The following is a 72,089-nucleotide window of genomic DNA, read 5'->3' as shown; positions in this document are numbered from 1 at the left end:
CGATTATCATGAACAAGGAAATATAATAATAACTAATTTATTATTGCCTCTAGGGCATATTTCCAACAGTCTCCCACTTGCACTAGAGACAATAATCCAGTTCACATCGATATGTGATTAACTCTCAAGGTCACATCCCCATGTGACTAACACCCAAAGAGTTTACTAGAGTCAATAATCTAGTTCACACAACCATGTGATTAACACTCGATGAGTTCTGGGTTTGATCATGTTATGCTTGTGAGAGATGTTATAGTCAACGGGTCTGAATCTTTCAGATCCGTATGTACTTCGCAAATCTCTATGTCATCTTGCAGATGCAGCTACTACGCTATATTTGGAGCTATTCCAAATAACTGTTCTACTATACGAATCCAGTTTACTACTCAGAATAATCTGGATTAGTGTCAAAGTTTGCATCGGCGTAACCCTTTATGACGAACTCTTTTACCACCTCCATAATCGAGAAAATTCCTTAGTCCACTAGTTACTAAGGATAACTTTGACCGTTGTCCTGTGATCCATTCTTGGATCACTCTTGTACCCCTTGACTGACTCATGGCAAGGCACACTTCAGGTGCGGTACACAGCATAGCATACTGTAGAGAGCCTATGATAAAAGCATAGGGGACGACATTCGTCCTTTCTCTTTCTTCTGCCGTGGTCGAGCTTTAAGTCTTAACTTCATACCTTACAACTCAGGCAAGTACTCCTTCTTTGACTGATCCATCTTGAACCCCTTCAAGATCATGTCAAGGTATATGCTCATTTGAAAGTACCATTAAGCGTTTTGATCTATCCTTATAGATCTTGATGCTCAATGTTCAAGTAGCTTAATCCAGGCTTTCCATTGAAAAACACTTTCCAAATAACCCTATATGCTTTCCAGAAATTCTACATCATTTCTGATCCATAATATGTCAACAACATATACTCATCAGGAATTCTATAGTGCTCCCACTCACTTCTTTGGAAATACAAGTTTCTCATAAACTTTGTATAAACCCAAAATCTTTGATCATCTCATCAAAGCATACATTCCAACTCCGAGATGCTTACTCTAGTCCTTAGAAGGACTGCTGGAGCTTTGCATACTTATTAGCATCTTTCAGGATTGACAAAACCTTCCGGTTGTATCACATACAACCTTTCCTCAAGAAAATCGTCGAGGAAACAATGTTTTGACATCCTATCTGCAAGATTTCATAAATAATGCAGTAATCGCTAATATAATTCCAACAGACTCTTAGCATCGCTGCGAGTGAGAAAGTCTCACCGTAGTCAACTCCTTGAACTTGTCGGAAAACATCTTAACGACAAGTCGAGCTTTCTTAATGGTGATACTTACCATCATTGTCCGTCTTCCTTTTAAAATCCATATGTACCTAACAGCCTTACGACCATCAAGTAGTTCTTCCAAAGTCTACACTTTGTTTTTCATATATGGATCCTCTCTCGGATTATATGGCCTCGAGCCATTTTGGAATCCAGGCCCACCATCGCTTCTCCATAGCTCGTAGGTTCATTGTTGTCTAGCAACATGACTTCCAAGACAGGATTACGTACCACTCTGAAGTAGTACGCATCCTTGTCATCCCACGAGGTTTGGTAGTGACTTGATGTGAAGTTTCATGATCACTATCATAAGCTTCCACTTCAATTGGTGTAGGTGTCACAGGAACAACTTCCTGTGCCCTGCCACACACTAGTTGAAGAGACAGTTCAATAACCTCATCAAGTCTCCACCATCCTCCCACTCAATTCTTTCGAGAGAAACTTTTCCTCGAGAAAGGACCCGATTCTAGAAACAATCCCTTATTGCTTTCGGATCTGAGACAGGAGGTATACCCAACTGTTTTGGGTGTCCTATGAAGATGCATTTATCCGCTTTGGGTTCGAGCTTATCAACCTGAAACTTTTTTCACATAAGCGTCGCAGCCCCAAACTTTTAAGAAATGACAGCTTAGGTTTCTCTAAACCATAGTTCATACGGTGTCATCTCATCGGAATTACGTGGTGCCTTTATTTAAAGTGAATGTGGTTGTCTCTAATGCCTAACCCATAAACTATCGTGGTAATTTGATAAGAGACATCATGGTATGCATCATATCCAATAGGGTGCAGTTATGATGTTCAGACACACCATCACACTATGGTGTTCCAGGCTGTATTAGTTGTGAAACAATTTCCACAATGTCTTAATTCTATGCCAAACTCGTAATTCAGATATTCATCTCTATGATCATATCATAGATATCTTATCCTCTTGTCACGATGATCTTTCAACTTCACCCTGAAATTACTTGAACCTTTCAATAATTCAGACTCGTGATTCATCAAGTAAATATACTCAACATCTACTCAAATCATTTGTGAAGTAAGAACATAACGATATCCACTACATGCCTCAGCACTCATTGGACTGCACACATCAAAATGTATTACTTCCAACAAGTTGCTTTAGTTCCATTTTACTGAAACGAGGCTTTCAGTCATCTTGCCCATGTGGTATGATTTGCATGGAGTTTCTTCATGCATATACACCAATAGACATGGTTCGCATGTCTCAAACTTTTCAAAATCAAGTGAGTCCAAACGGTCCATTAGCATGGAGTTTCTTCATGCATATACACCAATAGACATGGTTCGCATGTCTCAAACTTTTCAAAAATGAGTGAGCCCAAAGATCCATCAACATGGAGCTTCTTCATGCGTTTTATACCGATATGATTTACGTGGCAGTGCCACAAGTAGGTGGTACTATCATTACTACCTTATATCTTTTGGCATGAACATGTGTATCACTATGATCGAGATTCAATGAACCATTCATTTTAGGTGCAAGACCATTGAAGGTATTATTCAAATAAACAGAGTAACCATTATTCTCCTTAAATGAATAACCGTATTGCGATAGACATAATCCAATCATGTCTATGCTCAACGCAAACACCAATCTCGATGGTAGAGGGAGCGTGCGATGCTTGATCAACATTGGAAACACTTCCAACACATATCGTCATCTCACCTTTAGCTAGTCTCCGTTTATTCCATAGCTTTTATTTCGAGTTACTAACACTTAGCAACCGAACCGGTATCTAATACCCTGGTGCTACTAGGAGTACTAGTAAAGTACACATCAACACAATGTATATCCAATATACTTCTATCGACCTTGCCAGCCTTCTCATCTACCAAGTATCTAGGGTAATTCTGCTCTAGTGGCTGTTCCCCTTATTACAGAAGCACTTAGTCTCGGGTTTGGGTTCAACCTTGGGTTTCTTCACTAGATCAGCAGCTGAATTGCCGTTTCATGAAGTATCCCTTCTTGCCCTTGCCCTTCTTGAAACTAGTGGTTTCACCAACCATCAACAATTGATGCTCCTTCTTGATTTCTACTTTTGTGGTGTCAAACATCGCGAATATCTCAAGGATCATCATATATGTCCCTGATATATCATAGTTCATCACGAAGCTCTAGCAGCTTGGTGGTAATGACTTCGGAGAAACATCACTTATCTCATTTGGAAGATCAACTCCCACTTGATTCAAATGATTGTTGTACTCAGACAATCTGAGCACAAGCTCAACAATTGAGCTTTTCTCCTTAGTTTGCAGGCTAAGAAAATCGTCGGAGGTCTCATACCTCTTGACGTGGGCACGAGCCTGAAATCCCAATTTCAGCCCTCGAAACATCTCATATGTTTCGCGATGTTTTAAAACGTCTTTGGTGCCTCAACTCTAAACCGTTTAACTGAACTATCACGTAGTTATCAAAATGTGTATGTCAGATGTTCGCAACATCCACAGACAATGTTCGAGGTTCAGCACACTGAGCGGTGCATTAAGGACATAAGCCTTCTATGAAGCAATGAGGACAATCCTCAGTTTACGGACCTAGTCCGCATAATTTCTACTATCAACTTTCAACTAAAATTTCTCTAGGAACATATCTAAATAGTAGAACTAAAGCGCGAGCTACGACATAATTTGCGAAGACCTTTTGACTATGCTCAGGATAATTAAGTTCATCTTATGAACTCCCACTCAGATAGACATCCCTCTAGTCATCTAAGTGATTACATGATTCGAGTCAACTAGGCCGTGTCCGATCATCATGTGAGACGGACTAGTCAACATCGGTGAACATCTTCATGTTGATCGTATCTTCTATACGACTCATGCTCGACCTTTCGGTCTCTTGTGTTCCGAGGCCATGTCTGTACATGCTAGGCTCGTCAAGTTAACCTAAGTGTTTTGCATGTGTTCTGAGGCCATGTCTGTACATGCTAGGCTCGTCAACACCCGTTGAATTCGAACGTAAGAATCTATCACACCCGATCATCACGTGGTGCTTCGAAACAACGAACTGTCACAACGGTGCATAGTTAGGGGGAACACTTTCTTGAAATTATTATGAGGGATCATCTTATTTACTACCGTCGTTCTAAGCAAATAAGATGTATAAACATGATAAACATCACATGCAATCAAATAGTGACATGATATGGCCAATATCATATTGCTCCTTTTGATCTCCATCTTCGGGGCTCCATGATCATCATCGTCACCGGCATGACACCATGATCTCCATCATCATGATCTCCATCATCGTGTCTTCATGAAGTTGTCTCGCCAACTATTACTTCTACTTCTACAGCTAACAGTTAGCAATAAAGTAAAGTAATTACATGACGTTTATGTTGACACGCAGGTCATACAATAAAGACAACTCCTATGGCTCCTGTCGGTTGTCATACTCATCGACATGCAAGTCGTGATTCCTATTACAAGAACATGATCAATCTCATACATCACATATATCATTCATCACATCCTTTTGGCCATATAACATCACATAGCATACCCTGCAAAAACAAGTTAGACGTCCTCTAATTGTTGTTTGCATGTTTTACGTGGCTGCTATGGGTTTCTAGCAAGAACGTTTCTTACCTACGCAAAAACCACAACGTGATATGACAATTGCTATTTAACCTTCATAAGGACCCTTTTCATCGAATCCGATCCGACTAAAGTGGGAGAGACAGACACCCGCTAGCCACCTTATGCAACTAGTGCATGTTAGTCGGTGGAACCAGTCTCACGTAAGAGTACGTGTAAGGTCGGTCCGGGCCGCTTCATCCCACAATGCCGCCGAATCAAGATTGGACTAGTAACGGTAAGCATATTGAACAAAATCAACGCCCACAACTACTTTGTGTTCTACTCGTGCATAGAAACTACGCATAGACCTAGCTCATGATGCCACTGTTGGGGAACGTAGCAGAAATTTAAAATTTTCCTACGTGTCACCAAGATCAATCTATGGAGTCATCTAGCAACGAGGGAGGAGTGGATCTACATACCCTTGTAGATCGCGCGCGGAAGCGTTCAAGAGAACGGGGTTGATGGAGTTGTACTCGTCGTGATCCAAATCACCGATGATCCTAGCGCCGAACGGACGGCACCTCCGTGTTCAACACACGTACGGAGCAGCGACGTCTCCTCCTTCTTGATCCAGCAAGGGGGAAGGAGAGGTTGATGGAGATCCAACAGCACGACGGCGTGGTGGTGGAAGTAGCGGGATTCCAACAGGACTTCGCCAAGTGCTGCGAGAGGAGGGAGATGTGTCATGGGAGGGAGAGGGAGGCGCCAGGGCTTAGGTATTGCTACCCTCCCTTCCCCCCACTATATATAGGGCCAAGGGAGAGGGGGGGCGCAGCCTTGGCCCTTCCTCCAAGGAAGGGTGCGGCCAGGGAGGAGTCCATCCTCCCCAAGGCACCTCGGAGGTGCCTTCCCCCTTTAGGACTCTTTCTTTCCCTTATCTCTTGGCGCATGGGCCTCTTGGGGCTGGTGCCCTTGGCCCATACAGGCCAAGGCGCACCCCCTACAGCCCATGTGGCCCCCCGGGGCAGGTGGCCCCACCCGGTGGACCCCCGGGACCCTTCCGGTGGTCCCGGTACAATACCGGTGACCCCGAAACTTGTCCCGATAGCCGAAATAGCACTTCCTATATATAATTCTTTACCTCCGGACCATTCCAGAACTCCTCGTGACGTCCGGGATCTCATCCAGGACTCCGAACAACTTTCGGGTTACCGCATACTTATATCTCTATAACCCTAGCGTCACCGAACCTTAAGTGTGTAGACCCTACGGGTTCGGGAGACATGCAGACATGACCGAGATGACTCTCCGATCAATAACCAACAGCGGGATCTGGATACCCATGTTGGCTCCCACATGTTCCACGATGATCTCATCGGATGAACCACGATGTCAAGGACTTAATCAATCCCGTATACAATTCCCTTTGTCTAGCGGTACGATACTTGCCCGAGATTCGATCGTCGGTATCCCGATACCTTGTTCAATCTCGTTACCGGCAAGTCTCTTTACTCGTTTCGTAACACATCATCCCATGATCAACTCCTTGATCACATTGTGCACATTATGATGATGTCCTACCGAGTGGGCCCAGAGATACCTCTCCGTTTACACGGAGTGACAAATCCCAGTCTCGATTCGTGCCAACCCAACAGACACTTTCGGAGATACCTGTAATGTACCTTTATAGCCACCCAGTTACGTTGTGACGTTTGGCACACCCAAAGCACTCCTACGGTATCCGGGAGTTGCACAATCTCATGGTCTAAGGAAATGATACTTGACATTAGAAAAGCTTTAGCATACGAACTACATGATCTTTGTGCTAGGCTTAGGATTGGGTCTTGTCCATCACATCATTCTCCTAATGATGTGATCCCGTTATCAACGACATCCAATGTCCATGGTCAGGAAACCGTGACCATCTATTGATCAACGAGCTAGTCAACTAGAGGCTTACTAGGGACATGGTGTTGTCTATGTATCCACACATGTATCTGAGTTTCCTATCAATACAATTCTAGCATGGATAATAAACGATTATCATGAACAAGGAAATATAATAATAACTAATTTATTATTGCCTCTAGGGCATATTTCCAACACCCTCGAGCCATAAGACATTGGGCATCTTGCCCACCATGGCGCCTCCGCACTCTCCCTGGTTGCCGCTCACCACCTTCGGCTTGACATTGAAAGTCTTGAGCCATAGGCCGAAATGGGGGCGGATGCAGAGGAAAGCCTCGCACACGACGATAAACGCCGAGATGTTGAGGATGAAGTTCGGGGCCAGATCATGGAAATCCAGGCCGTAGTAGAACATGAGTCCCCGGACGAATGGGTGGATAGGAAAGCCCAGTCCGCGGAGGAAGTGGGGAAGGAACACTACCCTCTCATGGGGCCTTGGGGTGGGGAGGAGCTGCCCCTCTTCGGGAAGCCGGTACGCGATGTCGTTAGACAAGTATCCGGCCTTCCTCAGTTTTTTGATGTGTCCCTCCGTGGCGGAGGAGACCATCCACTTGCCTCCCGCTCCGGACATGGCTGGAGAAGGTTGAGGTGGGGAGTGCGGACTTGGGCGCTGGAGCTTGAGTGCGCGAAAATGGACAGGCAAAGGAGGAAGAAGGCATAGGTGAAAAGGTGGATCCTTATCCCCTTATATGGGTGGACGCAACTACGTGTCTCCACCAGCTTGGTAAAACTCGCTTATCTCCAAGCGCCGTAATCAATGGCGTAGTTGGGTTACCCACGCCCGTATTGATGAGAATCCCGAAATAAGGGGACACGATCTCTGCTTCGACGAGACGTGCCAAGGAAACCGCCTCGCATGACACGCTGAGGTGGGACAATAAAACGATTCGAATAAAGGCTTGGCCGTGGTGCGATGTCACACTATGGAATACGTCAGCAGATTAGATTTGTGTAAATATTATTCTCTCTATGGCAATATGTGGAAACTTATTTTGCAGAGCCGGACACTATCTTTGTGTTCAAAATCTTCTATGAAGTACTTGGAGGAGGAACCCGCCTTGCAATGCAAAAGACAATCTGCACGCCGGACTCGTCGTCATTGAAGCCTGGTTCAGGGGCTACTGAGGGAGTCCTGGATTAGGGGGTGTCCGGATGGCCGGACTATACCTTCAGCTGGACTCCTGGACTATGAAGATACAAGATTGAAGACTTCGTCCCGTGTCCGGGAGGGACTTTCCTTGGCGTGGAAGGCAAGCTTGGCGATACGGATATGTGGATCTCCTACCATTGTAACCGACTTTGTGTAACCCTAACCCTCTCCGGTGTCTATATAAACCGGAGGGTTTTAGTCCGTAGGACAACATACAGAACAACAATCATACCATAGGCTAGCTTCTAGGGTTTAGCCTCTCCGATCTCGTGGTAGATCTACTCTTGTACTACCCATATCATCAATATTAATCAAGCAGGACGTAGGGTTTTACCTCCATCAAGAGGGCCCGAACCTGGGTAAAACTTCGTGTCCCTTGCCTCCTATTACCATCCGGCCTAGACGCACAGTTCGGGACCCCCTACCCGAGATCCGCCGGTTTTGACACCGACACCGACCGTCACCGAATGTTAAGCGTGCGGACCCTACGGGTTCGAGAACTATGTAGACATGACCGAGACTCATCTCCTGTCAATAACCAATAGCAGAACCTGGATGCTCATATTGGTTCCTACATATTCTACGAAGATCTTCTTCGGTCAAACCACACAACAACATACGTTGTTCCCTTTGTCATCGGTATGTTACTTGCCCGAGATTCGATTATCGGTATCTCAATACCTAGTTCAATCTCGTTACCGGCAAGTCTCTTTACTCGTTCCGTAATGCATCATCCCGCAACTAACTCCTTAGTCACATTGCTTGCAAGGCTTATAGTGATGTGCATTACCGAGAGGGCCCAGAGATACCTCTCTGATACATGGAGTGACAAATCCTACTCTCGATCTATGTCAACTCAACAAACACCATCGGAGACACCTGTAGAGCATCTTTATAGTCACCCAGTTACGTTATGAAGTTTGATAGCACACTAAGTGTTCCTCCGGTATTTGGGAGTTGCATGATCTCATAGTCATAGGAACATGTATAAGTCATGAAGAAAGCAATAGCAATAAACTAAACGATCATAGTGCTAAGCTAACGGATGGGTCTTGTCCATCACATCATTCTATGATGATGTGATCCCGTTCATCAAATGACAACACATGTCTATGGCTAGGAAACTTAACCATCTTTGATTAACAAGCTAGTCAAGTAGAGGCATACTAGTGACACTCTGTTTGTCTATGTATTCACACATGTACTAAGTTTCCGGTTAATACAATTCTAGCATGAATAATAAACATTTATCATGATATAAGGAAATATAAATAACAACTTTATTATTGCCTCTAGGGCATATTTCCTTCATATACAGCTAGGGATCCATAAAAAATATTGTGAGAAACAAGTAGGTCCCCAATTTGTGACCTACCATGGGATTTGTATGTAAAAAGGTATGAGTTCGATGGATCCCCCGAGCATCTACAAATCACACTCCAAACATATTTGACAACATAACATTGAAGGAAAAGGTCATAGATGTTCTCAGTTTCTGGGCAAAAGCGACACAAAGGGTCCCCCGCCCAATTATTCTTCAGCATACTATCTCTTATTGCAATAACATTGTGCCAATTTAACCAGAGCCAAATTTTAATTTTGGAAGGTAGTTTAGCCTTCCATAAGTGCCTGAATTATCTATCACTGCTAACATCAGAGAGATGGTTGTATACATATTTCACAATAAACGCGCCACTTTTGCTTCCAGACCATTTTGGGATATCTTCACCCTCTTGGGTCAGAGTGTTATTCATCAAAATTATCCTCGACCTATTTAAGAGGAACATTTGATCGGAATTAAGCCATATCCTAAGGGATAGATTCCGTCCATTACCAACATCCGCTTCACAATTTGTTGTCTCTTCATTATGAACAAATCAACAAATTGCATTTTAAGAGTACTTTTACTAATCCAGGTACCATTCCAAAAGTCAATATGCTTGTGACTATTCACCACCATACTTCCGTGGTTTGTATGGTACTTCTTAATCTTTAGCAAGTCGGACCAAGATGGGGAATCCCTAGCAGTATGTTTAATTTGATGTACACCATTAGTAACCTTGTATTTCTTCTTGAGTATTTCCTACCATAGCCCTTCTTTATTTTCCATATTTTGCCACCATTTACATAGTAAGCTCAAATTAATCTTTCCAGGTGTTTGATACCCAACCCTTCATTCTTTTAGGTCTACATATCAAAGGCCATCTGGCCATTTGATATTTTTTTCTTCGCACCACTTCCCTGCCAAAAGAATTTCCTGGTGGCCTTTTCCAATCTCACCAAAACAAAAATTAGGGAACATGTACATGGAGAAGCAGTAAACCGGCATGCTGGTTAAACATGTGCATCGATCCTTGTTACCCTACCACCCAGGGATAGGGTCCTAACTTTCCAACAACCCAGAGGTCTATACATGCATTCTTCAGTTGGCACCCAGTCCTCCGCATGCAATCTACTCCCACTGACTGGGATTCCTGGATATTTGATAGGCCATGCTCTAATTTAATAATTCAGCATCTCAACATATCTTTGAATTTTCTTATCACCATCCATTACCATAATTACCACACTTTCAAACAATTAATCTTCAGAACAAACATTTGTGCAAACAGATATAGCAGTAGTTTCATGTTCCTAACCATTTCAATGTCATGTTGCATAAATAAGATGGTATCATCAGCATAATGTAAATAGCTACCCATTTATCATATGATGGGGTATCAGGCCCACAATCTGGTTAGTTTCATGAGGAAGTTGGATTTCAGAGCCATCATAGTCGAGTCTTCATAATTTCTTACATACTTATTCTGCAGTTAACCAACAACAATGGACCAAAGTTCACACGCATCCGAGTACGTCCGCGACGACAAGGTCAAGGCTATCGAGCGTGAACTCGATGAGGGCGAGGAAGACCACGAGCACAAGAGCAAGGACGACCATGAGCACGCCGGTGAGGACGATGACAATTAAGGCATAGGGATACCAGCGAACTTATACTAATAATTAAGCCAGACATACACTGAAAATGCATAGTATAATTTGGAGCAATGTCGACGATCACACTCCTCTTGGGCAATGAAGGTGGCCACCTCTCCTTCTAGAGCGGCGGGGAAAAGTGGTGGTTGTGGGAGACGAGGAGGGGAGTTGAGGTTATGGGTGGCGGAGAGAAAGGTGGAGGTTGTGGGCGGTGTGAATACGAGTTAGGCAGAATACGGCGACCATTTTATAGCCACGAGAGGTAGGCAGCGAAAAAATGATGCGGGTGGCAAGAATGGCCATGGGCGGTTGGCACACAAGGAAAACCATTAATTGACACGCTTCTCGGTGTCATGGGTGTCTAGTCATTTGTGTCATTTTAGGGAGAGGAAATGAGCCACATGAGAGGACGCTAAGGCTGGTCACAATGGGGAGGAACTTAGGAGTAACATCACACATTCCAATACAATTTTGCTTATGTGGCACATATTTAATGAAGAGAGAGGTGCTTGTGGTAACTAGCTAAGTTACCGGAACATCACACACTCCAAGAAACAATGAGTCTATAACCTAATAAATACATTGTTGCATGACACTACATATATGTTCCTACCCACTATGGAGGTAGTAATATAGTCTAGGAAAGTGTGTAAGTTACTAGCTTATGTTTTTGTCCATTGTGACCAGCATAAGGGAGGTGAAACTTCACTCCCTCGTGAGCGATTGATGAATAGAACGCACTCCAAACCAATGCCCCATGACTCGCGGACTTGATTTTGAGCACACTCCATAAATTATGACGACTAGGGCCGGAAAGTGACTTGGCTAGAGCGGTCCTTTCAACCAAAATCATCGATAATCATATCGATGGTTATTACGCCGAATCGGCTCGATATGCCGGCTCTGCTAGAGTTGTTGTTACTATTCTACTAGTTGTACCTGGCAAAATTCGGTTTGGTGAGTGGCATTTGATACACTTGCCTTCATGGCCCTCAGTGACTGTTTCTAATCCATGGCAGTAGTAACCAACAGTGGTGGTGACTGGTGAGAGAAACATCAAGCATCCAAAAATAATGCTGCCATAACCATCGTACTACTACCTCCAATAATTTATTGACGTGAGGCTGAAGATTCATAAATGGGTTGGCCCAAGGTCATCGTCCCATGCATTCAATTCCTTCCATGTGCATGCATGGCCCGGCCGCATGCGGTCCATGGGTTTTGGCCGCGCGGCGGCCGCAGTTTTCACTTTTCACAAGGGAAAAAGCAAATGTGGTCGATCTCCATTAGCAAAACTACTTCCTCCGTCTTATAATATAAGATGTTTTTTGACATTAGTATAAGATAAAGGGAGTAATAGATAAATGGTAACATGTTAACAATCAATCTGTTTGCTCTCCACCTACCCCACTACGACGTGCAGAGTGCTCCAGTCCGTGGCATGCCGATCGTGGTGAAACCAAACACACGGCAATGCGATGAGCTGCTATCTCGGAGCACTGCCATGGTGAACCAAATGCCAGCCACCGGATAATGATGATCAGCGAATCCACCGGTAACGCGTGAAAGAAGCCATCGCACTTGTATGACCCTGACGCTGACACGCGAGCGAGCGAGCAAAAATCAAGACGACGCCACGCCATGCATCAGGAATGGAGCGACGGGTCACAGGCGAGGCGCGCCAAAGGGACGAGGAGGAGGACGAGGCGGCGGTGCCGGTGGCGGGCCACGGGCGCGCGTCGGGTGCGCAAGGCGGCGTCGTCGTCGTCTTCCGGGCTCTGGACGCGGGGGGCGGTCCACGCGGTTCCACTGGCTGGCTTCCCGGGTGGGCGGCGGCACGGCAGGCACGGCGGAATCACCACCGACACCCCTTGCATTTACGTACTCCAACAGTCCAACTGACAGCAGGAGGGGACTAGCTAGTCGGCGCTACCGTGTTTACGACCTGTAGCGGCTTGGCGTTTCTCGTGTGCCGCTCTTGGTATAGCCGTATAGGACCGGCCATCCGTGATTCAGTGCCCGCCGTTCCTGTTACGACATGTGCAGGAGATGTGACCTGCCTGGATGAACTCGTTTGGAGGCTCCTCGCCTCTGTCCCTGTCCTTTGGAAAATGCACCAGAGCTCCTGGGTGCTTCACCCCTCTGTATGAATATCTCAAATTCAAAAAATATTAGAAAAAAACGAATATTGGGATATCTAACCTGGGTGCCTAATCTACTCTTGTGTGAAGTTTCGTGAAAAAATATCAAGCAATGTATCCGTGACGAAGAAAGTACAGTTTGACCTACTGTTCACCCAAACTGTTCTTTTTATACATAGAAACTTTTTGTCCATTTTACTGAGAGTACCACAAATGTTATTTTTTTTTAACGATGCGTCAAAAGAGTGACGCATCAAAAGCATAGATAGAAGGGCCCAAGATGGGCGAAGGGTTTGTTACAAGCCACGGCTTACACAGCCAAGAGTATTCACATGCGGATCACTCGCCACTATCCAACCTATCTGCCAAACAAGGGAGAGAGCCCAGTTCCCGAAGCAAGCCGGCAGCCCTCCAATCCTGACCCTCTAGCTCAATCCTCCTAAGCACGGCGTCCGCCGATGGCGAAGCCCCATTGAACACGATGTCGTTTCTGTGCTTCCACAACATCCAAGCCACAAGGGTCACCACCGTCCATGTCTCCTTCCTAAGTTGTTTCTATGGGCTGAGGGAAGTCCACCATCTCACCAAGGTCGCGTCCACCGCTGGCATCCAGGAAGGCATGCCCCAAGCATTGGTGATGCTGGTCCACACCTGCCGAGCTAGCACACATCCAAACAGTAAGTGGTCGATCGTTTCCTGAGCTTGATCACAGAAGGGGCATGCCGAAGGGTGAGGAAGCTGCCTTCTTTGCAATCTATCCGTCGTCCAACACCTATTCCTTGCCGCCAGCCAGACGAAGAACTTGCAGGAATTCGGAGCTCTTGATTTCCAAATCTGGATGGCACCGTCCGACTCTATCATGCCTGCAAAGGATGCCCTATAGGCCGATCTAACAGTGAACTGGCCTGAGCTCTCCCAAGCCCAGTGGATCCTGTCTTCCGTGCCTTGCGTGAGGACCACGTCCTGCATCCTGTCGACTAGCGCAATGAACTCGAGCAACGCTTGCGCTGACATGTCGGGTGAAATATCGTGCCACCAGCCCTCCGTCATGGCCTGTCGGACTGTTTTCAGCCGGGCAGGTCTTCTCACTAAGGCGTAGAGGTTGGGCATCAAGTCCTCGAGCCTTCCATCCCACAGCCACCAATCCGTCCAGAAGCGTGCAGATTCACCGTCACCAAGAGTGCATCTCGTGGCTGCCTTATATAAGCCCAAGGAGTCATGAGAAACTTGCATGTTGAAATCGGCCCAGGGCCTGAGGGGGCCAGTTCGTTGGAGCCACGGCCATCTGGTGCGTAGGGCCGCGTTCATCAGCCTTAGGTTGGGCACCCCGAGGCCCCCAAGATCCTTAGGCGCGCACACCCGATCCCAGGCCACCAAACAACGCCCACCATGCACATCTCGACGCCCCTTCCACAGGAATCCACAGCAGATCTTGTTGGCCACAGTGATCGTCTTAACCGGTAGGTCAATCACCATCATAGCATGAATCGGCATAGAGGCCAACGTAGTGCGCAAAAGCTCTAATCGTCCCGCGCGGAAGAGGAGCCTAGCCTGCCAGGCAGGCAGCCGATCGGCCATCTTATCGATCAGGTATTGTAACGGGGCCGCCGAAACCTTGCGCAAACCAAGCGGGAGCCCAAGATACTTGCAGGGCCAGCTCAGGACCTGGCACTCCAACTCGGTGGCAATCTGCAGAATTTGCACCTCCGAGCATCTTATGGGGTGAGCGGAACTTTTGATCAGGTTCGTGCGTAGCCCAGACGCCATCCCGAAGTCACGTAGCGGCATGGAACATGCCCTGAGGCTTTGCAGGTCCGACTTGATGAAAGTGACCACATCGTCGGCATAGATGGAGGTGCGTTGCCGGAATCCAGTGGCCGCAAGGGGATGCAGAACACCCCCTGTCGTGACCGAACCCAGCAGGTGGTGAAGCGTCTCCATGACGAGGACGAACAAGAGAGGCGAGGCCGGGTCTCCTTGCCGCGGGCCTTGCCGGTTGAAGATGATATCCCCAGGTACACCGTTCAGCAGAACCCTAGTTGAGGAGGAGGCGAGCAGGCCTGCAATCCACGAAATCCACTTGGCGCCAAAGCCCATATGTCGCAGGACATCCATCAGGAAAGCCCAATCCACTGTGTCGAAGGCTTTAGTAATATCGGGCTTCAGCATCACCGCTTCTTTCTTAGCAGCATGCAGTTTTCTAGCCATTCCTTGCACCATCATAAAGTTATCATGGAGCCATCTTCCACAAATGTTATTTTTTTGTGGAACTTCGCACGGGGGTAGATTGGGCACCCAGGTTTGATATCCCGAAATCCTAGTTTTTTTTTGAATTTAATGTTTATAGGGGGATGTAGCACCTAGGAGCCAAAAATCTGCCGGGGTTTCCATACGTGATGGATGCTCATATATTCGTATAGCATGATGCAACAGGAGCCGGATCCTCTAACTTAGAGAAGGAAAGTCACGGTGCTATAATGCTCATCTAGTGTAAAATGAAGAAGGAATGTTACGGACTATTAGCAGGTTATTTACTTTTGTAATTACTGTATATATAAAAAATCAAAATTTATTTTATCTCACCATCAACTTGTTTGTATGTAATTACTATGAATGTGTATACTAGATCTATAATTTAAAAATTAATGTAAGTTATTTTAGCCTTAATTGTATGGATTAACAAAAGGAAAGTTAGGACAATGTAGCTTCCCTAACATCCCTTGTGTATGTTAGAGGATCCGGTTCCCAACAAGATCTCGAAGGGATTACAGGAATGCGCATGAAACAGCTGATGGCTGAGACGACTAGCTATTCTTTTGTAAGGTGTAACTGGTTGGTCTTACCACCAAAGACATGTTTTAAATTTGTTTCAAGGGTAGCACAATTTGTTTCTTCATGAGCTGAAACTTTTCTTTTACGCAAACTGAAATTGTTGTTTGCCTTTGACATCGCACTTGAGCACACAATATTTATGTAGTAGTAGTACATAATTCTCATGGATATCACACAAGACATGGTTGGATAATTCTCATGGATAGTACATAATTCTCCCAAGACATGGTTGGATAATTCTCATGGATAGTACATAATTCTCATGGATATTTGAATTACGATCATCCAAGAGTGCATTCACCTTTCTTGTTGTATTTGTTTGGCATGCCTCCTTGTCATGGGAGTCGAATAGATCCTTGTAGAAGCTTCATTTCTTAGCTATGATTCATCACAAGGAGGTGATAAACAAGGTGAACCTAGAATCCCCTTAGTGCCCTCCGAGTACGTACATCGTACATGCTTGTTGGGTTTCCACACACTACTACAGCCCTAGTTCATGCCCACTGCCCAGCCTCCTCTGCTCTACCAACATTTTCATATTTAGACAGGATGTTTTTTCACAACAACCAATCAACATCTTGCGTCGGAGCGGCAAGATAACACAGCACGAAAACGGGGCAGTCGGAAAATAGCATCGAGCTTACAACAGCAGATGATAAAAACAGCTTTTAACACAACACGATTGTTCGCGCGACTGACTTACCAGCAATCATCGGTTTCAGACAAATGGTTACAAATGCAAACTACGGCGCTAATTTCCCCTCCCCTGGCAATAGACTGATCTACTTCATCCCAAAAGAGAACGACAGCTTTGGTCGCGACTTGTTCTTGCCCAGCAGCTTAATCTGGTTCTGCTTCTGCTGCTGCTCCTCCATTTGCTTCTGCTTCATGGCTTCCTCCCTCTCCTTCTGAAGCCTCTCCAGCTCCTGGTACCGCTCCAGCTCTTTCTGCTGCTGCTCCATGGCTACCTTCATCTGAGCCTCCTCTGCTTTCTTTCGCTCCTCTCCGAGCTTCTTCTCTAGCTCTTCTCGCTCTTTCTTCTCACGTTCCTGCGGCAATGACAAACATAAGCTTTCATGAGGTTATTCTAAAAATAAGCTCCCATGAGTTATGACAAGCAGTGCTGCAACAAGAACTAAAGAATCATGCAAAGGTGCACAATATGAGCCAGCAGAAAACATGACAGCGGCAAAGAGCTTAGGGCCTCTCCAATGTGAATAAGCCCGGGCATTAGGCCCTTGAGTTCGACCTTAGTAGATTAAGCATTGTGAGAGTAGACCTTAGTCAGAAAATCGCCAGGGTGCCCATAGCGGCCTGACCCACCCACAAGCAATACAAAACCATGTTCTCTCTCACCTCTCTCCGTGATGCATAAAGTAATACAAATGCAAACTACAGTTCTAATTTCCCTTGGCCAATCGACTCTACTTCATCCCAAGAGCACATGCATGAAGGGATTCTTATTTTGCACATGCATGAAGGGATGAGTGGTTGGGTGAAAGAAAAAGGAAACTGGCATGTGGGCCCCAGCCTAAGGCCCAAATAGTCCTTAAACATCGTAAGATTCTTATTTTGCTATAGCATGTCAGATGGGCCCCAGATTATGGCCGGTTTATGATCTAAGGACTGGAGATGCCCTTACCGCTCTCTGTTGGGCTTCAACCAAGGCAGACACCTTCTCTTTCTCAATTTGGGCAACTACCTCCTCATGTATCCTTTTTCGCCCTTCATCAATTCGACGCTGTATTTCATGTTTGATTTCCTCAGAATTCAAACTATCCTCAACTTGTTTCCTAATAGCTTGCTCAACTCTTTTTGTAGTTTCCTCCTCTAATAGCCTTAGTTCAACTTCTTTTTGACGCCTGCAATTGTGAGAAGAAGTTAATGAGGTGTACTTTGCAAAAGAAAATATTGACAGATGCCAACACTCAAATCAAATATCTAAGGGCACAAAAGCAAGGGGCGGATTTAGAATCTTTAACACTATCTATCATCGACTATACCTCTCATCAGCATAGTGTTGAATACAGACTAATGCATTTTAGGCATACCTCTATTATGATTCCAGATCCAAAAAATGAATTAGCAAAACTGGTCAAGAGTAGATAAAGGATCACCAATTGCATCATCAAATATAACAAGTGGAACTATAGCAGTATCTTCCTTCAGAAAAGCCTGTAGAGAAGAATGTCAAGAGTAACTTGTGGCAGATTTAGAACTAATCATGTAAGCATCTCAATATTCCAACTAAATCATATTTCTGCATGCATCTGAGGGAATATCAAACCAATCATGCATTAAACTTTTTTACCAATTCAATTGCTTATTGTGACTCGTTAGTGCAAGGAACAAAAAGACGTTAGCACGCTTTTCAATTGACAGGTGACAGACAAAAAAACTGGAACAACACCATGGTAATGGTGCATATTTAAAATTCTGCTACTTGGGTTTCATTCCCGTCAATAGGTTACATGTCAGTGCAGTGAACAAATTAATCCATATTCAACAGCCAGAACATTAATCTATATTGAGCAACAAGAACAAATCCTGCTACTCTGAATTTTACATGAAGCCAAAAAACACATCAAAACTAAGCTAAAAGAAAGGAACACCACAAAATTGGAACCGAGCAAGTAGCTACGACCACAAATAACACATTTCTCTTCCTAAATTATATCTGGCACTTTCAGTTGAATAAGCATAAGAACATGAGAGCTGCAAGCAAGCCTCAGGTAACCTGACTAAATAAACTATGATCAAGAGCACATACTAATTACCAAGATAAGACAGAAAATGAACGCCTGGTGATAGTAGAATGCTTACAAGTAGGCAACTAATTTCATTTCCCACTAAGTGTTATTAATTCAACATAGTTCAATGCACACTGCAAACATAAACATATTTTACTTTTTCGGAGGTACTAGCTTCCAACTAAAGCGGTTAAGCGGCAGTTTTGATTTTTTGAGACAGCTCGACACTCCCACAGTGTGGTGGTTATGCAATCGTTATATCTACCAGGGGGGGGGGGGGGGGGGGATAAGTGTACTAGCAAAATCGAGTTTTGGATGTGCCTTCATTTCATAAGCAAAGCAACCCAGATAAGAAACAATTATCAAATTAACATTCATATTCGAAAGTATTTGCATTCATTACTGTTCAATAAAAACATGATTGAGTTGCACCATGTATATTCAGAAAAAAAAACTAGAGCAAATTGCAGTGCATGTATTCAGAAGAGCGTATAATTTAGAGCACAGTTAGCCAATAGAACCTGACCTCGTGTCGTGGTGAAAACAGCAGCTAGATGAATACAGTACAATAGCACTATGAAAATGTTCGTTAATGACTAGCTTGTCAACATCGTGAAAGAGGTATGGCAAAGAGAGAGTAAACAATTTGGTTTGTACATGGCATAATCTAGATTCTAAATAGCAAAGCAGATACTCCCCACCTTTTCTTTTCTTCTTCTAGCCTTTGCTTATCAACGACATTCTTATTCTCTGTAGATCCGAGATGGGGACTCGATTTGGCAACTGGAGAACCAGTGACACTCGGACTTCTCTTTCTTTTGTAATGGATTTTCGATGGGGATGGACTCCTGCGCCTCCTGGGAGAGGAAGGTGAAGGGCTCTTCCTTCTGCAATATAAAGGTTGCCATTGTGAGGACAAAATAAGAGCATGATAAGATAACATAAAACAGGTAATCACCGTCAGTTATAGAAGCCCTAAAAAGTAAGCGGAAGCAGTTACCTCAAACATCGTTAGAACTTTGGAGGATTCCACAGCAATACAGCATAGAGTAAAAATCTTTGTAGGTTCCATGCTTTTAACCGAAGGAACTCTTGTCACTTGTCAGTCTATACAGGCAAGCAACGTAGACTCGTAGAGTACCAGTGAGGCGGTAACTATGTTCAAGCATCATCTGCTCATATGTTCCAAGCTGCTTCCATATGTGTTCCTTGTTCAGCATTTTTTCTTGCTTTGGATGTAAATGGATGCAACTGATTTTAGTGGTTCCTATATCATATTAGAAGATCGATAACAGAAGAAACTCCACACTTAACCACCAATTGCCCACATTCCCCCTTTTCGGGCCTCTTTTGGCCTCTGCAGTGTGTTCACCTAAAGATGTCCAAGAAGACAGTGTGCCCTGGTAAGGCATATGGCATTCATCCATTGCCATCTCAATCAGTGGCGAATCTAGGACGTGAATGAAGGGTGGCTAAACTAGACCAATATTGTTAACTGCAGGTGAGGTGGGGGCTTAAAACAAAGTGGACGAGCAGCCATGAAGTCCAAAAAAGTATCTCACTGGTCAGGTTTACCGAAGAGAATCTAGCAGCCTGCATGACTGCTCATCCAAACCAGCATGAGGTATCGTCATTAGCGTTTCTTTTTAGGCTGGACTGCCCACTAAACCAGTACGAGACTTGGTGTTTAGACAAAAGAAAGATCAGCAAATCATTTACTTGATCTCTGTGTTTTCCAGAGTGTCACCAATGGCTGGTGCAAACGGAAGTGTTGTTGGCTTGTTGCACGATCCAAACTAGGAGAAACCCCAGCTAACCATGTAAGAGGGCAAGCGTGCACCAAAGGCATGTAACACTACCTTGCTCTCCCCCCCAGTCTAACCTCATGGTATGGTGAAAAAGGGTTACAAACACTTCTGAATAGATACCAATATTCCGTTCATGGATAAACCTTGTTTCAGATATTTTCTTCTTCCAAACAGGGTCTGAGTAGTACCGTGAACATAACCAAGCAACTTTTATACAAGCCATGTTAAATTTGATGTAAGACAGGAATACCATTATCTAGTAATCTGAATTGCTCCTCACCAACGTGAATGTTACATACATCATAGAACAATCACACATTCACATGAGCTAACTAAGAATCACTTACTGACCAACTTCCACTGGTCCAAACAACCATGAGGAGACCCAAAATAATCATTCATTCCATTTAGCAAGTTTGCATTCAAAATACAGTTAACATAATAACAACAAAATAAAGAGGAAAAATAATCAGAGGATTCGCATCCCCTCGTATCTTCCCTACTCTTTATATACTGCACATATATACATGACACACAGACACGGCGAAGATGCTGAAAAAGTAAAGGCGCGCCAGATCGCGGTCGCGTGTGACAGGGGAGATCACCTATAGGAGGAGCGATAAGGGGACCTGCTGCGGCTGGGCACGCGCTCCCTGTAGCCCGGTCCGCGGCGAAGCGGGGACGGCGACGGCCGGCGCCGGCGCGGCGGCGACCTTGACAGGTCGCGCGGCATCCGGCTGGAAGCTAAAGCCACTGCGGTGGCCGGCACGAGCAGATCTGGCCGGACGCGGGGAGATCGGGGACGGAAGTCTGAACGTTGGGCGCCGATCTATGTGTAGACGGGGGATTTTGGGGGCGGCGCGCGGGCATCAATGGCGACGGCGGCCGGCTGGAAAAAAGTGGGAGGCCGACGAAGAGATGAGGAAAATATAGGGTGGGACCCAGCCACCAGCTGCTGCTGCTTTGGTGGAACGGGCCAAGCTTTCTGGGCTGAAAACAAAACTTCCATTATCCATCCCATGAGACTCCCACGGCGATTAGGGATTCTGGACCGTCCAATCGAAACTCCCATGCGATACTGACCGTCTGATTTCGGGTCGATTTGATGTGAACCGTTTGATCTTCACGGCGATCGACCTCAGCCGTTGGATGAAATTCCAATTGCAACAAAGTTTCAATTCTAATTCCATCTGCGCGAGACAACGAGGAAGACGACCCGATGTGGGCTGCTACGATTCACCGCGCGAGACGCCCAACAACTACCTCCAGGCCAATTCCGGACCCCTTTAGTGCTCCTCGTTTTTGTGCGCAAACACACCTGCGAATCCCCAACTCGCGGGTCATCACGTCGACCGCTCCCGCCCTGACCTAGGGTTCGATGGGCGAGCTCGCTGCCATCCGCCTCAGTGGCCCACCAGTTGTGCACTGATGAGGACATGAATGCACCGAGGAGGAGCTCTCCACTGGGAGGATGCTCCATGCCTAGACGGGAGAAACACATGTCATCGTTGTTTCGTCAGGAGAAGAGCCGCGTCACCATCAGCCAGCCATCCTCCCTTGCTGGTCGTTTTAGGTTTCTCACTTAGATGTCAACTCGATTTCCTCTTATTTTGTAGATTGAAAGTGGCCCCTTTTCACTAGCAAGAAATTGTTACGTTGTTCTACAACGGTCATAGACATTTAGATAACCTTATGGTTGAAGTTCTAAACTTTAACTGTGCCACTAGAAAAATTATTCTTTGCTGATTCTATTGCATACATATTCTGGTTTGGGTGACTAAGAATTGTGCTCGTCTTTATCATTAGTTAGCCGAGGTATATAATGAATACATGATCTATTTTCATATTACACGTTTGTAGAATTGAATACGTGATTTGTTTTAGTTTGCAGATTTGTAAGCACATTCTTTTGTTGGGCTTCTTAGATATATCGTTCAGTCTCATGTAATCAACTTCTAACATTTGTACTATTAACTACACTTTTGTAGGTTCATGGAAGTTTCTTGGAATGTCAAACCGAAGGCCCATATTCATCTTTCTCTCGGCTAGCAGCAACAAACCAACGCTTCAAATGGTTATACTGTTTCTACTACTAAAATCTATAGATTCGCCGCTCCACCTAGTTACGTTGGTTCAACCATCGACATCTTTGCACTACAGGAGCATTTCATTTGGCTACGGAGTTGTGGAGTCTGACTTAGGAGCTGCTCCATTTGATATATGCATGTGGAACAACAAAGACCGTTAAACCCAAACACGGTCTCTTTGAAATCAGTGGAGAGAAACACCGTGCAAGGGAGCATTCAAACAGTGTTGCATTGCAACATGCGGGACCATGGATGATTCTGCTACAAAAATCTTAAAGCCCGATGATCAGGTATGTTTGCACATTATGTTCTGTTTGTTATTTCGGGTTACTTCCATCTGCTTTATCCAACATCAATATTTGTTTTGAAAGTGCCGCAAGTCATTTTCCATGCTTATTTTCTGCTCCCTCATATTAATATTCTGTGGCCACGTTTGATGGTTGCAATAACAATGAAATTCTACAAAAACTTTTGATGGTTGTAATGTCACTTGGGAGTTGAGACAACTTATTTCACAAAATGTATAACTTACTTTTTGTTTCCCCTCTAGATATCGAATACTTGAGGGTGTTATGCTATTCTATTGTATAAATTTGCACATATGTGATGCCAATAAGATTAATTATTTATTTTGTATCTAGTTGTTCAGATGATAGAAGAGTACATGTTATGCCACCAATATTAGGCATTATATAGCGACATAATATACTATTCCTTGATGATAAGTTTTTGTCCAGAACTCTTTGTTGTTTGGAATTGTCTGGACTGTCTCCGAGATTCAGGGAGGGAGAAGAAGTAAAGTTGTGGTTTATAATGGTAAAAAAGTTAGCAAAGCCACGAGGATCCTATTTGATATACGTATGCTCCCATTGCAACACATGGACAATTACCTAGTCATAGACAAAGAATAGAACATGTGATTGTATCTTATCATCACTAACTTACACAATAATAACTTCTCACCTAATCCTCCCCACCTTTGAGTACGCAAGCAACAAAAGTACATCATATGATTCATATAAGATCCATCAAATTTGTCAATGTTCCTTGAAATCCAAGTATAATTTTCAAATTGATCAACATTTTTTTTAAATCTAGCAACACCTTTCAAACCTTGAACATTTTCTAAAATACGGGATCAATTTTATAATTCATGATCGTTTTTAATATCCAGGAACATTTTTCAAATTTGTGCATATTTTTTGCATTTCAGATATTGGAAGTCTGAGATTTGTTCCCAAATTCATGAACATTTTTGTAATCTGAAATATTTTTTGAAACATCCATTTTTTCTCAAATCAGTGAAGTTCTTTGGGAAGTGGGTACATTTTTTCATCAACATTTTTTCAAATCAGAAATTTTTAAAAAAGGAAAACAAAAACAGAATGAATAAAGGAAAAAAAAACAAAGGAGAAAGACGGGGGCGCCTCGCGCGCAATGTGCTATATGCCACCCGCAGCGTCGCCTGCAAGCAGTCGCTGCTTGGCTGGCCCAGTGACCCGGCTGCTGACCTCACACTGATGTTTCCAAAGTTTTCACTTTTTGATTCGTTTTCCATTTATTCTTAACTATTATTTTTATTCAGAAATATTACAAATAACGCTTTAGATAAAATTTATAAAAATGTTGAACATCCATTTGAACATTGATAAACATGTGTAGAAAAATATTAACCATGTTTAAAAATATGTTTGTGAGATTCAAAAAATGTCACATGCTTAAAATATTTTACATGCCTTTTTAAACAATGTTTATACAATATACATAAATGCTTGCGTAATTCAAAGAAAATCTTGCTTAGATTCAAAAAATATATGTTACAATTTAGAAAAATGTTCATGAGTTTCAAAACTGTTTTGGGACATTGTTAAACAATATTGTGTGTAAATGTAAATAAAATGTTTGCATACTGCCAGAATTTTTTTTGCACCATTTAATAACCTGGGAGTGAAATTTTAAAGAAAATTTCGGCGATTAAAAAAATATTCGTGGCATTTTAGAAAATATTTTCCAATTTTGAAATGTTCCCGTAGTTCAAATAAATGTTTACAACCATAGAAAAATGCATAACATGTATTTTACAAAAGTGTTGCCGTGTCTTCAAAAATGTGTTCAGAAAGCATGCATTTCTAAAAATGTACATCATGTGTAACATGTAGGTTAAAGGAATTCTTAGTACCATTAAAAATGTATAACGAGCTTTTTATAATATATTCAAAAAGAATGTACATCATGTATTTAAAAAAAATCCAAAAGTGTATTATAAATGTTTCATGTGCGCTCTAAAATGTTCATTGTGTACTGAGAAAAGAGAAAACATGCGTGAAAAAACCCCGACAAAGAAACATAAAAAAACAAAATCCCAAAGAAAATAAAGCCAAGAAGAATGAAACAAAAGAAAACTACTGTAGGCTATGTTCTATGATCCAGTTCGCACCGGTTTTAGAACCTTTGGTGCTGTGTTTTTTTTCTATTTCATATCTATGTTTAAATATAAACCAAATACATGTCAAATTTTCTCAATGCACGTTGTATATTTTTCATATCACACGTAAAATATCATTTATACATGTTGAATATATTTTTAATACATGATGAACATTTTTTTGAAATTACATGTCTGAATATTGTTTTTGAAAAAAAAGTAAGTTATGTTTAAGATACACGCTAAACTTTTTTCTGGCTGGTAAGAAATATTTTTAAGAAAATTACATGATCCTTTTGTACATTATATTAACATTTTTGAGAGAAATGTCACGAATATATTTTTTGAACGTGTGAACATTTTTCAAAATGTCATGTACATGTGTTAAATGATAAGAAACATTTTTATTAGCTTTCGAAGATATATTTTTATATTATATAAACATTTTAGAAAAATACAGACATTTTCAGAAACACGTGAATACTTTCTAAATGTCACAAACTTTTATATGGAATAGTACAAGCCTTTTTAGAAGTTGCATGAATATTGTTTAGCACAGTATGAAAAAAAATTAGGCTCGTCACGAAGGTTGACGACAGTTTTGTACGAACTGAAACCGGTGAGAGAACGTTTGGTCATAAATCGTGAGGTGTACACCGTTGGCCTACTCCCGGAGTTGCAATTGCCGATAATCATAGACAAAACGATGAAGAAACAGTATCTATCTGATCGCCGCTTGCTTATCACACAACACTAATAACACCCCACCTAATCCTCCCCTCATCCTTTGAGTACGCAAGCAGCAAAAGGACAATCATCCTCGTCGTCACCTCCAAGCTCTCCTCTTCCATTCAGTTGGGCCAACGCATGCATGCATCATCTTCATGTGGTTGCTCCCCAACTCCATTATCACCACCACCAGACGCCGAGCTGGCTGAGTAGCTGACCACACTCTACCTAGCTTGATCGTCACTACCCGCTCGTTCCGAAGCGCGAGGTCACGAATTTTTCTCTTCTTTTACCCAACTTTCTTGCTAAAAGGACGGTTCTGGTGTAAAAGAAGAAGAAAGGAACTGTAATACATTGACTTGAGCAAAAAGTTTCACTTCTATTCTTGCTAGTACATTGGGTTCCACATCAGGCTGATTATTCTAGATCGATTGAGTAAAGGTCAAGCTCAGTTCAGTTGCGGCGCCCACGTTTGAATGCAATCTTCTCACCTTTGCTGTTTGGTCCCACTTAAGTCCAGCACTTTGCTTGTATACTAATGTAAAGAAACACATGTAACACCTCTAGTGATTACAGATTTATTATCATGTATGTGTGCTTGGAACATAACTTTGCAAAAGGAGAATATATGTTTTACCCCAGCCTGAATGCAAAGGAGAAGAATATGTGTCAATCAAAGCGCTCCCAAAGCAAGAACCGGCAGCTAACTGAAACAGTAGGGCATCCGATCCATAGGATCCCTCATGATTTTTTGTTGGCATGTATATGTCATTGACGCGTTATTCTGACTCAGGGTGCATGGAGGACAGCAGCAAGATAGCAGAGAAAGAAGGGAGAAAAGGAAAAGAAAAGATGATGCGTCCATGAGAACCGGGGATCAGATGCGGACATTTGGCGGCGCGATGATCGAGCATCCCAATCGTCTCGCCCGGATGCGTATTCCTGCAACCGAATGCAATCATTCTTCAGGCTTCATCAGTTTGCCGACCTCACTGCATGCCGACGCAGCGAGCTTCCTCCCTGGCTCTCTCCCATTCTGCATGGGATGAAGAAGTAGACCGGCAGACAGAGGCGGTGAGCTCGAGAATTTCTTACCACATAATCCAATTCTAATCCATTATTACATCACGAGCACGTCGCTTGTGCCATTGTGTCTGTTCAATGACACATCTTGAGCGATGTTTTAAATAGCGGACTATGACATTTAGCGGCGACCCTAAAAACAGCTATAGCGTCAAATTATACATGAAATCATTTAGCGGCAACACTCTCAAACAGCTATAACGGAGCTATAGCCGGCTATTTAAAACTATGATCCTGAGATGAATAGTATAAGCAGCCATCTCTGCAACCGTCCAAGGAATTAACACGACGACTAGTCGACGGCTGCTACTACGGGGATGCCGTTCCGCCCGCGGGAGGAGGCTACACCGATATTCCTTCACGAAAGCGGCCAAACATGGCTAGTAGAACCCCATGCACGCACGCGCGCGCGCGCTTTTCTGAAGGCCGGCAATGGCGTCCCGGGCCGGGCGGCCGGCCATGCCGCGCTGCCTGTGCGTGCCCCTCGCTTCCACCTGACCTGACCTGACCTGGCCCGGCCTCTGTGTACGTGACCACACGCAGGCCACACGATCGACGGGACGTCTCGTCCGATAGGAGCTAGTCGAGCGAACAGCGGCGTCGCTTTAGACAAGATAACCCTGGAAAAACCGGGCCATCGGTCGATTTGAACAGCAGCTGGGGGGCATGGTCAAGAGGTAACCTGTCGCCATACCGCGAGTTATTACTAAACCTAGAGCGATATTTTACCGGCACGGCTCTATCGGTTTCTCATATATTGAAGAAGAAGCGACAAAGAAGTCGGATACAACGTCTTTTGAGCATTGCAACGACAAAAGCAAGGATTAGCAACCACATCCACCGAAGAAGATATTTTACCTGCACGGCTCTATCGATTGCTTCATCTCAGTCAATTCAAACGGTGGTAAGTAAGATCTGATCTGATCTGATCTATATACTGATGAAGATTGTCTGCAGGTGAGCTCTGGACATATGGCTCACATCTGTCAGCTGACGAATACAAAAAACGGTGAAGATAGACCGCATTTCCAGATTTTGGTGGAGGTGGAGCCTTCTTTTCTGGAGAGTGACTCAGCGGTGTTAGTATACAGTGATGAAGTAGTAATTTTCTATGATAAATTGTCTGACCCTAATTTTAACCTTATGCAAAACAGCTGAATGGTGGCAGTGCATCGGATCCAGCAGCATATTCGTGGCGTGCACATCAGGCAAGCACGTCGGTCCAGTCAATCACTGCCTAGGTACTGCGTGCGTACGTATACGTAGTAGTGGCGCGCATGTGGAAGACAAGCGGAGAGCATCTATCTATCCCGATCCAAGACTATTAGCAGCACTAGCTACTAGTGTAGACCATACAGCCTAGACCAATAGACCATACGACCGTATCTAACTAGAAAATTCATAGTAGATGCTCCCGTTAACTCGCCATGGATCTTGGGGGAGCTAATCCGCGGTTGATCACCGCAAACAAGCATTTCAGACAGCGCACCGCCATGAGCGCATGAGTTGCAGCCCTAGCCATTGACCAAACATGCGACTACTAGGCGCCGGCGCGCCGGCCCAAATCTGGGCCGGTCACACCGTACGCGTCCGATACGCTGTGTTTTAACCGTCAGATCATGGTCTTCGTCCTCAAAGCACTTTTCTTTCTGGCTTTTGCCCCCAAATCACGCGAGCACGGGGCAGGACGAGAACGAGACAACCGACCTTCGAAGCTAACGGGACCACCGTCGGTCATTGGATCGCTGTCGCTGGCCGGGTCGCTGCTACTCACCAGATCGCCATTACCCGCCTGCTTGCCGCCCTTGCTACCGGGTTGTATCAAACCTCCTCCTCACCGTCACCCCTCCCCCCCCCCACCACCCCCGCGACCGCCGTTCCAGCAGTCCCGGCGACCTTGCAACACGTCTCGCCGCGGTGGCCGTCGCAGCTCGCAGTGCTGACCCGTCACGGCTCTAAAACAACATCGGTTGCCGCAGCTCTGGAATTGCTAGTTCCAGCAAAAATAGATGCCGGTTGAAAGCAAAACTGCTCGCCGGTTGTATCAAAAATGGCTTGCCGATCCCAACAAAGAAAAATGTTTCCGTACTCGCATCCATGAGAAATCGCTGGTTCCAGCAAAAATGTCTGATAGTTCCAGCAAAAACAAATGGCTGGTTGAAGCAAAAAAACAAAGTTGCAGGACTCACAAGAAGATGGATGTAGCAAAAATCCACAGACATTGGGTAGTAACAAAAATCAAAACGGTTGTAGCAAAATGGTTCGCCGGTTCCAGCAAAAATCACCGTGGTAGCAAGTTTGGGATGTCGGGGTGGTAGCAAAAACATCGGCTGGTTCCAGCAAAAACAAAACATGGTTGTAGCAAAAATCCTGCCGCGCCGACCTTGGAGAGCAGCGCACCCAGCTGCGGGTGGCCATGGCGACGAGCGCTGCAGCACTGTCGTGATTGCAGCCCACTCAGCTCCGGCCACCGCTCGCAGCAGCGGGTGGCTCAGTTCCCAGCAGGCAACGACCGCTCCTCACCCCTGTAGTAACTCCGGCCACCACTCGCCGGAGTAGCAGAACCCCTGCAGTAACTCCGGCCACCGCTCGCCGGAGCAGTAGATCACCGGGATCTGAAAAAATGAAGGATGTGGTGCTCAGGGCTTGTTTAGAGAGATGATGGGGAATAGATGAGGATTGCGCCGGGAAGGAAGAAAAGTAGTGGACGGAAAGAGATAAGGCACTAGACGTGGTCCCACCTGGTTACGTGTCGCCTGTATATGAAAATGTAGCGAGCGCGTGGGTGAGGCACCGGCTGAAGCTTCGGCCGGCCTGCCGATTCCAAACGTTTCCCTTTGTCTTTTCGTGTTGTATTCGAAGAGTTCTCCTAGCCAATGTCCAAATCGCCGAAGGTGGGAAGAAGCGTGGATCGATATTTTGTTACTCCCTCCATTTGCTGTTATACGATGTGGTAACTCTTCTCAAAATCAGATGTATTTAGACACGATTTTGTGTGTTTGATAATTTATTTTAGTTTGTATGAAGTCCATGTTAAATCTTTTGAAACATCTTACAATAGTGAATGGAGGGAGCAGATTTTATGAGCCTCGGTCCACTAAATCTTGTATGTCAGCTCAGTTGAAATCGTGAAATCTCGAAACCCATTTGAGTTGCATGGCGAATGTGCAAGTGCAATGTTTTGCCAACTTGCCTCGCAAGAAGCGGGCCCTTCGGCCATTGTGCGATCTTCGTTTCTTACATTTTTCATTTATTGGAACCATGGGGTAATACCGAGTGGTAAAAGACTAAATTTCCTCAAAACAAAAGTGGTAAAAGACTAAAGGTGGAACTTGTAACGACAACATTGGAAAATTCGATTCCTCAAAAGAATCTTTCAAGAAAGAAAATCCAATGTGACTTTAGTTTCCACCACCGGTTTCTACCGTTATCATATACGACAAATTCGAATAATCATATATATGTAACTTTAAATGTTCACACGGACTTTCACTATCAGTATTTTTGTTTCAGTTCATTGCATCTGATAGACTCTACATATTCAAGGCATAAAATGAGATCGCATGCTAAAAGGAGTAGTACACATGAAGAAACTATCTGTCTTTTTAGCACTAGTTGAAGCTGCGGGCCCGTTTAGCACTTTAATTAGCGCCGCTGGGACGGTGGCGGTCTTCATTTCCACGGCAGGCATGGCCGGGCGGGCGGACAGTAACTTGAATGGCGTGGGGCCGCTTAAGTCAGTCGTTGACGGCAACCCGGCGACTTGTTGAAACCAAACCAAAGCAAAGGTGAAAGAGAGAGACGCAAAAGGAACAAGGCGCCTCCTTTCATGGGATCCAACAGCGACCCGGGCCGAAGCTTGAATCCCGGGCAATCGTTGAACAGGACTTGTAAACAGATGGATAGATAGATATATATTCGGACGGGTCACTCACCACCATATATGCTTATCATCATGTGTGATGTGTGCGCGCGGACTGCTCTTTTGGTGCCTAGCTTGGCGAGCACTACGGACACACATGGCCTGAGTTGTCTCGACGCCGACGCGACAAGGGATCTGTCCGTGCATTACTGCCGCCTGATTTTTTGATTGCTTGGGTTATGGTTATGGGCCTGATCGAGCTCAGCTGGGTGGCAAGGCGGTGAGAGGGACGGCTCATCCAATCCACCGCCGGCGCCGGGAGGAAATCTTGGGCTGCTCCCGGCTTTTTATGTACGTCCCCCCTGCCGCCGTCGCCATTGCGTCTGCCATGGCAGCTAGGGACGAAACAAGGCCTCTGGACATGGTCATCTACTAGTATGATACTCCTACACAGTTGCCATCATGGAACAGAAAATTATGTCTGCTTCGGTAGTGGTAGGGATATACGTACCGGCCGGCAGGGCTGAGGTCAGAATAATGCTACTGGCTTAGTGTATGCACTGTATTATACAGGCAAAAGCAAGTGAAAGATATACAGGTCACAGTTGAGTTTGGGTTGCATACTGTTATCCTGCCGAGCAGGGTTGGATCGGCGACGCATGTGCGTGGGTTCACGGAGGGAGGGGTCAACATCTGGACGCTAAAAAAAACTTTGACCCGTCTTCTGTCTCACAATCCAAGCCATATCCTGGCTGGCTCGGGATATGAGAATGAGATTATTCGCACCACTCCTCTGGCTAAGCGCTTGCTTGACCCACCGGGCATGGAGGACCCCATCCAGCTTATCAGCTCCGAGCCATCCATGGACCAGTGAAAAATATACCTTCTTTTCTTTTCTTTTCTTTTCTGGAGACAGCACGAAAAATAAGGTCGTTGTGACACAGTCCATCCCATGTTACAAGGAGCACTATTCAACATCTCTGATCTCTCTCCTCCATTCTTTTATTCCGAGACGGCGACAGCATGTGCTCATTGTACGAGCAAGACGACGCTACATACGTACATGTCGACGATCCAATGCCGCCTCAATAAATAAATAAAGAAACAAAAAACAAAACATAAAACGTACAGTACTACTAGTGCTCGTAGTAGGAATGAGTGCATGGATGGGGCAGGTAGCAGCGACGCAACGCGGTGATGTCGGGAGCGGGTGTGCATGCATGCACGCACGCATCATGGGCATGGGCCGGCTGACTGACGGACGGATGGCGAGCGAGGTCAAACAAAAGCGCACGGAGCGGAGCGGAGTGGATGGGTCAGCCGGACTGTACTACGAGGAGCCGGGCAGGCCACTAGGCACGGGGCGGCATCTCGGCGCAGGGAGGACAGCACCAAGACGAACCCAACAAAACGATCTCCGGGCCGCAGGCGCCGATTGACACTCCACATGCCGCGCACCGACGAGCGTGCGTCCAGGGCGGATCGATGATCGGATTTGCCGCTTGCTGCCGGCGCCGGTGGGGGTGGGGGTGGGATCGCCCCAACTAATCTTCTTTCCCGGCCCGGGTCAAATAATGCGGTGGACGGGCGTGCGAGCGAGACTAGTTTAAATTACGTGTTGTGGTGGCGGCGGCTAGCAGCATGGAGTTGTTGCGTGGAATGAGAGGCTGTCCGAGACCTTGTAGATCGTGGTTCCAGCTACGTACCGGAGAAAATACCAAGACATTCATGGATCTGCTTATAGAGGCGGAAGACTTCGCATGCGGATGTTGAGAGTTGGGACGGGAGAACGAAATGCGTGGGTGATAGCTAAGGCCATGCGGGCATGCAAGGCTCATCACACGGTGCGATACTGGCCGGGCACCTTTGGATCAACACGCTACGTGAGCAGGAGATGTAGGACCACGGCGTCCTACCTTGATCGGACAGGTAAATTCATGCTAGGACCAACAATTGGTTCGATGATTTCATAGTAAAAAGGAAATGATGGATTGTGCTAAATATTAGAGTGAACTCATATTTTAAACCGTTGTTCTGGCATCTTTGATAGAAATTACCCCATTTAAAATATCCACATCCACATTACCCCATTTAGTGAAAGCTACGCCTCATTTTATCCCTTTTACAAGTCAAAACTTACGGAAATCTCTCCCCACTAACCGCCCACTAATCAGTTTTCTGGATTTCGCTGTGGGGCCCTACGCTATCCAACCAAATGATGACATTTAAGTTTGTAATTATCAATCTATAAGGCCAACTCCACCGCGCGACCCCATCCTATCTGGCCCCGTCCGTTTAAGGTAAAACGAACAAACCGGACGGCTCAACGCGCGGGAGCAAACGGACTTTTGTCCGTTTTGTGTCCGCTTTCGACCCATCCGCGGCCCAAGTTTACGCCGCTTTTGGGGTGAAACGGACACCACGCGGACGCGCGGGCCGTCTGTGCGTGTCCTCTCCTGGCCCGCCCGTCAGTGGCACAGGGCGGACTTTTTTCTATCCGCCCCCTCCCTCCCTCCGGCCGCACCCCCCTCCACTCTTCCCCTCGCCGTCGCCGCCGCCGCTGCCATTGCAGCCGTGCAGTTCGGACACACGCTCGCCCAGCCCCTTTCCCTCGGCGCCGCCGGGCTGCCCAACCACGGCCACCTGGTTTGCGCACCCGCCGGCCGGATTTGGAGCGGATCCGGTCGGTCTTGAGCTCGCCCGGCTGTGGGAGGCCGGGCCGCGCCATGGACTGGCCGGGCACCTTGCCGGAAGGCCCTGGCAGGGCCGCAAGGCCACATGCAGGCAGTGGCTCCTCCTCTAGCCGTCCGGATCTGCACCGTCGGTGGTCCGCCGGCAGATACACGAATAGCGGTCGGCCGGGTTCGGTGCTTGTTTTCATGTACCAAAGATAACTTGTTTTCTTTGATCTTGCTTTACTAGTCAAAATGTGATGATGTATTTTTCATGTACCAAAAATGAATGATGAAAAAAAAGTTAAGGACTTGCAAAGAAAAATGTACGCGGACAGGACCGCGCGCTGGACGCACAACCACTGCATGTCAGGACAGGCCCGGACACGATCCCATCGCCCTACCCAAACGGACAGAATCCGGACAAAATGGACGTCCGTTTGGGGTCGCGCGGTGGAGTTGGCCTAATAGCCCAGTCCGTCTTCGTTCGCTTGGTTCTCTCCTTACAGATCCAAGCACGTCGTCGCCAACACCACCGCCAATGTTGGAAACGGACAATCCTACTGAAGCACCAGCCCATCGCCGGCTACTCCAACACCACCGCACACTACTGCAAACAGGACACACCCGATGCCGATGCTACAGGCCGGAGCACAACACTCCCGCCGCTCGCTGCAAGCAGCACCACCCATTTGTTGTAGGCACTGCAAAGGTTTGCCACTGCTCAGCACGACCACCGGTGGTACAAAGGCGACACTCAGGTGTTGCAAGCCCAATCCGTCTTCTACCTCTAGCCTTCTCATCACCACAGTCACCACATGAGAGCCCTTGCGACTGTAGCGTCGGCGGTGTTGTGGTCGTCTGTGTCGCAACGGGGATCATGTTGCAATGAGCAACCGTAGAAGATCACCAAGTTGCAGCCGCCGCGCAACAACACGGGGTGACCGCAACATGGTCGATGTTGGAATGGGGTAACTAAATGGACACATATTTACATCCTCGCGCGAGTTGAAGGTGACCGTAAAATGATCCATGTTGCAATAGGTGACTGCAACATTATCCGTGTTGTGATGGTCTAATGGCTATATGAAACAGATCAAATGGTCGATGTTGGAATGGGGTAACTAAACGGCCGGATAACGCATAGCGTCGTCCTTATATTTCCTGTTCAAAGTTGCCTGATATTTCTCATGTTAAAATCACTTCTGAAAATACAAACCACACTACAAAATAAAAACGCAGGCGACATGGGGCCGGCAGAGCCAATCAGAGTTCCAAACATACGAGCCAGTGTCGAGTCCACTGGTCCATTCGATCGGCTGCGCTTACCGTTGCATCCGGCCGTCGTTGCGCTGATCTGTCCAAACCGGTACGTTGCCCCTTGGCACACGTATCCACTCCGGCCACCACAAGCGGCCTCCTCCAGTCCGCACCACACCGTGCACACGGGTCACCAGAGACCACCACTCCTGCCCGCTCGCCCGCCTCGTCTCGCGGTGAAACCACGCGTTTTCACCTCCCGAAAGGGCATACTACACGATAGACCAGACCACCGACGACTCGTCGTCACGCGACGGCGACGGCCAGTAACGCTACGGCGCACCAGGCCGCCCGTGCGCTTGCGTCGCCGGGGAAGCAAGCTCTGCACCGGCGACACGCAAAGCCACGTGGAACGTACGACGTACTCGCAGGAGGTGGCGTCGTGCCACTGCAGCGTGGTGCCTCCGGCCGGGCGCGTGGGAGGCCACCGGACGTCCGGACCGGAGCATTGCGATTCCTCCGTGCCGGGCTCCGTGAACCGTGCGGACAAGCAGCCGGTCCCGTGCTGCGCCGCGCAGGGAATTGACAACACGGGGAGCATCCCTCGGCTTTGTTTTGACCTCTACCACTTGGAGCCCCTCGATCACCGCCGGGCACGCACTGTCGGCGGCACCACGCCAGCACCACCGCCCTGCCACCGCCACTGCCGCCGTGCATGCATACGCGTGACTGAAACTGAAAGCGAGAGCGAGAGAGCGAGAGGCTGGTCCTGCACTCCTGCTCCCCACTGTAGGCATCATCCAAGCTGCCGCTGCATCCTCCATTGGAGCCTAGCCATAGCCAAGGGCGCCCCTCTGCCCGCACACTACGCTTTCTCCTACTCGAGTAGAGTACGTACGTATGTAAACCCCAACCCGAACCCAGCCCATTTGCGCTGGATTTGAATGATGCACCGAGCCCCGAGCTTTTCGACCACCCTGCCGCCCTCCTGCTCCAGTACGTCCATCTTTTATCAACATCGTCCAGTACGTACGTACCAGTAGAGTAGTGCAAGGACCAGCAAAGCGGCGCCAGTTGACCTCGCCGCTGCTGCTCGGCCCGGTCTCGGTGGATCCGCTGGCAGTGGCCGGCCGGCCGGCCACATACGGGCACTACTCCATGTGTTTCATTGCATTCATTCGTTCCCTACCCTGCTTTATAAAGTCAGGGTCTGCTTTTCTATGACTTCATTTCAGTTTTCTACTGTTTTTTTCATGCCTACTCTCTCCTGTTCATCATCCATCATTGCTTTTTTCTTTCCCTCCCGACTTGGGGGCACGCACTGGCTGGCGCCTGGTTCGGGCCCCTGTTCCATTCTGGGACGTGTTTTAGGTTCAGCGCTGCAAAAGGCGCCACCCTGCTCCCCCCCCCCCCCCCCCCCCCCCCCTACATGAAATACGTGATAGAAAAACTAGAAATCCCACACGCTTTTCTGGTTTGAGATAATGCTTAGCTTAACTAGTTTCGACGAAATTCATGGCTCGTGTAGTACATGAGTAGCACCACTGCTACTAGTGGAGAGAAAATTCCACAGAGGTGTAGTAGTAGCAGCAGCTAGTGGTGGTGGTGGCAGCGGGCACATGAACAGCAACCCGGCATACAATGAGTGTAAATGCGTGTGCCCATCAATGGCGACACGAGAGATACCCGTGACGCAAAAGCACCGGCAAAACCAAGCACCAAACGAGTGAGTGACCCTCCGTAAGAAAAATATAAACGAAACAGTCTTGTTAAACCTCAGTCGGCTTAGGCTTGGTTAGACCTCAGCCGACGCTACGCTACGTTCGTGAGATCTTACACTAGTATTCGTGTATTTTTTTTAGTTTTTCTATTTTCTTTTTTACATGTTACATCATTTGATTGAGACTTCTCGACTGAGACCTGGTCACACTCTAAATGAAAACCGCCCTCCCAATTTCTCATTTCTGTTATCATCATCATCATCAGGGCAATGGAAAAAGAAACAAGGAACAGAACAAAACCTGTGAATGAATGAATGAATAACAATGAATAATATGCGTTGCCTGCCACTGGCAGAGAAAACGGAAACGGGAGGTGGGCCGGCGTTAGCGTACATGTCGTGTCGTGTCGCGTCCAGCAGAAACAGAAAACAGAGGGCGAGGATGATTATATTACATGGGGCGCCCAGCTCGTCGTCTTCCCCCGCCGAGCCGTTGCCCACACATCACTCACTCGCCAGTAGAGTACTCTACTCACGCACCACCATCGACAACTTGACCTGAGCTGAGCTGAGCGCCTCGCAAGCTCGCTCACTCACTCAGTCCTCGCCATCATCTCCTTCTTTCCAGCTTTTCTTCCTCCCCCGCCCTGTGGACTGTGCCCCCCGCTTGCTTTGCTCGCTGCCTTTCCCCCCTCCCTCCCTCTCCTCCCCTCTTTCTTAAAAGGCTGCTCCCTCTCCCCCTCGCACCTCCTCTCTCTCTCTACTTCGTCTTCTCTCTCTCTGCCTTGGCATGGCTGCCTGAGGTCAAATACCCATCCCGCTTTCTCTCTCTTTCTCGCACAATCTTTGTCCCAGATTCCAACCCTCACCTCCCCTCCATCCATTTATTTTAGCGCCTGCCTGCTAGCTGCTCTGCTTCATCTCTACCCCATGGCCATGGCTTCCACGGCGGCGGTCAGCGAGCCCCCGACGGAGCAAAAGCGCCGCCAGCTTGGCTTCTGAGCTCTGACCTCGCCTCTCACCCACCCCGCACCTACCGACCAGTACAGTCACTGAGTAGCAAGCTCAGCTCAGCTCGGCTTGACTTGAAGTGGTGCGTAGCAGTTGGTTGGTTGGTTTGCTGCGCGGAGAGGAGCGGATGGAGAGCAGATGGAGGAAGGCCAAGATGTCGCTGGGGCTCAACCTCTGCGTCTACGTGCCCCGGACGCTGGACGACCTGGACGCCGGCCCGCCCTCCACGGGCTCCTCCACGGCCGCGCTCGTCTCGCCGGCGGCCTCCTCCTCCGCCTCCTCCTACGCCACCAGCGCCAACACCACCCCCACCGCCGACCCGGGCAGCGCCAAGGGCCCCGGCGCGCTCATGCCCACCACCCCGACGCCCACCTCCGCCGGCCTCCGCCTCTCCAAGTCCGGCAGCAAGTCCTTCAAGGTACCACCACCACCACCACCAAACCATGTCTTCTGTAACAAACATCGAAAGAAAAATAAAGAACTTGCTGCAAAGATCTATCCATCTATCTATCCAGTGTGTTGATTTATCTTTGCTTTCTCAGTTAATTAAGCTCTAATCCCTCACAAAAAGGTACTTAAAGCTTGGATTCAGGTTGTACACCTGTGACGTTCTTGTGCTTCCAATGATGCGCGCAAGTAGCTTTCTTCATTCCTTCAACACACACACACACACACACGCACAAAGTGCGGTGAAGAACACAGGGGGTGGAAAAGGAGGAGGAGATGGGGGCAACGCAATGGTGGATGGGGAATATCATCATGGAGTGGGGGAGTTTGTCTTTCTTTACTGCTGGGGTCCTCCTCCTCCTCCTCCTCCATAGATAGAAGGATAGTCCACACATCTTTTTCCTCATCACTCACCTTTTCCTCCTAGTCCTAGTCCTCCTCCTCCTCCTAGATAGCCAGCCATCCTCATTCACTTCACTTCTTTTCGTGGAGGCATAAAGAGGAGGCAGTGACATACATAGCTCCTTTTCACAGCAGCAGCAGCTGCTTGGACACTGTTCTCAGATGCCTTCTTGCATTCTTCCAACACACACAAGGGAAAAAAACGTTTGAGAACAGGAGGGTGGGTGCCCATGGAATGGATGCCTGGGAGCCCACCGGAGCCTCCTTTAGGGCGCCCAGAGGCCAGATTTGGAAAAGGTGATTAGTTTCCGCCAGATGATGCCAATTTGCAAATTGTTAAGCTGCAGTATCCCTAGTTAAGCTGACAGTATCCCTAGTTATGCTATGGGCTATGGAATCAATGACGTGGCGCGGCGCTGAGCGGACACGGGGAGCGGTTTAGGTTTGGGTTTTCAAATGTTTGTGGGGGGGTCAGCTCTTTGATCTTCTTCCTGGTCTTACATGGTGAGGTGGTTTCTTTCGTCAGAAAATTGAATTATTCAAATCAAGGCATCCACATCACTATGATAATTCTAACAAGAATACCACTCCCTTGCATTATTTCAACAAAGATAAATCGGAACAGGAGGGGCTGGATTCCCATCTCTCTTTGGAGTGCCCAGAAGCTCTTTGCTCTTTTGGCCTTACAGGGTGATGAGGTGTACTATTGTTTCGTCAGCGATGAATTATTCAAATTAAGCCACCTACATCACTCGAAAATGCTAGGAGATTACCACTTCCAATTGTAAATTAGCTTGACCATGGATCTTAACCTTGCTAGGTAAATACCAAAACCTTGACCAAGTTTCTTCTTCACAACTGAAAGTCTGAAAGTGCACAGTAGCAAGGTTGTTCCTTTTTTTTTCTGATAGAAGCCTGATACAGTGGGCATTTGACAATGGTTTTCGAGTGTGGTCAACAATACTAATGTATTTGTTTCACGATCAGGCAATACATGACTTGGTCGTCAGAACAAAACTATCTACGAAATGTTAAATGACAATGACGCTTGGAAAATCGAAAGCTCATGGATAACTCCATCTTCATGGACCACCATCCTTTTCAAAACAGCTGCTTGGGCATTGTTCTCAGATCCCTTCTTGAATTCTCTCAGCAAAAAAAAAAAACAGAACAGAAGGGGATTATTAAGTTGCAGTGCCCCTTCTCATGTACTGCATCGGTGACGTGTAAGGGTCCTAAACGGACACGGGGACACGGTTAGCTTTGGGTTTCAAATGCTCGTGAGAGGTCGGCTCTTTGATTTTCTAGTCTTACAGGGTGAGGTGCATTGTTTAGTCAGCAATGAATTTTTCAAATTAAGGCACCTACATCACTTGATAATGTTAGAAATTACCACTTCCAATTGTAAAGTAGCTTGACCATGAGCTTCGCCTTGCTACATGACTACCTAAAACCTTGAGCAAGTCTCTTATCAAATCTAAAGTCTAAAAGTGCGGCTCCTGAGTAAGTTTTTTTTTCTTTTCTGATGGAAGCCTGATACTGTGACATTTGGCAAAGGTTTTTCGAGGGTGGTTGGCAATAGTAACGTATTTTTTAGCATTCAAGCAATCCATGACTTATTCATCACAACATAAATATCTATGAAATGTTAAATGATAACGACGTTTGAAAAATCGAAAACTTATGGATAACTTCATCTTCATGGTCTACCATCCTTTTCAGAACAGCTGTTTTGTTACTGTTCTCAGATCCCACTGCTTGGGCACTATTCTCAGATCCCTTGTTGCATTCTTTCATGTAATTTTCCCTATGACAGGAGAGGGCATATGGATTCCCAAGAGCCCACCACCGTCTCGCTTTAGGGTGCCCAGTGGCCAGAATTGGAAAAGGATTAGTACTCTGGTCATGCCCATCTGCAATTATTAAATTGCATTATCCTTTGTTATTTTATAAAATCAGTGGTGTACGGTGGTGCGACTAAGGCCGAGGACACAATTAGTAGTGTTTTGAAATGTATGTGGAAGGTCAGCCCTTTGATCTTCTGTTCATATAAGGGTGAGGTGTAGTGGCTAGTCATCAATGAATTATTCAAACTAAGGCACCTATATCACTGAGATAATGTTAGATTACTATCCCATTGTAAATTAGCTGGACCATGGGATTCGCCTTGCCACATGACTATACCTTGAGCAAGTTTGTTCTTCTCAACTGAAAGTCTGAAAGTGCGGCCGGTAAGCAAGGTTTTGTTTGTTTATAGAGGAAGCCTGACACTGAAAGTGGAAGCCTGACACTGTCAAACTGCAGCATTTGGCAAAGGTTTATAGAGGAAGGTTTAGCAACCCATGACTTATTCATCACGGCAAAACTATCTATAGAAAATAAATAAATGACGAGGACAACTGAAAAATCAAAAAGTCATGGTTAACTTCATCTTCTTGATCTATGCATTTATTATTGTGACGTTTAGATATTTAATTGGCTGGTCTTCTTTACTTCAGTTTGCACCATCACTTGATAGTTGCTACTACTACTGTATGTACACAGATAAATGCATTCCCAGATTCATTTTCAGCACTGTTTAATGTCTGTATCCTAATCCTTTTTATATCCTTTCTTTTTTTGCAGAAAACATGTGCAATATGCTTGACCATAATGAAACCTGGTCAGGGCCATGCTCTATTCACGGCAGAGTGCTCACATACCTTTCACTTCCATTGCATATCTGCAAATGTTAAGCATGGAAGCAACAATTGCCCAGTTTGTCGCACCGAATGGAAGGAACTTCCATTCCGTGGCCCGCTGGTTGCTGCAATCCCTCAAGGAAGTGCAAGGATTAATCCTGTTAATGGGCAGCAAAATGGCGGCCACATGACACTATTGCGACCACTCCCTCGTGCTCGTTCTTCTGGCCGCCTTCATCATGTAACTTGTTTGTTGCCTGACACTGACCGAAGTGTTTTCAATGATGATGAGCCCTTGGATTTGTGTGAAGCAACCGATGACCATCAGCAAGGATGTTCAAGAACAGTAGAGATAACGACACACCCTGAGTTCACTGAAATACCAGAAAGTACTTCAGAAAGAAGCTTCACTGTTCTAATTCATCTAAAGGCACCCCTTGCTCAGAATTTGCATGTACCTGGAGATGACAGTAGCCCAAACACTGGTCGAGCCCCAGTTGATCTTATCACTGTGCTTGATGTCAGTGGTAGCATGGCTGGTACCAAACTTGCATTGCTGAAGAGGGCCATGGGGTTTGTCATTCAGAACCTTGGCTCCTCAGATCGGCTTTCTGTCATCGCCTTCTCATCATCTGCACGCAGGCTCTTCCCTCTTCGTCGGATGACCGAATCTGGTCGTAAGCAAAGCTTGCTAGCAGTCAATTCTCTGACGTCAAATGGTGGCACCAACATTGCTGAGGGTCTGAGAAAAGGCTCCAAAGTGATTGAAGAACGACAGGCCAAGAATCCAGTCTGCAGCATTATCCTTTTATCAGACGGGCAAGACACATATACAGTCTCACCAAGTACCGGTGCACACAAACCATTTACAGTCTCACCAACTGCCAGTGCACAGAAAGCATCAGCGGAGTATTGTGCGCTCTTGCCATCTACTAATGGTAGTCAGCAGGTACCAGTTCATGTGTTCGGGTTCGGTGCTGACCATGATGCAGTTTCGCTCCATTCGATCTCTCAAACCTCTGGTGGGACCTTTTCATTCATCGAGACAGAGGTTACCATCCAAGATGCATTTGCTCAATGTATTGGTGGACTTTTGAGTGTGGTCGCACAGGATTTACGTGTAAAGGTGGAGAGTGTCCACCCTGATGTGCACTTTGGTTCCATCAGATCAGGCAGCTACTCCAGCAGAATTGCAGATGATAAGAGGAATGGGTCCATTGATGTTGGTGACCTGTATGCTGAAGAGGAAAGGGATTTTCTTATGACTCTGAACGTTCCCCAAGGGTGTGGCGAAGAAACGGCACTTCTCAAAGTTGGCTGTGTCTACAAAGATCCGCTGATGAAGGAGACCATCAACATGGCTGAGGTGCAGGTGAAGATCTCCAGGCCGGCATTCGTGTCGGTGCAAACCGTGTCGATCCAGGTGGACCGGCAGAAGAACCGTCTTCATGCAGCCGAGGTGATGGCCGCAGCAAGGTTCTCCGCGGAGCGTGGCGAGCTGGCACACGCTGTCTCACTGCTCGAGGACTGCCGGAGAATGATCATGGGATCAGCGTCGGGGCAGTCCGGTGACCGGCTGTGCCAGTCGCTGGACGCCGAGCTGAAGGAGATGCAGGAGAGGATGGCGAGCCGGCAGAGGTACGAGGCGTCCGGGCGCGCCTACGTGCTGTCGGGCCTGAGCTCGCACTCGTGGCAGAGGGCGACCGCCCGCGGCGACTCCACGGACAGCGAGAGCCTGATCCAGGCCTACCAGACGACGTCGATGGTGGACATGGTGCTGCGCTCCCAGACGCTTTCCCGCTCGTCGACCCCGAAACAGACCCCGCAGATGAGGCACGCCAAGTCGTTCCCGGCGCGCCCGCAGCCTAGGTAGGTAAAGAAAAAACGTTTCCCGGCGTCGCCGTCGACCGGCGCCAAAATAAGGATCTTTAGCTGAATTTAGATTCTGTGGAAGCAGCAGTAGTGGTGTCAGTTGGATTCTTGGTTTTTGTTGGGGTGTGGGGGTGATGGGATTGGGTTGGGGGTGGTACAAATGGTGTGGTATAAGGAGATGTAAATTTGTTTTGGGGGCTGGTGGTGGTGGTGGTGGTGGGGGTGGGGGTATATGGAGGGAGTTAAGGTGAGGTAATTCTGTACTGTAGTTCGTTAGAGGGGGCAGGGGCTGGTATAAGTGTGCTGGGGGAAAATGGGTAAGGTAGGGGGGAGAGGGTGTTGTGTTGTGCTGTGTTGGTTACTTGGTGTTAGGGGGGTATACTCCAGTATTGTTGTATGTACTGCTAGCTCTCCTTTGTGTGGTGGTTGGTGATGTACATAAAGAGATGGGTATACATTTGTGAACCGAACCGAACCGAATCCAACTCTTTGGTGAACGCATGGATGCATACCTGATCTTTGTTGCAAGGCTAGTCTGATCTTGCCTATTGTCTGAACATGGTGAATTTGCAGGCTCTGAATCCTAGTGTCAGTGTTGTTATTTTTTCTTCAGAAGTTTGTCAGTTTGTTTCTCATGTGCTGATGGATGTTGGAGGCGTTGGTGGGTAGGTGGATGCTACTGATTTCGCATGCATGTCGCGTATGGAGATGAGCTGATAGAAGTACATCACATGTTTTCACATACCTCGGTGAATCTGTTGGTGGTGGCGATTGCTCGTCGTGTCTCGGTATCTGCAACGACGGCCCCCACGCGTGGCGGCGCTGGTGGATAGGCACGCCGCGGCGTCAGGTGTGGGGCGGGGCGGCGCGATTTCTCCGGCGGGTTTTGGCGACGGCGGGGAGGAGGCTGCGGTCGCCGGTGGCCGCCACCGCAACCCCGATCTGAGCTGAGGATGGACGATACTGATTTAGAACGGGCCGTGGGCCGGAGCCGTTGCAGTAGCAGGGAAGTGGGCCTGGGCTTTCTCCAGGCCACTATGGCTGGTGTACGGTGTGGATGGGGGCCCTCAGGAGGGTCACGGTCGGGCTCGGTTGGCGCGCTGACGTGAATGCCTCAACCGCAACGGTCTTCTTCTAGAGTCGCAGACTGACCGACCGTGACAGCGATGTACATACTTTGCGGCCTCAGATTCGAAACAAATTGCTAATGGCACAGGAGGCACGTATGGCTTAATCATTAGGAAAATCATTAGTAGGAAATCTGAGTTTCGCAGTGGTAATTTTTGTTTCATAGGTCGTGTCTCAAGTGCAGAGGCTCATAGCCTTGCCAAGTTTCGCCATTCTATCGGGTAGAGACATCTGGCTTGGCTAGGCCAACCCATGCTCCTATTTCTATTCCTCTATCTTTTTTAACCTTGATCAGTAAAGTTTAGCAGAATATTAAAAATAAATACCGATAAAAATATAATTCTAAAAAGAAGACAAAAATACAACAGTGCATATGGTTCCATTGTGCCCACTATAAATAGAAAAAAACTAAAAATAGTAAAAAAAACATATAGCTTCTATATTTTAGGCTAACCTAGTCGATTTGTTGTACTCATATATGATGCTAAAAGTTGACATTTGTGCCATTTTTAGTGAAAAACAGAAATCATATATCAAAATTACTTTAACATGGTCTTTTTTTATAGCACCGATTTTTTTTGCCTAGAATATCACCGATATTATTTCTTCACAAAATTTCACACATGAGTAAAACACTCAGTCATACCCTTCGCCTCCTCTCGCGTCTGCATATGCAATTGGGGTTTCTCTGCCTTCTGTCGGCGCCCCGGTCCGCCACGCCTCTGGTGGTCTTAGGGCCATGGAGGCACGATGGATCCCGACCCATACCAGCGGAAGGGTTCATGCTATTTTTTAGGTTGATTGGGTTTGTGCTCTACTCGGGAAGGCGAGGCGATTGAGGGAGTCCTGGATTAGGGGTGTCCGGATGGCCGGACTATACCTTCGGCCGGACTCCTGGACTATGAAGATACAAAATTGAAGACTTCGTCCCGTGTCCGGAAGGGACTTTCCTTGGCGTGGAAGGCAAGCTTGGCGATACGGATATGTAGATCTCCTACCATTGTAACCGACTCTATGTAACCCTAGCCCTCTCCGGTGTCTATATAAACCGGAGGGTTTTAGTCCGTAGGACGAACAACAATCATACCATAGGCTAGCTTATAGGGTTTAGCCTCTCTGATCTCATGGTAGATCTACTCTTGTACTACCCATATCATCAATATCAATCAAGCAGGACGTAGGGTTTTACCTCCATCAAGAGGGCCCGAACATGGGTAAAACATCGTGTCCCCTGCCTCCTGTTACCATCCGGCCTAGACGCACAGTTCGGAACCCCCTACCCGAGATCCGCCGGTTTTGACACCGACATTGGTGCTTTCATTGAGAGTTCCTTTGTGTCGTCACTTTTAGGCCCGATGGCTTCTCCGATCATCAACAGCGATGCGATCCAGGGTGAGACTTTTCTCCCCGGACAGATCTTCGTATCCGGCGGCTTTGCACTGCGGGCCAATTCGCTTGGTCATCTGGAGTAGATCGAAAGCTACGCCCCTGGCCATCAGGTCAGATTGGGAAGTTTGAACTACACGGCTGACATCCGCGGAGACTTGATCTTCGACGGATTCGAGCCACAGCCGAGCGCGCCGCATTGTCACGATGGGCATGATCTAGCTCTGCCGCCGAACAGTGCCCTGGAGGCCGCATCTGTGTCCGCTCCGACCCCTAGCTCGGAGCCAATCACACCAATCGGGGATGGGTGGTTAGACACCGCCTCGGGGGCTGCAATCTCTACGGCGATCAAGCCGAACACCAGCCTTGTCCTCTGCGAAGCCCGTGACTCCAAGGTGCCGGACTCCTTTCCGGACCCCGAGCCCGCCGCGCCCCAACGATCGAATCCGATTGGGCGTCGATCATGGAGTTCACCGCCGCAGACATCTTTCAACAATCGCCCTTCGGCGACATTCTGAATTCACTCAGGTCTCTCTCTTTGTCAGGAGAACCCTGGCCGGACTATGACCGGCAGGATTGGGATGTGGACGACGAAGAAATTCGATGCCCACCCACCACCCACTTCGTAGCCACTGTCGATAATTTAAATGACGTGCTCGACTTCGACTCCGAAGACATCGACGATATGGACGACGATGTAGGAGATGAACATGAACCAACGCCTATAGGGAACTGGACAGCCACCTCATCTCATGATGTATACATGGTGGACACACCCAAAGGAAGCGACAACGAGGAACACAGGGATGCAACGAGGGATCGTTCACTCGAAAAGCAATCAAAGCGGCGACGGAAGAGCCACTACAAGCCCCGCCTCGATAGAGACAGCAGCCATACAGACCCAGCCATAGAGCAGGATGAGCCGGCGGACGACGAACATGCTTTCGAGCAAGCGTCTGAACAGGGCAACTTGGATAAACAAACCGAACACCCTGTCCCCGGCGAAAACAACAGTCCGGACGACCTTACACCGGATAAACTCATGGAGCAGAAGAACCTCCACAAAAGGCTCGTCGCCACTGCGCATAGCCTGAAAAAGCAGAAGCGGAAGCTCAAAACTGCGGAAGATGCACTCAGAATCAAATGGAGCAAAGTACGTAACACCGCAGACAAATATGGCGGTAGTCGCCGCACAAAAAGCTATCCGAAGCGAAAGCTACTACCTGAATTTGACGAGGAGGCCTTAGAGCCCCCGCAGTCAAAAAATAGGAAAGCCATCCGGTCGGATGGACGACCGCATGGCCAGCATGGAGCGGCAAGCGGCGCCGCACACAAGCCGGCACGTGATCCACCAAAGGATCCGCATCAAAAAGACGGCACAGCCAGATCTATATACGGGCCAAGAAAGCAAGCTCTAGTAAGCAATGTAACACAACAAATATCCGAACATCACGACACACCCAAATACAGGGGTGCCGCACACCCCCTATGTTTCACCGATGAGGTGCTGGACCATGAATTTCCAGCGGGATTCAAGCCCATAAACATAGAGGCGTACGACGGAACAACAGACCCTAGGGTCTGGATCAAGGATTATATCCTCCACATACACATGGCCAGAGGAGATGACCTCCACACCATAAAATACTTACCCCTCAAGCTTAAAGGGCCAGCCTGGCATTGGCTCAAAAGCCTTCCCGAAGACACCATTGGAAGTTGGGAAGAGCTTGAGGATGCTTTCCAGGCAAATTTTCAAGGGACCTATGTCCGCCCTTCAGATGCAGACGATCTCAGTCACATAATTCAACAGCCCAGAGAGTCAGCCCAGAAATTCTGGAACAGATTTCTTACTAAAAAGAATCAGATAGTCGACTGTCCGGACGCCGAAGCCCTAGCAGCTTTTAAGCATAACGTTCGAGACGAATGGCTCGCCAGACACCTCTGCCAAGAAAAACCAAGAACAATGGCCGCATTAACAAGCCTCATGACCCGCTTTTGCGCAGGAGAGGACAGCTGGTTGGCAAGATGTAGCACCAGCAACCCAAGTACATCCGAAGTTAGGGATGGAAACGGAAAACCCCGACGCAGCAAGGACCAGCGCCGGAATAAGGGAAACAGCCCAAAGAGCACGGCGAACAACGCCGGATTCAAAAGCTCGCGGCAGAATCAGAGAAAGCCGCCCCTCAACGATAACAAAGACGAGCTATCCAACTTAAACGAAATCCTGGACAAGATATGTCAAATACACAGTACTCCCGGGAAGCCTGCGAACCATACCCACAGAGATTGTTGGGTTTTCAAGCAAGCCGGCAAACTCAACGCCGAACACAAGGGGCTCAACACACCAAGTGAGGACGACGACGAACCCCACAAGCAGAGCACCACGAAACAAAAGGATTTCCCACAAGAAGTCAAAATAGTAAACTTACTTCACGTGACGAACAGAACGGCGCCACCAGAGATACGCGCCATACGGCCTATCCCAAAGGAGTCTCGCCAATGGTTGTTAAAACCAATCACCTTCGACCATCAGGATTACTCTAGACGTATCCGGAACGTAGGCTGGACTGCCTTGGAATTAGATCCAATAATCGGCGGACTCCACTTTACAAATGTCATGATGGACGGCGGCAGTGGTCTAAACCTGTTATACCAGGACACAATCCGCAACATGGGGATAGACCCAACAAAAATTCGCCATAGCAAAACCTCCTTTCAAGGGGTAATGCCAGGCCCGGATGCCCGCTGTATGGGTTCTCTCTGGCTAGAAGTTATGTTCGGCTCCCCCGATAACTTCCGTCGCGAACAACTAACTTTCCACATCGCCCCATTCTCAAGTAGCTATCAAGCACTGCTGGGACGCGAAGCTTTCGCCCACTTTAACATAATACCGCATTATGCATCTCTTACGCTTAAGATGTCTGGTCCACGAGGCATCATCTCATTAAAGGGAAAACATTGAGTGTTCCTCTCGTGCGGAAGACAGTGCGGCTGCCTTGACAGCCCCACAATAAAGCGGCTTCACCAGCCAAAGCACCTAAACAGGTCGTCAAGACCACGGACATGGCTAGACGAGTCCGGCATAAACATACAATTGATAAAGGCTTAATAGCCGTATACCCCTGTACTAGGGGCTCCGCGCATATAAAACAAGAGACAATAAAGCTCAATGTTACCCATTTCAATTTATACTTTGTTTATTTAGTATACTTATGTTCGGCACGATTTTTCTTCAACTAAGTTCCTCTCTTTTTACAGATGAACACCGTGCTACGCCCGTCCAGGATACGGCACAACGGAGACACAGGCGCAGACGTGCAGCAAGGACCCGTTCTAATGATTCTTTTCAGATTAAGACCCTGCGTAAACCTTTTTTACTGTCTCTTGTTGATACACATCCCCTGGTTTCTTGGTATAACCAAGGAGGAGGCTGGCATTTTGGCATGTGGCCACGTCGAGTTTTGCGCGTACCTGGACACTAGGAGCTTATTACTAAGGGCGTTATCCCGCCCGCCCTCATAAAGACTGAATACCTTAGGGAGTGTTCGGCGTCGCGAGTTTGGCCTTATATGCATCAGCTCCGAATCATGTCTTTGGTCAAATGTTGGGTTTGCCCGGCTCCTGTGTTTTGCTGCCTTACGTTCCGCTCTATCAGCTAAGGCGGCACCAGGAGAAGTACTGCGATTGTGCCCCAGTTCGGCCAGGCGAGCACCTCAATAGAGAAAGCCGAAAACTGACTATCATGATATAGCGTGAGACTGGTCAACCACTCGATGACTTACCGGAATCTTTAGGATTCCTCCGCATTAACGAAGGGCCGTTTCCCGGCCAGGCACATACGCGCCCCGAGTTAGGGCGAGCGCAGATGCCACCAGGGGCTATATAAGTAGCCTCACTGTCAAACTCCTATGGCTAAGTGAAAGTGATAAAGCATCATAGTCCGATTGCCTAGTTCGCTGCGCTATCACCTCCTTTGTAGTACCAAGATGTTGGATCAAGTGTGAAAATGCGCCTTCTGCGAACACCCCCGCATTATGTGCGTGGGGGCTGAAGCCGACGACTGCCATCTTTCAGATTATATATACATATATGTTAAACGGCCGCACAGGAGGTATCATAATACTTGCAGGCACAAGTATAAAAAGCTTCTACAATTTATAAAAATATTGTTTTACAATAATATATGCTATTCGAATATAGTATCCTTCGAGCACTGCGTCTCTATCAAACGAGCGCCTTGCAGAACTTTCTGAAAATAGTGCTCGGCAGGTACTCGGCTTCCATCCGAGTCTGGGGATGCAACAGCGGTGGCTTCCATTTCCGCCCAGTATGTCTTGACACGGGCAAGAGCCATCTGCGCACCCTCTATGCACGCTGACCTCTTCATCGCATTGATATGCGGCGCCGCACCAAGGAACTGCTGCACCAATTTGAAATAACTTTTCGGCTCTGGCCTCTCTCGCCATAGATGACTCATGACATACTTCATGGCGAGTCCGGACAACCTATTTAGCTCGGCCCATTCGGCCAAATGATCGGCTAATGACAGTGGACGCTCTGGATTGTGGAACTGCGATCAGAAGAGCTTTTCCACTTCGCGATCTTCTTCATCTCAGAAGTGTTCGGCCGCATCTGCGGCACTCGCTGCCAAATCCAGATAGGTGTCCGCCGTATTACACATCTGGTCTAACGGAGCATGTTTAGGATCACAGAACTTCCTCCGCAGCATAAAGGGCTTTCCAACCGCGATCTCTCCGGCCTGACGCAGCTCCTCCTTCATAGCTCTCATCGCAGAGCGAGCATCCTTGGCATCGGCAACGGCCTTATTCAGGTCCGTCTGTTCCGCCCGATCTTCTTTTTCAAGAAGCTTGCAACGGTCAGCAGCGTTCTTCAGCTTCACGGCCATCTCGGCCATTTCTTCTTGCTTCGGCAGTGAGCAGCCTGTTCGGCTTTCAACTCTTCAATTGCCTTTCCGGCAGCCGCATCACTTTTCCTGGCTTGCTCCTTGGCTCGGGCAAGCTCCGCCCGAAGATTCTCCATGGCAGAAGCACCATCTGCATCAAGCGCACACATTATAAGATACTGGCATAAAGCTCCTCTTACCAGGTGCCGCCAGAGGAATTACATACCTTGTGCCTCGTCAAGCCGCTTGTTGACAAGCACGATGTCGGCATCTGCCACATCAAGTTGCCGCTTTAGCTCGGCAAATTCATCAGTCCGGCTGGCCACCGGACACTTCGCCACCTACGTATGAAGGCGGCATGTTAGACCTGGTGAGGGAGTCCTGGATTAGGGGGTGTTCGGGTAGCCGGACTATACCTTCGGCCGGACTCCTGGACTATGAAGATACAAGATTGAAGACTTCGTCCCATGTCCGGATGGGACTTTCCTTGGCGCGGAAGGCAAGCTTGGCGGTGCGGATATTCAAGATCTCCTACCATTGTAACCGACTCTGTGTAACCCTAACCCTATCCGGTGTCTATATAAACCGGAGGGTTGTAGTCCGTAGGCAATCAACTCCATACACAACAATCATACCATAGGCTAGCTTCTAAGGTTTAGCCTCCTTGATCTCGTGGTAGATCTACTCTTGTACTACCCATATCATCAATATTAATCAAGCAGGAGTAGGGTATTACCTCCATCGAGAGGGCCCGAACCTGGGTAAAACAAAGTGTCCCCTGTTTCCTGTTACCATCCGGCCTAGACGCACAGTTCGGGACCCCCTACCCGAGATCCGCCGGTTTTGACACCGACATTGGTGCTTTCATTGAGAGTTCCTCTTGAAGAAAATATACCCTAGAGGCAATAATAAAGTTATTATTTATTTCCTTATATCATGATAAATGTTTATTATTCATGCTAGAATTGTATTAACCGGAAAAATAATACATGTGTGAATACATAGACAAACAGAGTGTCACTAGTATGCCTCTACTTGACTAGCTCGTTAATCAAAGATGGTTATCTTTCCTAACCATGAACAAAGAGTTGTTATTTGATTAACGGGATCACATCATTAGGTGAATGATCTGATTGACATGACCCATTCCATTAGCTTAGCACCCGATCGTTTAGTATGTTGCTATTGCTTTCTTCATGACTTATACATGTTCCTATGACTATGAGATTATGCAACTCCCGTTTACCGGAGGAACACTTTGTGTGCTACCAAACGTCACAACGTAAATGGGTGATTATAAAGGTGCTCTACAGGTGTCTCCAAAGGTACATGTTGGGTTGGCGTATTTCGAGATTAGGATTTGTCACTCTGATTGTCGGAGAGGTATCTCTGGGCCCTCTCAGTAATACACATCACATAAGCCTTGCAAGCATTGCAACTAATGAGTTAGTTGCGAGATGAAGTATTACGGAACGAGTAAAGAGACTTTCCGGTAACGAGATTGAACTAGGTATTGAGATACCGACGATCGAATCTCGGGCAAGTAACATACCGATGACAAAGGGAACAACGTATGTTGTTATGCGGTCTGACCGATAAAGATCTTCGTAGAATATGTAGGAGCCAATATGAGCATCCAGGTTCCGCTATTGGTTATTGACCGGAGACGTGTCTCGGTCATGTCTACATTGTTCTCGAACCCGTAGGGTCCGCACGCTTAAGGTTTCGATGACAGTTATATTATGAGTTTATGAGTTTTGATGTACCGAAGTTAGTTCGGAGTCCCGGATGTAATCACGGACATGACGAGGAGTCTCGAAATGGTCGAGACATAAAGATTGATATATTGGACGACTATATTCGGACACCGGAAGTGTTCCGGGTGATTTCGGAGAAAACCGGAGAGCCGGAGGGTTACCGGAACCCTACCGGGAGAAGTAATGGGCCTTATGGGCCTTAGTGGAGAGAGAGAGGGGCAGCCAGGGTGGGCCGCGCGCCTCCTCCCCTTGGTCCGAATTGGACTAGGAGAGGGGGGGGGTGGAGCCCCCCTTTCCCTCTCCCTCCCCACTTCCTTCCCCCTCCTAGTAGGAGTCCTACTCCTACTAGGAGGAGGACTCCTCCTGGCGCGCCTATAGGGGCCGGCCGGCCTCCTCCCCTTGCTCCTTTATATACGGGGGCAGGGGGGCACCCCTAGACACACAAGTTGATCCGTGTGATCATATTCTTAGCCGTGTGCGGTGCCCCCTTCCACCATAGTCCTCGATAATATTGTAGCGGTGCTTAGGCGAAGCCCTGCGACGGTAGTACATCAAGATCGTCACCACGTCGTCGTGCTGACGGAACTCTTCCCCGACACTTTGCTGGATCGGAGTCCGAGGATCGTCATCGAGCTGAACGTGTGCTAGAACTCGGAGGTGCCGTAGTTTCGGTGCTTGATCGGTCGGGCCGTGGAGACGTACGACTACATCAACCAAACACTTCCGTTGTCGATCTACAAGGGTACATAGATCACACTCTCCCCTCTCGTTGCTATGCATCACCATGATCTTACGTGTGCGTAGGAATTTTTTTGAAATTACTACGTTCCCCAACACCTCTGTGCCGTCACAATCAGGAAGGATGCCTTCTCCCGTCTTTAAAGACGGCGCCGTTGCTAAGGGAGCCTTGGCTGTCGGCCAAACCCTCCGGCTAGGTGGTTTCCTCATGACCGCATGTTCGGCTGTTGCGCCGACGGTGACCTCTCGGGTCATCAAAAGCAACCTACACGTCAGCTCGGAGCTCGTCGAGCAGCTAGATCCAATGGAGCTCTCTTCCGTAAACGAGCTCTTGGATCGCATCGCCGCCCTGGGGGTCGCTACGGATTACGACCAGGTTGGGCTTAAACCCGATCTAAGAGAAATTAACTCTCCCCAAGTCATCCACCACGTTGCCGTGGTAGAGGCGCAGTGCGGCGACCCTTCATCTATTTTAAGGACTAGCTACATCCGAATTCCCGACTCCTCCAAGCCGGATACCCGCGGAGGGGAGGATGTAACTCAAGACCTGAGCTTAGAATCAGGCAACGGGCTAGATTCGTTGGACAACATCCAAGAATCCGAACTTCAGAGTTCGGAAACTCTTGGGCCTCCGAATCTTGGATTGGGTAAGGTTTCAGATTCAACGACACCCGCCCACCCGAACATAAGCGATCTCTCCCAAATCAAGCAGAAGCCCGAGGAAACAGTACATCATTACTGGGCCAGATTCCTCATGGTTATGAACAGGATAAAGGATTGCCGCGGGGAAGACGCAATCTCAATTTTTTGCAGTAATTGCACGGACGAGGGAATCCTTAACGCCATAAGTCGCCGTGATATTACACGCTTCGCTGACTTGGCGTCCATAGTACAAAAATATTGTGCGATGGAAAGCGCCTGGAAAACCGAAATAAAATTTTGGGATAATCCGGCCTTGAATAGTAATCCCGTCTGAACTAAGAGGGTGCATCATCATAGGACACCCGGGATAAACACCAAAAAGCCAAAACCCTCTACAGGGCATGGAACTGTACTGGAAAGGTGGCTTGATAGACCCTGTAGAATTCATAGTACAGAGGACGCGACACCAACTCACAGCCTTAGAGCATGTTGGATACTCCGGCAGGTGGCCAAAATTGGCGAGGATCTCTTAATCCTGGAGGCCGCAGAAAACCAGCCTGAGAACACCAGTACCGTTCTCATGGTCTTCGAGACTTTCGCATCAAACAATAGGCGAAAAAGAACACTCCGCAGCCTCGCCGAAGTCTATCAAGTTGCAACAATAAATCCATGGAGCGACACTGCCATTACCTTCAACGCAAGTGATGAACCTAAATTCTGAACAGCCCGAGCACCAGCCGCATTGGTCCTCAGTCCCATAGTGGACGGCTTTCGCCTCACCAAGGTGCTCATGGATGGAGGCAGCGGACTGAACCTCATTTATGAGGAAACCCTTCAAAAAATGGAAATAGACTGGAGTCGCGTCGAGCGAAGCAGCACAACCTTTAGAGGAATAATCCCCAGTCGGGAAGCGCGCTGCACAGGAAAAATCACACTAGATGTGGTGTTCGGCACGCCGGATAATTACAGGTCCGAAGAAGTCACGTTTCAAGTGGCCCCGTTTAAGAGCGGACATCACGCTTTACTGGGACGGGAAGCATTCACAATCTTCCAAGCAATACCCCATTACGGGTACATGAAGCTTAAGATGCCCGGGCCGAACGGAATTATCACCCTAGCTAGTGATCCGGAGTCCTTCAAAGGTGCATCTCCGAAGAGGAAGGGCGGAACCTTCTAGCTGAAATTAATGCCGGACTCGGTGGTCACCACGCCGCTGCTCGGTCCCTTGTTAGTAAGGCTTTCCGTACAGGCTTTTATTGGCCGACGGCCCGGGCAGACGCTCAGGACTTAGTCCAATGATGCGCTGGTTGCCAACTTTTTGCCAACCAAAGCCATATGCCACCCACCGCACTCCAAACTATAACCATCACCTGGCCTTTTGCGGTCTGGGGGCTTGACATGGTCGGACCCCTTAAAGGTGGGACCGATAGGAAAAAATACTTACTGGTCATGGTGGACAAATTCACCAAATGGATAGAAGCCAAGCCTGTTAAAACGGCCGAATCCAGACCTGTGATAGACTTCATATCCGGGGTGGTACACTGCTATGGCGTCCCCCACAGCATCATAACCGATAACGGTACAAACTTTACCGCCGACGAGGTAAAACTCTTGTGCAAAAACATGGGCATCAAGCTCGATTATGCTTCCGTCTATCACCCACAAACCAACGGCCAGGTCGAACATGCAAATGGTCTTATAATGAGCGGCATTAAACCCAGACTGGTGCGGTCCCTCAAGGAATCTAACACGCACTGGGTAGAGGAGCTCGACTCCGTGCTATGGGGGCTGCGGACCACGCCAAATCGCACCACCGGATACACACCATTTTTTATGGTGTACGGCGCAAAGGCAGTTCTGCCCTGCGACATAATTCATGACTCACCTAGAGTGCGCATGTACGAAGAAAGAGAAGCCGAGCTCGATCGGCAGGACAACTTGGACGCCCTGGAGGAGGAGCACGACGTGGCAAAAGCCCGTTCCGCATTTTATCAACAGCAGGCCCGAAGATATCAAAGCAGAGAAGTACAGGCCAAAAATTACAATGTTGGCGAACTAGTTCTACGCCTGCCGGATAAGAAAAAGGACAAACTCAAGCCCAAGTGGGAAGGTCCATTCATAATCGACCAAGTCCTGACTGGCGGGGCGTACCGCCTGCGAGATGCGTCGGATAACCGACTCGAGCCGAACCCGTGGAACGCCACCCGTCTCCGAAGATTCTACGCCTAGCGCCGGACTCTGTGTTCGTCTCCTTCCTCTGTCCATTTTTTGCATTTTTATGTCTTACATTTCTCTCCTTCCCCTCTTTTCTTTTATAGCCCTTAAAGGCTTACCTAGTGACGCGCCACTCGCGCTCATTAAACCTGGGGGCTTCTTTAACAGAAGCTTATTTATACGGGCTTCACGCCCAACACATGCATCAAACTTCCGCATGTACCTTTTTCTTCACCATTATATGCATCGATATGACTTAAGTTTTGGCCAAGCTGGGTTGCCTGGCTCCTGTGCTTACCCCTACGTTCTCGATTGTTCGGCTAGGTGGTAAAGGGAGCACCTCTGCGATTGTTACTGCCGGGTCAGCTGGATGTGTACCTCAGACTGGGTGAAGCCGAAAGCTAGTGTTCTTAAGGGAATATTCGGTCGGTGAGATAAAAGATGATCTTTTTTCTTTTTTATATGCGCCCCCAGATGCTTTTTTCTGCGTCTTTTTACGCAGTCCGGACATGCACTTTAGGGCATGCCTCCCAGCGAAAGGAACCCCTAATAGAACTATTCTCTCTGGAAGATGTTTCTTACTAACCATGTAATATAACATAACTAGTTGGGCACTTGTTTGATAAAGCACTAATGACCCCTACGCCTGGTCTCCACGCATACCACGGTTCTTATATAACTGCTATGGTATTCGGACACACTCCGAACCGTCAGGTCCCGAGGTCGAAGCGAAAAGGTCGGCAACGACAAACGATCTACAATCCGGCTAGAAGGCATTACACATGTCAATTCAAAATTACATAGTCATTCTGACTGATTGTATTCCTCTTCTATACCATCTAACAGGCTGTCTAATTTACAGTCCTGCTGGGAATACTTCGCGGCCAACTTTACTTGGCCGTATACTAAGCTCACAGGGATCTCCTTCCCGTCAGGCCCCACTGGTCCGACCTCGGCCATGTGGTTTGGGTCAGACTTCGTAAAACGGGTCTTCACCATGGCCCAGGCTTCCCTAGCGCCTTGTCGGCAGGCCGATATCTTCCACAACCGGAAGCGCCGCCGAGCTCCCATCAGCTTCTCCGCAAGCTCTCCAAGGCCCTCGGGCATGGAGTCGGCAGGCCATAAGGCTTGGGCAACACCCCACATCGCCTACCGAATTTGCTCGTGCAGTTGCATGAGTTCGGGAAGAAGGTCACCCGTAGAACCGGGAATCTCCTCTGCAGGATGACCTGTGAGCATACCTACAGACATTACTCTGTTAGTCGACTTCTTCGCCGAACTCTTTTTTCAAAGTTAATTCAAGCACTTACTAAAAATGCCGCGTCGAAGCCGCTGATTCTCCTTCGTGGAGTCCGACAGCTGGCCACGAACATCTTTAAGTTCGACGTCCAGCTTGGTGTTGGCATCCTGAAGATCATTCTTCTCTCGCCTCACCCTTGTCAACATACTCTCACCGGCCTTTAGCTGGCGTAAGAGTTGTTGTTTGTCCGGATCGAGTCCAGCGCCATCTGCAATATGATTTATCAGATTCACACCCACACCGCACAATACTAATCTTTCGAAGTGTATCTTACCTGAGGGGGTCTCTTTGGACTCCCCTGCTGCGGCTAGTGCGGCCTCTAGTTGGGCCTTGCACTTTTCCAGCTCCTGGGACAGTACAGAATTCTTCTCTGTAAGAACCTCCATAATTAAAAGATCCTTAAATCAGTTGCTCTAACTGTTTCAAGTCTCGGGGGCTACTGGTATATACACATTTGACCAAAATTTTCTTACCCGTATGTCTTTTACATACTGCTCCGTGGCTCTGGCTAAACCATTTTGAGCGGCACGGAGGTACGCATCTCCCGAATTAAAGGCATCTAAAGCCTCTTGGGAGAAACAAGCGTCGCGTAGAACTGTCCGGCGACGCCTGTGGTTCATGGCACTCTCCACTTCAGAATTTGTGGCAGACAACCTGTCCTCATCCTCTGTCGGAGGAGCGTCTGGTACGCGCCTTGTGCTCGCCTCCGCTTCCTGGCCAGCCGTTGGAGCCTGGCTGGTGGAGGCGCGATTGGCAACCTCTCCGGATGTAGTCCGGCGAGGTCTCTTCGTTCTGAAGATAGCACGAACGTTAAATATGCCCTGATAGAATAACACTAGGCAAACAGAGGGTGCGCTATACCGTTGCGCCGGCATCTCAGTCCGGACTTCATTCCTTTTTGCCCCAGGGGCCCTGCGGCCCCTCGTTGGCTAGCCGACGCAGGTTCGGCCTCCTGCCTCGGAAAACTCTCCTGCAAAACACGGTTGTCGTCAGAAACACCGGAATACGCGAGAGTGCAATCTCTCTCAAGGGAATGAGACTCCGGTTTCTGTCACCTGGGAGGCCAGAATTAACCCTGGGTAATCAGCCATGATGGCTACCAAGGTATTGTCCTTGCTTAGCTGATGGAACACCCCGTCGATAAGATCCACCGATATGTCCGGATCCTCTTCGGAGTCCGGATTGAGGGACCGTTCTGGATCCTCGGGCTGTGGAGGGCGGCTGCTTATGTCCTTTACCTCCTGTCGCAGTTCCTGCATTGAAGTCGTTAGACTACCTATCTAACCATGGGAGTATAAAACAAACGGGCAAGTGCAATTGTTCACTTACCCAACTTGGAGGATCGTACATACTGAATCCGGCATGCGGATTGACGCGGAGGAATTCCTCCTTTTCTCCCTTATACAAAGAGGATAAGATCTTCCCTAAGGCGGCGGATGAGTCCGGCCCCTTATGACCGTAACGTGTGGCGTCATCCTCCCCGTTGAAATCCCACATGGGGTGGCTTCTATATTGAAGCGGCTGCACCCCCCGCATAATGCATGCGGCCATGACTCCAATCATGGTTAGTCCGGAATGAGCCAATAGTCTTATCCGGCCCATCAGGTAAAGGACGTCCCTGTCACTTTCTCTCTGAGAGCTCCGCGGACGCCAGCTCAAGCGTTTCTTCAATGGAGCACTGTTGAACTCAGGGAGACCGACCCGGATAGGGTCCGGTAGCGGGACGTCATCTATGTAAAACCATTCCGAAGGCCAGTCCTCGGATGCCTTCTTTGGGGTTCCGGATAGGTATCTGGTCCCGGCGATGCGCCATACTTCGGCTCCGCCCACTTGATATATAGACCCCTTTTCAGAATGGGGCACCAGGCAGAATAACCTCTTCCACAACGCGAAATGAGCCTCAACGCCTAAAAATAGCTCGCAAAGGGCGACGAAACCCGCAATGTGTAATACGGAGGCGGGCGTGAGATTGTGCAGCTGGAGGCCGTAGAACTCCAGAAGCCCGCGGAGAAATGGGTGAATTGGAAATCCCAGTCCCCTCATTAGATAAGGGACAAGGCACACCCGCTCTCCTTTAGAAGGATTGGGGGTGCTCTCCGCTTGTTTTCCGCCATTATAGGTGGCGAGACCGGCTCGGACCGGGACCATACATGCCTGAGGGAGGAAGCCCTTGGCCTGAAGTGACACTAACTTGCTGTGCGGGATGGTGCAACTCTCCCAGTCCCCGGGTTTGGGACCGGAGGGGCGAGGGGAGGAGCTGCGACGGCTGGTCATGATGGAATGGACCTTTGCTGGAAGCGCTCTGATGATAACTCGCGGAAAGGAGAAGATGTGGTTTGGACCTAAATCCCCATCCCGTTAAATAGGCGGATCGTTTATACAGCTAGGGGTGTGGATGTAAAAACACCCCGGCTTTTCGCATTTGTTTGAACACGTGGAAGACGGCCATTATTGGGTATGGAAGCCGAGGAGCACTACATTACAAAAATCGGACATTATTCCTACAGGTACACGCTTGCAATGCCGAACAACCTGCGCGCCGGACTCATCATCATTGAAGCCTGGTTCGGGAGCTACTGAGGGAGTCCTGGATTAGGGGGTGTTCGGGTAGCCGGTCTATACCTTCGGCCGGACTCCTGGACTATGAAGATACAAGATTGAAGACTTCGTCCCGTATCCGAATGGGACTTTCCTTGGCGTGGAAGGCAAGCTTGGTGGTGCGGATATTCAAGATCTCCTACCATTGTAACCGACTCTGTGTAATCCTAACCCTATCCGGTGTCTATATAAACCGGAGGGTTGTAGTCCGTAAGCAATCAACTCCACACACAACAATCATACCATAGGCTAGCTTCTAAGGTTTAGCCTCCTTGATCTCGTGGTAGATCTACTCTTGTACTACCCATATCATCAATATTAATCAAGCAGGAGTAGGGTATTACCTCCATCGAGAGGGCCCGAACCTGGGTAAAACATCGTGTCCCCTATCTCCTGTTACCATCCGGCCTAGACGCACAGTTTGGGACCCCCTACCCGAGATCCGCCGGTTTTGACACCGACACTTGGGATTATGATCCTCTGCGCGCCATCACTTTTGACAATGCACAGAGTCTCAGGGGCTACTATCTACACAGGGCGCATCTTATTTACGCGCAACTGTCCAAAAAGGGTACATTATTTCGCGTACCTCAAAACTTGTCAGTAAACTCCTGACGGCCTCGTGCAATACGCTCTCCGCGGATGAAATCCTCTCAATCACCGTACCCATCAAGGCACGGTGCTCCTCTGAGATAGATGCTCGCCCTAGCAGATCCTTCAGCTCCTCCGACCGCGCAGCAGACGGCGCGGGACTCGTCCGATGGCCCTTTTCGAAGGCCGGACGCGGAGGGCTTTGGGGGGCCATATGACTACCTTTCGGCCCCGCCGGATTCGAAGAAACCCTCCGTGATGATACCTCAGGGTCGCCCGCCTCGCAAGGCGGCACGGCAGGGGGAGGCGTTCTGCTCTCCATCATCTCCGGAAGAAGTGTTGGGGAACGTTGCAGAAAACAAAAAAATTTCTCTATGTTTCACCAAGATCTATCTATGGAGTCATCTAGCAATGAGAGGGGAGTGCATCTACATACCCTTGTAGATCGCGCGCGAAAGCGTACAAGAGAACGGGGATGAGGGAGTCGTACTCGACGTGATCCAAATCACCGGAGATCCTAGCGCCGAACGGACGGCACCTCCGCGTTCAACACACGTATGGTCAGCATGACGTCTCCTCCTTCTTGATCCAGCAAGGGGGAAGGAGAGGTTGATGAAGATCCAGCAGCACGACGGCGTGGTGGTGGATGCAGCAGTCACCGCAGCAGGGCTTCGCCGTTCTTCTGCGAGAGGGAGAGGTGTAGCAGGGGAGAGGGAGGCGCCAAGACTTCAGTTGCGGCTGCCCTCCCTCCCCCCCTTTATATAGGCCCCCTAGGGGGTGCACCGGCCCTAGGAGATGGGATCTCCTAGGGGGGGCGGCGGCCAAGGGGGTGGAGTAGCCCCCAAGGCAAGTGGAGGCGCCCCCTCCCCTAGGGTTTCCAACCCTAGGCGCATGGGGGGCCCAAGGGGGGGCACACCAGCCCACTATGGGCTGGTTCCCCTCCCCACTTCAGCCCATGGGGCCCTCCGGGATGGGTGTCCCCACCCGGTGGACCCCCGGACCCATCCGGTGGTCCCGGTACAATACCGGTGACCCCAAAACTTTCCCGATGGCCGAAACTTTCCCGATGGCCGAAACTACACTTCCTATATATAATTCTTCACCTCCGGACAATTACGGAACTCCTCGTGACGTCCAGGATCTCATCCGGGACTCCGAACAACTTTCGGATTACTGCATACTCATATCCATACAACCCTAGCGTCACCGAACCTTAAGTGTGTAGACCCTACGGGTTCGGGAGACATGTAGACATGACCGAGACGACTCTCCGGTCAATAACCAACAGCGGGATCTGGATACCCATGTTGGCTCCCACATGCTCCTCGATGATCTCATCGGATGAACCACGACGTCGAGGATTCAAGCAATCCCGTATTCAATTCCCTTTGTCAATCGGTACGTTACTTGCCCGAGATTCGATCGTCGGTATCCCAATACCTCGTTCAATCTCGTTACCGGCAAGTCACTTTACTCGTACCGTAATGCATGATCCCGTGACCAGACACTTGGTCACTTTGAGCTCATTATGATGATGCATTACCGAGTGGGCCCAGAGATACCTCTCCGTCATATGGAGTGACAAATCCCAGTCTTGATCCGTGTCAACCCAACATATACTTTCGGAGATACCCGTAGTATACCTTTATAGTCACCCAGTTACGTTGTGACGTTTGGTACACCCAAAGCACTCCTACGGTATCCGGGAGTTACAAGATCTCATGGTCTAAGGAAAAGATACTTGACATTGGAAAAACTCTAGCAAACGAACTGTACGATCTTGTGCTATGTTTAGGATTGGGTCTTGTCCATCACATCATTCTCCTAATGATGTGATCTCGTTATCAATGACATCCAATGTCCATAGTCAGGAAACCACGACTATCTGTTGATCAACGAGCTAGTCAACTAGAGGCTTACTAGGGACATGTTGGTGTCTATGTATTCACACATGTACTACGATTTCCGGATAACACAATTATAGCATGAATAAAAGACAATTATCATGAACAAGGAAATATAATAATAATCCTTTTATTATTGCCTCTAGGGCATATTTCCAACAGTCTCCCACTTGCACTAGAGTCAATAATCTAGTTACATTGTGATGAATCGAACACCAATAGAGTTCTGGTGTTGATCATGTTTTGCCCTAGGGAGAGGTTTAGTCAACGGATCTGCGACATTCAGATCCGTATGTACTTTACAAATATCTATGTCTCCATCTTGAACATTTTCACGAATGGAGTTGAAGCGACGCTTGATGTGCCTGGTCTTCTTGTGAAACCTGGGCTCCTTGGCAAGTGCAATAGCTCCAGTGTTGTCACAGAAGAGTTTGATCGGCCCCGACGCATTGGGTGTGACTCCTAGGTCGGTGATGAACTCCTTCACCCAAATTGCTTCATGCGCTGCCTCCGAGGCTGCCATGTACTCCGCTTCACATGTAGATCCCGCCACGACGCTCTGCTTGCAGCTGCACCAGCTTACTGCTCCACCATTCAACATATACACGTATCCGGTTTGTGACTTAGAGTCATCCAGATCTGTGTCGAAGCTAGTGTCGACGTAACCCTTTACGACGAGCTCTTCGTCACCTCCATAAACGAGAAACATGTCCTTAGTCCTTTTCAGGTACTTCAGGATATTCTTGACCGCTGTCCAGTGTTCCTTGCCGGGATTACTTTGGTACCTACCTACCAAACTTACGGCAAGGTTTACATCAGGTCTGGTACACAACATGGCATACATAATAGACCCTATGGCTGAGGCATAGGGGATGACACTCATCTCTTCTATATCTTCTGCCGTGGTCGGACATTGAGCTGAGCTCAATTTCACACCTTGCAACACAGGCAAGAACCCCTTCTTAGACTGATCCATATTGAACTTCTTCAATATCTTATCAAGGTATGTGCTTTGTGAAAGACCTATGAGGCATCTTGATCTATCTCTATAGATCTTGATGCCTAATATATAAGCAGCTTCTCCAAGGTCCTTCATTGAAAAACTCTTATTCAAGTAGGCCTTAATGCTGTCCAAAAGTTCTATATCATTTCCCATCAAAAGTATGTCATCTACATATAATATGAGAAATGCTACAGAGCTCCCACTCACTTTCTTGTAAACGCAGTCTTCTCCATAAGTCTGCATAAACCCAAACGCTTTGATCATCTCATCAAAGCGAATGTTCCAACTCCGAGATGCTTGCACCAGCCCATAAATCGAGCGTTGGAGCTTGCACACCTTGTCAGCATTCTTAGGATCGACAAAACCTTCCGGCTGCATCATATACAATTCTTCCTTAAGGAAACCATTAAGGAATGCCGTTTTGACGTCCATTTGCCATATCTCATAATCATAGAATGCGGCAATTGCTAACATGATTCGGACGGACTTCAGCTTCGCTACGGGTGAGAAAGTCTCATCGTAGTCAACCCCTTGAACTTGTTGATAACCCTTAGCGACAAGCCGAGCTTTATAGATGGCCACATTACCATCCGCGTCTGTCTTCTTCTTAAAGATTCATTTATTTTCTATGGCTCGCCGCTCAACGGGCAAGTCAGTCAAAGTCCATACTTCGTTTTCATACATGGATCCTATCTCGGATTTCATGGCTTCCAGCCATTTGTCGGAATCCGGGCCCGCCATCGCTTCTTCATAGTTCGAAGGTTCACCGTTGTCTAACAACATGATTTCCAAGACAGGGTTGCCGTACCACTCTGGTGCGGAACGTGTCCTTGTGGACCTACGAAGTTCAGTAGCAACTTGATCTGAAGTTTCATGATCATCATCATTAACTTCCTCTCTAGTCAGTGCAGGCACCTCAGGAACATTTTCTTGAGTTGCGCCACTTTCCGGTTCAAGAGGTAATAATTCATCAAGTTCTACTTTCCTCCCACTTACTTCTTTCAAGAGAAACTCTTTCTCTAGAAAGGATCCATTCTTGGCAACAAAGATCTTGCCTTCGGATCTGAGGTAGAAGGTATACCCAATAGTTTCTTTAGGGTATCCTATGAAGACGCATTTTTCTGACTTGGGTTCGAGCTTTTCAGGTTGAAGTTTCTTGACATAAGCATCGCATCCCCAAACTTTTAGAAACGACAGCTTAGGTTTCTTCCCAAACCATAATTCATACGGTGTCGTCTCAACGGATTTCGACAGAGCCCTATTTAAAGTGAATGCGACAGTCTCTAAAGCATAGCCCCAAAATGATAGCGGTAAATCGGTAAGAGACATCATAGATCGCACCATATCTAATAGAGTGCGATTACGACGTTCGGACACACCATTACGCTGAGGTGTTCCAGGCGGCGTGAGTTGTGAAACTATTCCATATTTTCTTAAGTGTGTGCCAAATTCGTGACTCAAGTATTCTCCCCCACGATCTGATCGCAAGAACTTGATTTTCCTATCACGTTGATTCTCAACCTCACTCTGAAATTCCTTGAACTTTTCAAAGGTCTCAGACTTGTGTTTCATTAAATAGACATACCCATATCTACTCAAGTCATCAGTGAGGGTGAGAACATAACGATAGCCACAGCGAGCCACAACACTCATTGGACCGCACACATCAGTATGTATGATTTCCAATAAGTTGGTTGCTCGCTCCATTGTTCTTGAGAACGGAGTCTTGGTCATTTTACCCATGAGGCATGGTTCACATGTGTCAAATGATTCGTAATCGAGAGACTCTAAAAGTCCATCTGCATGGAGCTTCTTCATGTGTTTGACACCTATGTGACCAAGGCGGCAGTGCCACAAGTATGTGGGACTATCATTATCAATCTTACATCTTTTGGTATTCACACTATGAATATGTGTAGCATTACGTTCCAGATTCATTAAGAATAAACCATTCACCATCGGAGCATGACCATAAAACATATCTCTCATATAAATAGAACAACCATTATTCTCGGATTTAAATGAGTAGCCATCTCGAATTAAACGAGATCCTGATACAGTGTTCATGCTCAAAGCTGGCACTAAATAACAATTATTGAGGTTTAAAACTAATCCCGTAGGTAAATGTAGAGGTAGCGTGCCGACGGCGATCACATCAACCTTGGAACCATTCCCGACGCGCATCGTCACCTCGTCCTTCGCCAGTCTCCGCTTATTCCGCAGCTCCTGCTTTGAGTTACAAATGTGAGCAACTGCACCGGTATTAAATACCCAGGAGCTACTACGAGTACTGGTAAGGTACACATCAATTACATGTATATCACATATACCTTTCGTGATGCCGGCCTTCTTGTCCGCTAAGTATTTGGGGCAGTTCCGCTTCCAGTGACCACTTTCCTTGCAATAAAAGCACTCAGTCTCGGGCTTGGGTCTATTCTTTGGCTTCTTCCCGGCAGCTTGCTTACTGGGCGCGGCAACTCCCTTGCCGTCCTTCTTGAAGTTCTTCTTACCCTTGCCTTTCTTGAACTTAGTGGTTTTATTCACCATCAACACTTGATGTTCCTTTTTGACTTCTACCTCTACTGATTTCAGCATTGCAAATACTTCAGGAATGGTCTTTTCCATCCCCTGCATATTGAAGTTCATCACAAAGCTCTTGTAGCTCGGTGGAAGCGACTGAAGGATTCTGTCAATGACCGCGTCATCCGGGAGATTAACTCCCAGCTGAGTCAAGCGGTTATGTAACCCAGACATAGTGAGTATGTGCTCACTGACAGAACTATTTTCCTCCATCTTACAGCTGAAGAACTTGTCGGAGACTTCATATCTCTCGACCCGGGCATGAGCTTGAAAAACCATTTTCAGCTCTTCGAACATCTCATATGCTCCGTGTCTCTCAAAACGCTTTTGGAGCCCCGGCTCTAAGCTGTAAAGCATGCCGCACTGAACGAGGGAGTAATCATCGGCACGTGTCTGCCAAGCGTTCATAACGTCTTGTTCTGCAGGGAGAGCAGGTGCTTCACCTAGCGGTGCTTGTAGGACATAATCTTTCTTGGCAGCTATGAGGATGATCCTCAGGTTCCGGACCCAGTCCGTATAGTTGCTGCCATCGTCTTTCATCTTGGTTTTCTCTAGGAACGCGTTGAAGTTGAGGACAACGTTGGCCATTTGATCTACAATACATGTTGTAAAGATTTTAGACTAAGTTCATGATAATTAAGTTCATATAATCAAATTATTCAATGAACTCCCACTCAGATAGACACCCCTCCAGTCATCTAAGTATAACATGATCCGAGTTAACTAGGCCATGTCCGATCATCACGTGAGACGGACTGGTCAACATCGGTGAACATCTTCATGTTGATCGTATCTTCTATACGACTCATGCTCGACCTTTCGGTCTTCTGTGTTCCGAGGCCATGTCTATACATGCTAGGCTCGTCAAGTCAACCTAAGTGTTTGCATGTGTAAATCTGTCTTACACCCGTTGTATGTGAACGTTGGAATCTATCACACCCGATCATCACGTGGTGCTTCGAAACAACGAACTGTCGCAACGGTGCACAGTTAGGGGGAACACTTTCTTGAAATTATTATGAGGGATCATCTTATTTACTACCGTCGTTCTAAGTAAACAAGATGCAAAACATGATAAACATCACATGCAATCAAATAATAGTGACATGATATGGCCAGTATCATATAGCTTCCTTTGATCTCCATCTTGGGGCTCCATGATCATCTTGTCACCGGCATGACACCATGATCTCCATCATCATGATCTCCATCATCGTGTCTCCATGAAGTTGCTCGCCAACTATTACTTCTACTACTATGGCTAACACGTTTAGCAATAAAGTAAAGTAATTTACATGGCGTTTCTCAATGACACGCAGGTCATACAAAAAATAAAGACAACTCCTATGGCTCCTGCCGGTTGTCATACTCATCGACATGCAAGTCGTGATTCCTATTACAAGAACATGATCTCATACATCACATATATATCATTCATGATTCATCACAACTTTGGCCATATCACATCACAAAACACTTGCTGCAAAAACAAGTTAGACGTCCTCTAATTGTTGTTGCAAGTTTTTTACGTGGCTGCAATAGGGTTCTAGCAAGAACGTTTTCTTACCTACGCCAAAACCACAACGTGAATTGCCAATTTCTATTTACCCTTCATAAGGACCCTGTTCATCGAACCCGATCCGACTAAAGTGGGAGAGACAGACACCCGCCAACCACCTTATGCAACTAGTGCATGTCAGTCGGTGGAACCGGTCTCACGTAAGCGTACGTGTAAGGTTGGTCCGGGCCGCTTCATCCCACGATGCCGCCGAATCAAGATAAGACTAGCAACGGCAAGCAAATTGGCAATATCGACGCCCACAACTACTTTGTGTTCTACTCGTGCATAGTAACTACGCATAGACCTAGCTCATGATGCCACTGTTGGGGAACATTGCAGAAAACAAAAAAAAAATCTCTACGTTTCACCAAGATCTATCTATGGAGTCATCTAGCAACGAGAGGGGAGTGCATCTACATACACTTGTAGATCGCGCGCGGAAGCGTTCAAGAGAACGGGGATGAGGGAGTCGTACTCGACGTGATCCAAATCACCGGAGATCCTAGCGCCGAACGGACGGCACCTCCGCGTTCAACACACGTACCGTCGGCGTGACGTCTCCTCCTTCTTGATCCAGCAAGGGGGAAGGAGAGGTTGATGAAGATCCAGCAGCACGACGGCGTGGTGGTGGATGCAGCAGTCACCGCAGCAGGGCTTCGCCGTTCTTCTACGAGAGGGAGAGGTGTAGCAGGGGAGAGGGAGGCGCCAAGACTTCAGGTGCGGCTGCCCTCCCTCCCCCCTTTATATAGGCCCCCTAGGGGGTGCGCCGGCCCTAGGAGATGGGATCTCCTAGGGGGGCGGCGGCCAAGGGGGTGGAGTAGCCCCCAAGGCAAGTGGAGGCGCCCCCTCCCCTAGGGTTCCCAACCCTAGGCGCATGGGGGGCCCAAGGGGGGGGGCGCACCAGCCCACTATGGGCTGGTTCCCCTCCCCACTTCAGCCCATGGGTCCCTCCGGGATGGGTGGCCCCACCCGGTGGACCCCCGGGACCCATCACCGGATGGTCCCGGTACAATACCGGTGACCCCGAAACTTTCCCGATGGCCGAAACTACATTTCCTATATATAATTCTTCACCTCCGGACAATTGCGGAACTCCTCGTGACGTCCAGGATCTCATCCGGGACTTTGAACAACTTTCGGATTACTGCATACTCATATCCATACAACCCTAGCGTCACCGAACCTTAAGTGTGTAGACCCTACGGGTTCGGGAGACATGTAGACATGACCGAGATGACTCTCCGGTCAATAACCAACAGCGGGATCTGGATACCCATGTTGGCTCCCACACGCTCCTCGATGATCTCATCGGATGAACCACGACGTCGAGGATTCAAGCAATCCCGTATTCAATTCCCTTTGTCAATCGGTACGTTACTTGCCCGAGATTCGATCGTCGGTATCCCAATACCTCGTTCAATCTCGTTACCGGCAAGTCACTTTACTCGTACCGTAATGCATGATCCCGTGACCAGACACTTGGTCACTTTGAGCTCATTATGATGATGCATTACCGAGTGGGCCCAGAGATACCTCTCCGTCATATGGAGTGACAAATCCCAGTCTTGATCCGTGTCAACCCAACATATACTTTCGGAGATACCCGTAGTATACCTTTATAGTCACCCAGTTACGTTGTGACGTTTGGTACACTCAAAGCACTCCTACGGTATCCGGGAGTTACACGATCTCATGGTCTAAGGAAAAGATACTTGACATTGGAAAGACTCTAGCAAACGAACTATACGATCTTGTGCTATGTTTAGGATTGGGTCTTGTCCATCACATCATTCTCCTAATGATGTGATCTCGTTATCAATGACATCCAATGTCCATAGTCAGGAAACCACGACTATCTGTTGATCAACGAGCTAGTCAACTAGAGGCTTACTAGGGACATGTTGGTGTCTATGTATTCACACATGTATTACGATTTCCGGATAACACAATTATAGAATGAATAAAAGACAATTATCATGAACAAGGAAATATAATAATAATCCTTTTATTATTGCCTCTAGGGCATATTTCCAACAAGAAGATCCCCCGAAGACGAGCTCTGCTGAGAAGGGCTAAGGTCCGAGCTACGAGGTAAATTTGCGATTACTCTTCTCAGATATAAAGCAGGGATTTCTCTCATTTCTTAAAAAGAAAACTCCTCTCTACTTACGGCTCGGTGGAGGGCTGATCCCCTTGAGGGCATAATTCGTCTGAAGTATCCCCCAGCACAGGACCCTCTGGCGAAGATTTCTTCCCCCGCTTTAAGGCCATGGTCTCCGGGTCTTCAGAGGCGGTCCTCTTCTTCCCCTGAGGAGAAAAATTTTCGATTCCTCCCTTCCGGACAACCTCCTTTGAGGAGGTTGTAGCTTCATTGTCCCCTCCCTCGCTTCCCTTTGAAGGCACAACCTCCAACATCCTGACTAGCACGGGACCCGCGCGTGGTCTCCGGGAGGGGGGCCGGACACCTGATTAGCTTTTCTTTCGCTATCCACTCCTGTTTAAAGGACAGCTCTTTTAGGGGCAATTTTATGATAGATATACGGATAGCGAGTCCGGGCACAAGGTTACTTACTTGAGTATCCGGACGATTGCAGCTCAGACCTGCGTCCTCCGTAGAATCCGGACACACTACTTGTGGTTCGAAGAACAATTTGTACATCTCCACGGGCGTCATGCCAAGAAAATGTTGGAGAACTCGTGGTCCCTCCGGGTTGAACTCCCACAGGCGGAGGGGGCGACGTTTGCAGGGTAGAACTCGGCGAATTAACATAACCTGCGTCACCACGACCAGACTGATGTCTCTTTCTAGGAGATCTCGGATGCGGCCCTGCAACAGGGGCACGTCCTTTGCCGGCCCCCAGTCCAGCCCCGTATTGACCCATGACGCCAGTCATGGCGGGGGACCCGAGCGGAAAGCAGGCAGCGCCACCCACTTGGTGCTCCTGGGAGGTGTGATATAAAACCACTCTCGTTGCCATAAGCTGGACTCCCCTGGAAAAGAGCCATCGGGCCATGGAGCACCAGCATTCTTGCTTATAAAAGCACCTCCGCACTCCGCGTGCCGTCCCTCAATCATCTTCGGCTCTACTTTGAAGGTCTTGAGCCATAGTCCGAAGTGAGGAGTAATACGGAGGAAGGCTTCACACACGACGATGAACGAGGAAATATGGAGGACGGACTCCGGAGCTAAGTCGTGAAATTCCAGCCCATAATAAAACATGAGCCCCCTCACGAAGGGATCAGTCGGGAATCCTAGCCCCCGAAGGAAGTGAGACATAAACACCACACTCTCACCAGGCTTGGGAGTGGGAATGACCTGCCCTTGAGCAGGCAGCCTATGCGAGATTTCGCTGGTCAAGAACCTGGCCTCTCTCAACTTCAGCACGTCCTCCTCCATGACGGAGGAGGGCATCCATCGGCCTCGAAGGTCGGAACCGGACATTGTCGAAGGTCCGAAGCGCCTGAAATCTGGAGCCTTGGGTGTTGGAACTTGAGGCGAAGGGCGAACTCGTTTGAGATTGAAAGAAAGGAGTAAGGCCTTGGTCTCTTTATAAGAGGTTGAATACCAAGGGCCTTCCCCATGACCGTTTGGGACTCGCCTTTGGTCAAGAAAATATACCAACGGGTACGGTTGGGTTACCCACGCCCGTATTGATGAGAATCCCAGAATAAGGGGACAAGATCTTTGCTTTAACAAGACGTGCCAAGGAAACCGCCTCGCTAAACGCGCTGAGGTGGGACGGTAAAACGATTCGAATAAAGACTTGGTCATGGTGTGATGTCACGCTACGGAATACGTCAGCAGATTAGATTTGTGTAAATGTTATTCTCTTTATGGCAATATGTGGAAACTTATTTTGCAGAGCCGGACACTACCTTTGTGTTCAAAAATCTTCTATGAAGTACTTGGAGGAGGAACCCGCCTTACAATGCCGAAGACAATCTGCGCGCCGGACTCGTCGTCATTGAAGCCTAGTTCAGGGGCTACTTAGGGAGTCCTGGATTAGGGGGTGTCCGGATGGCCGGACTATACCTTCGGCCGGACTCCTGGACTATGAAGATACAAGATCGAAGACTTCGTCCCGTGTCCGGAAGGGACTTTCCTTGGCGTGGAAGGCAAGCTTGGCGATACGGATATGTAGATCTCCTACCATTGTAACCGACTCTATGTAACCCTAGCCCTCTCCGGTGTCTATATAAACCGGAGGGTTTTAGTCCGTAGGACGAACAACAATCATACCATAGGCTAGCTTCTAGGGTTTAGCCTCTCTGATCTCGTGGTAGATCTACTCTTGTACTACCCATATCATCAATATCAATCAAGCAGGACGTAGAGTTTTACCTCCATCAAGAGGGCCCGAACCTGGGTAAAACATCGTGTCCCCTGCCTCCTGTTACCATCCGGCCTAGACGCACAGTTCGGGACCCCCTACCCGAGATTCGCCGGTTTTGACACCGACAACGGCAATGACTCCTTGAAGATGGAGTAGGATCCTCCGTGCTTAGCCCTCGTTTTGGCACTGTGCCCAGCGTCGTTGTAGTGCATATAGATTATAGAGGTGTGTCTTTGGTGGATCTCATGGGGTTCGATCGGTATTGTTCTTCGGTGGAACTTCGCGGATCCAGTCTTCCTTTATCTGTCTACAAGTTGTATCATTCCTATCTACGCTTCTCTTCATCGGTAGTGGTTGTCGTTCTGGTACGTGGTTTTGTCGGGTCTTAGTAAGACGACTCCTCGGTTGTCTATTTCGACATACGGTGAGGGAGGGGTCATGACGACACACCTTTGCCTCACGCCAGTTTTACAAATCTACATGTATTTTTTTGCTATTTCCTGGTGTTGTTTTTGTACTGCCCTGATTGATGATGAGTAAACCAAAAGTTTTGGGGAAAACACTCGACCATCTATGTTAAAAATAATTATAATTGTTTAAAAGAATTATTACTCCATCCGATCTATATTTAGTAATATTGTAACGTCTCGGACACTCCCGCCGGTGGTCGTTACTCCTGGCGGGATT

The 72,089-nt window shown here is 47.8% G+C and overlaps 2 protein-coding genes across 2 annotated transcripts; one reads left to right on the top strand and one right to left on the bottom strand.

Moving 5' to 3' along the window:
• Window positions 1–16,607: 16,607 nt before the first annotated feature.
• On the bottom strand, window positions 16,608–21,462 carry LOC125515299 (uncharacterized). The gene is made up of 4 exons (XM_048680745.2): window positions 21,118–21,462; window positions 19,406–19,591; window positions 17,597–17,816; window positions 16,608–17,003 (listed from the first exon to the last, which is right to left on the bottom strand). Exons 1-4 carry the CDS (start codon window positions 21,243–21,245, stop codon window positions 16,737–16,739), a joined length of 801 nt encoding a protein of 266 aa, XP_048536702.1. The 5' UTR covers window positions 21,246–21,462; the 3' UTR covers window positions 16,608–16,736.
• A 15,370-nt stretch (window positions 21,463–36,832) lies between these two features.
• LOC125515313 (Zinc finger (C3HC4-type RING finger) family protein) lies at window positions 36,833–43,344 on the top strand. Its single transcript, XM_048680764.2, has 2 exons — window positions 36,833–37,779; window positions 40,836–43,344. Exons 1-2 carry the CDS (start codon window positions 37,489–37,491, stop codon window positions 42,762–42,764), a joined length of 2,220 nt encoding a protein of 739 aa, XP_048536721.1. The 5' UTR covers window positions 36,833–37,488; the 3' UTR covers window positions 42,765–43,344.
• Window positions 43,345–72,089: the final 28,745 nt, after the last annotated feature.

This window comes from Triticum urartu, chromosome 6A, assembly GCF_056163025.1.
Source record: "Triticum urartu cultivar PI428250 chromosome 6A, HENAU_Tu73, whole genome shotgun sequence".
In the NCBI taxonomy this organism is placed as follows: Eukaryota; Viridiplantae; Streptophyta; class Magnoliopsida; order Poales; family Poaceae; genus Triticum; species Triticum urartu.
Note: the sequence above shows the minus strand (reverse complement) of the source record. Positions and strands in the feature narration are given on the sequence as shown.

What these genes read in the sequence shown, in the direction of transcription:
- LOC125515299 (XM_048680745.2), bottom strand. Translation starts at nt 21,245, where the DNA reads ATGCCGCGCGACCTGTCAAGGTCGCCGCCGCGCCGGCGCCGGCCGTCG. An exon ending in CCTTATCGCTCCTCCTATAG is followed by an intron (nt 19,592 to 21,117) that starts GTGATCTCCCCT and finishes TTTATATTGCAG; the next exon opens with AAGGAAGAGCCCTTCACCTT. An exon ending in TTGAAGCCCAACAGAGAGCG is followed by an intron (nt 17,004 to 17,596) that starts GTAAGGGCATCT and finishes TCATTGCCGCAG; the next exon opens with GAACGTGAGAAGAAAGAGCG.
- LOC125515313 (XM_048680764.2), top strand. Translation starts at nt 37,489, where the DNA reads ATGGAGAGCAGATGGAGGAAGGCCAAGATGTCGCTGGGGCTCAACCTC. An exon ending in CCGGCAGCAAGTCCTTCAAG is followed by an intron (nt 37,780 to 40,835) that starts GTACCACCACCA and finishes CTTTTTTTGCAG; the next exon opens with AAAACATGTGCAATATGCTT.